The following is a 72,089-nucleotide window of genomic DNA, read 5'->3' on the forward strand; positions in this document are numbered from 1 at the left end:
ATTACGGAAACAGAACGGAAACGGAAGAGATAATAAAGGAGATGTGGAAACGGAACGGAAACGGAAAAGCTAATGAACGATTTTATGGAAACGGAACGGAAACTGAAAAGCCAATGAACGATTTTGTGGAAACTGAACTGAAACGGAAGAGCTAATGAACGTTTTAATGGAAACGGAACGGAAACAGGAAAAAAATGTGTTATGGTTAAGGCATGGATAAAGAATGCCCGTGAGGAGTTTTCACTCTACAGGATAGGCAACTCCCTATCTCGAACGACAGTTTATTCTGTATATACTCTATTACAGCATCGGTTTTCAGCACGCGCAAAGCTAGGTCTCTATGTACCCTAACTTTGGACGTGATGTCACGAGACCAAAAATTTCAGAATTTAATGAATCCGTTAGTTTTTTTAGCTTGAGTGTAAGGAACTCAAGGCCTTAGTTTCATATGCGTGTGAAATTGCCTAAAGCCTACTGCACGTATTTGAATCTAAGGTCTGAGGTTTTTGTCTCTTGTCAGCACGCACAAAGCTAGGTTACAGAGAGACCTAGCAATGCGAGGGCTGACAACCGATCTTTTAACAGCGTATGTACAGAATAAGCTGCTCTCTAGTTAGCTGCACCGAAAGGAATTTTTTCCGTTTTCCGCGGAGTCCGTTCCTTTCCGCCGGATTAAAACGAAACCGGAGGGAATGAAGATCTATATTACGGAAACAGAACGGAAACGGAAGAGATAATAAAGGAGATGTGGAAACGGAACGGAAACGGAAAAGCTAATGAACGATTTTATGGAAACGGAACGGAAACTGAAAAGCCAATGAACGATTTTGTGGAAACTGAACTGAAACGGAAGAGCTAATGAACGTTTTAATGGAAACGGAACGGAAACAGGAAAAAAATGTGTTATGGTTAAGGCATGGATAAAGAATGCCCGTGAGGAGTTTTCACTCTACAGGATAGGCAACTCCCAGTCTCGAACGACAGTTTATTCTGTATATACTCTATTACAGCATCGGTTTTCAGCACGCGCAAAGCTAGGTCTCTATGTACCCTAACTTTGGACGTGATGTCACGAGACCAAAAATTTCAGAATTTAATGAATCCGTTAGTTTTTTTAGCTTGAGTGTAAGGAACTCAAGGCCTTAGTTTCAAATGCGTGTGAAATTGCCTAAAGCCTACTGCACGTATTTGAATCTAAGGTCTGAGGTTTTTGTCTCTTGTCAGCACGCACAAAGCTAGGTTACAGAGAGACCTAGCAATGCGAGGGCTGACAACCGATCTTGTAACAGCGTATGTACAGAATAAGCTGCTCTCTAGTTAGCTGCACCGAAAGGAATTTTTTCCGTTTTCCGCGGAGTCCGTTCCTTTCCGCCGGATTAAAACGAAACCGGAGGGAATGAAGATCTATATTACGGAAACAGAACGGAAACGGAAGAGATAATAAAGGAGTTGTGGAAACGGAACGGAAACGGAAAAGCTAATGAACGATTTTATGGAAACGGAACGGGAACGGAAAAAAATGTGTTATGGTTAAGGCATGGATAAAGAATGCCCGTGAGGAGTTTTCACTCTACAGGATAGGCAACTCCCTATCTCGAACGACAGTTTATTCTGTATATACTCTATTACAGCATCGGTTTTCAGCACGCGCAAAGCTAGGTCTCTATGTACCCTAACTTTGGACGTGATGTCACGAGACCAAAAATTTCAGAATTTAATGAATCCGTTAGTTTTTTTAGCTTGAGTGTAAGGAACTCAAGGCCTTAGTTTCAAATGCGTGTGAAATTGCCTAAAGCCTACTGCACGTATTTGAATCTAAGGTCTGAGGTTTTTGTCTCTTGTCAGCACGCACAAAGCTAGGTTACAGAGAGACCTAGCAATGCGAGGGCTGACAACCGATCTTGTAACAGCGTATGTACAGAATAAGCTGCTCTCTAGTTAGCTGCACCGAAAGGAATTTTTTCCGTTTTCCGCGGAGTCCGTTCCTTTCCGCCGGATTAAAACGAAACCGGAGGGAATGAAGATCTATATTACGGAAACAGAACGGAAACGGAAGAGATAATAAAGGAGTTGTGGAAACGGAACGGAAACGGAAAAGCTAATGAACGATTTTATGGAAACGGAACGGGAACGGAAAAGCTAATGAACGATTTTGTGGAAACTGAACTGAAACGGAAGAGCTAATGAACGTTTTAATGGAAACGGAACGGAAACAGGAAAAAAATGTGTTATGGTTAAGGCATGGATAAAGAATACCCGTGAGGAGTTTTCACTCTACAGGATAGGCAACTCCCTATCTCGAACGACAGTTTATTCTGTATATACTCTATTACAGCATCGGTTTTCAGCACGCGCAAAGCTAGGTCTCTATGTAACCTAACTTTGGACGTGATGTCACGAGACCAAAAATTTCAGAATTTAATGAATCCGTTAGTTTTTTTAGCTTGAGTGTAAGGAACTCAAGGCCTTAGTTTCAAATGCGTGTTAAATTGCCTACAGCCTACTGCACGTATTTGAATCTAAGGTCTGAGGTTTTTGTCTCTTGTCAGCACGCACAAAGCTAGGTTACAGAGAGACCTAGCAATGCGAGGGCTGACAACCGATCTTGTAACAGCGTATGTACAGAATAAGCTGCTCTCTAGTTAGCTGCACCGAAAGGAATTTTTTCCGTTTTCCGCGGAGTCCGTTCCTTTCCGCCGGATTAAAACGAACCGGAGGGAATGAAGATCTATATTACGGAAACAGAACGGAAACGGAAGAGATAATAAAGGAGTTGTGGAAACGGAACGGAAACGGAAAAGCTAATGAACGATTTTATGGAAACGGAACGGGAACGGAAAAAAATGTGTTATGGTTAAGGCATGGATAAAGAATGCCCGTGAGGAGTTTTCACTCTACAGGATAGGCAACTCCCTATCTCGAACGACAGTTTATTCTGTATATACTCTATTACAGCATCGGTTTTCAGCACGCGCAAAGCTAGGTCTCTATGTACCCTAACTTTGGACGTGATGTCACGAGACCAAAAATTTCAGAATTTAATGAATCCGTTAGTTTTTTTAGCTTGAGTGTAAGGAACTCAAGGCCTTAGTTTCAAATGCGTGTGAAATTGCCTAAAGCCTACTGCACGTATTTGAATCTAAGGTCTGAGGTTTTTGTCTCTTGTCAGCACGCACAAAGCTAGGTTACAGAGAGACCTAGCAATGCGAGGGCTGACAACCGATCTTGTAACAGCGTATGTACAGAATAAGCTGCTCTCTAGTTAGCTGCACCGAAAGGAATTTTTTCCGTTTTCCGCGGAGTCCGTTCCTTTCCGCCGGATTAAAACGAACCGGAGGGAATGAAGATCTATATTACGGAAACAGAACGGAAACGGAAGAGATAATAAAGGAGTTGTGGAAACGGAACGGAAACGGAAAAGCTAATGAACGATTTTATGGAAACGGAACGGGAACGGAAAAGCTAATGAACGATTTTGTGGAAACTGAACTGAAACGGAAGAGCTAATGAACGTTTTAATGGAAACGGAACGGAAACAGGAAAAAAATGTGTTATGGTTAAGGCATGGATAAAGAATACCCGTGAGGAGTTTTCACTCTACAGGATAGGCAACTCCCTATCTCGAACGACAGTTTATTCTGTATATACTCTATTACAGCATCGGTTTTCAGCACGCGCAAAGCTAGGTCTCTATGTAACCTAACTTTGGACGTGATGTCACGAGACCAAAAATTTCAGAATTTAATGAATCCGTTAGTTTTTTTAGCTTGAGTGTAAGGAACTCAAGGCCTTAGTTTCAAATGCGTGTTAAATTGCCTACAGCCTACTGCACGTATTTGAATCTAAGGTCTGAGGTTTTTGTCTCTTGTCAGCACGCACAAAGCTAGGTTACAGAGAGACCTAGCAATGCGAGGGCTGACAACCGATCTTGTAACAGCGTATGTACAGAATAAGCTGCTCTCTAGTTAGCTGCACCGAAAGGAATTTTTTCCGTTTTCCGCGGAGTCCGTTCCTTTCCGCCGGATTAAAACGAACCGGAGGGAATGAAGATCTATATTACGGAAACAGAACGGAAACGGAAGAGATAATAAAGGAGTTGTGGAAACGGAACGGAAACGGAAAAGCTAATGAACGATTTTATGGAAACGGAACGGGAACGGAAAAGCTAATGAACGATTTTGTGGAAACTGAACTGAAACGGAAGAGCTAATGAACGTTTTAATGGAAACGGAACGGAAACAGGAAAAAAATGTGTTATGGTTAAGGCATGGATAAAGAATACCCGTGAGGAGTTTTCACTCTACAGGATAGGCAACTCCCTATCTCGAACGACAGTTTATTCTGTATATACTCTATTACAGCATCGGTTTTCAGCACGCGCAAAGCTAGGTCTCTATGTAACCTAACTTTGGACGTGATGTCACGAGACCAAAAATTTCAGAATTTAATGAATCCGTTAGTTTTTTTAGCTTGAGTGTAAGGAACTCAAGGCCTTAGTTTCAAATGCGTGTGAAATTGCCTACAGCCTACTGCACGTATTTGAATCTAAGGTCTGAGGTTTTTGTCTCTTGTCAGCACGCACAAAGCTAGGTTACAGAGAGACCTAGCAATGCGAGGGCTGACAACCGATCTTGTAACAGCGTATGTACAGAATAAGCTGCTCTCTAGTTAGCTGCACCGAAAGGAATTTTTTCCGTTTTCCGCGGAGTCCGTTCCTTTCCGCCGGATTAAAACGAAACCGGAGGGAATGAAGATCTATATTACGGAAACAGAACGGAAACGGAAGAGATAATAAAGGAGTTGTGGAAACGGAACGGAAACGGAAAAGCTAATGAACGATTTTATGGAAACGGAACGGAAACTGAAAAGCCAATGAACGATTTTGTGGAAACTGAACTGAAACGGAAGAGCTAATGAACGTTTTAATGGAAACGGAACGGAAACAGGAAAAAAATGTGTTATGGTTAAGGCATGGATAAAGAATGCCCGTGAGGAGTTTTCACTCTACAGGATAGGCAACTCCCTATCTCGAACGACAGTTTATTCTGTATATACTCTATTACAGCATCGGTTTTCAGCACGCGCAAAGCTAGGTCTCTATGTACCCTAACTTTGGACGTGATGTCACGAGACCAAAAATTTCAGAATTTAATGAATCCGTTAGTTTTTTTAGCTTGAGTGTAAGGAACTCAAGGCCTTAGTTTCAAATGCGTGTGAAATTGCCTAAAGCCTACTGCACGTATTTGAATCTAAGGTCTGAGGTTTTTGTCTCTTGTCAGCACGCACAAAGCTAGGTTACAGAGAGACCTAGCAATGCGAGGGCTGACAACCGATCTTGTAACAGCGTATGTACAGAATAAGCTGCTCTCTAGTTAGCTGCACCGAAAGGAATTTTTTCCGTTTTCCGCGGAGTCCGTTCCTTTCCGCCGGATTAAAACGAAACCGGAGGGAATGAAGATCTATATTACGGAAACAGAACGGAAACGGAAGAGATAATAAAGGAGTTGTGGAAACGGAACGGAAACGGAAAAGCTAATGAACGATTTTATGGAAACGGAACGGAAACTGAAAAGCCAATGAACGATTTTGTGGAAACTGAACTGAAACGGAAGAGCTAATGAACGTTTTAATGGAAACGGAACGGAAACAGGAAAAAAATGTGTTATGGTTAAGGCATGGATAAAGAATGCCCGTGAGGAGTTTTCACTCTACAGGATAGGCAACTCCCTATCTCGAACGACAGTTTATTCTGTATATACTCTATTACAGCATCGGTTTTCAGCACGCGCAAAGCTAGGTCTCTATGTACCCTAACTTTGGACGTGATGTCACGAGACCAAAAATTTCAGAATTTAATGAATCCGTTAGTTTTTTTAGCTTGAGTGTAAGGAACTCAAGGCCTTAGTTTCAAATGCGTGTGAAATTGCCTAAAGCCTACTGCACGTATTTGAATCTAAGGTCTGAGGTTTTTGTCTCTTGTCAGCACGCACAAAGCTAGGTTACAGAGAGACCTAGCAATGCGAGGGCTGACAACCGATCTTGTAACAGCGTATGTACAGAATAAGCTGCTCTCTAGTTAGCTGCACCGAAAGGAATTTTTTCCGTTTTCCGCGGAGTCCGTTCCTTTCCGCCGGATTAAAACGAAACCGGAGGGAATGAAGATCTATATTACGGAAACAGAACGGAAACGGAAGAGATAATAAAGGAGTTGTGGAAACGGAACGGAAACGGAAAAGCTAATGAACGATTTTATGGAAACGGAACGGGAACGGAAAAGCTAATGAACGATTTTGTGGAAACTGAACTGAAACGGAAGAGCTAATGAACGTTTTAATGGAAACGGAACGGAAACAGGAAAAAAATGTGTTATGGTTAAGGCATGGATAAAGAATACCCGTGAGGAGTTTTCACTCTACAGGATAGGCAACTCCCTATCTCGAACGACAGTTTATTCTGTATATACTCTATTACAGCATCGGTTTTCAGCACGCGCAAAGCTAGGTCTCTATGTAACCTAACTTTGGACGTGATGTCACGAGACCAAAAATTTCAGAATTTAATGAATCCGTTAGTTTTTTTAGCTTGAGTGTAAGGAACTCAAGGCCTTAGTTTCAAATGCGTGTTAAATTGCCTACAGCCTACTGCACGTATTTGAATCTAAGGTCTGAGGTTTTTGTCTCTTGTCAGCACGCACAAAGCTAGGTTACAGAGAGACCTAGCAATGCGAGGGCTGACAACCGATCTTGTAACAGCGTATGTACAGAATAAGCTGCTCTCTAGTTAGCTGCACCGAAAGGAATTTTTTCCGTTTTCCGCGGAGTCCGTTCCTTTCCGCCGGATTAAAACGAACCGGAGGGAATGAAGATCTATATTACGGAAACAGAACGGAAACGGAAGAGATAATAAAGGAGTTGTGGAAACGGAACGGAAACGGAAAAGCTAATGAACGATTTTATGGAAACGGAACGGGAACGGAAAAGCTAATGAACGATTTTGTGGAAACTGAACTGAAACGGAAGAGCTAATGAACGTTTTAATGGAAACGGAACGGAAACAGGAAAAAAATGTGTTATGGTTAAGGCATGGATAAAGAATACCCGTGAGGAGTTTTCACTCTACAGGATAGGCAACTCCCTATCTCGAACGACAGTTTATTCTGTATATACTCTATTACAGCATCGGTTTTCAGCACGCGCAAAGCTAGGTCTCTATGTAACCTAACTTTGGACGTGATGTCACGAGACCAAAAATTTCAGAATTTAATGAATCCGTTAGTTTTTTTAGCTTGAGTGTAAGGAACTCAAGGCCTTAGTTTCAAATGCGTGTGAAATTGCCTACAGCCTACTGCACGTATTTGAATCTAAGGTCTGAGGTTTTTGTCTCTTGTCAGCACGCACAAAGCTAGGTTACAGAGAGACCTAGCAATGCGAGGGCTGACAACCGATCTTGTAACAGCGTATGTACAGAATAAGCTGCTCTCTAGTTAGCTGCACCGAAAGGAATTTTTTCCGTTTTCCGCGGAGTCCGTTCCTTTCCGCCGGATTAAAACGAAACCGGAGGGAATGTAGATCTATATTACGGAAACGGAAGAGATAATAAAGGAGTTGTGGAAACGGAACGGAAACGGAAAAGCTAATGAAGGATTTGTGGAAACGGAACGGAAACGGAAGAGCTAATGAAGGAGTTTTGGAATCGGAACGGAAAATGGAAAAAAAATATCTTATGGCCACGGAATTGAAACGGATCGGACACAGATATTTTGTTCTTTGCAGCTCTCAATCTCAGATGTGACGTAAAAAGTCAAAGTTTTTCCACAATACCTGACGACCATTTAATTTTTGGGCCTCCGTGGCGCAATGGTTAGCGCGTTCGGCTGTTAACCGAAAGGTTGGTGGTTCGAGCCAACCCGGGAGCGGTGTTGTGAGGTCTCAAATGTGACGTAAAAGCCAAAGTTTTTCAACAATACCTGACGACCATTCAATTTCCGGGCTTCTGTGGCGCATTTTCAGCTCGTTCGTCTGTTATCGGAAAGGTTGGTGGCTCAAGCCCACCCGGAAACGGTGGTGTTAAGTTTTATAAGTAACGTTAAACGTCATAGTTTCTATACAATACCTGAAGACCATTTAACGTTTGGGCTTCCGTGGCGCAATGGTTAACCGAAAGGTTGGTGGTTCGAGCACACCCGTAAGCGGTGCTGTGAGGTTTCAGATGTTACGTAAGTTTTTCCACAATACCTGACGACCATTTAATTTCAGAGCTTCCGTGGCTCAATGAAATTCGCCTTCGGCTTTTAACCGATAGTTTGGTGGTTCGAGCCCTTCCGAGAGCAGTATTGTGAGGTCTCAGATGTAACGTAAAAGTTTTTCCACAATACCTGACAACATTTTAAATTCTAGGATTCCGTGGCGCAATGCTTAGTGCGTTCGGCTGTTAACCGAAAGGTTGGTGGTTCGAGACCATCCGGGAGCGGTGTTGTGAGGTCGCAGATGTGACGTAATAAGTCAAAGTTTTTCCACAATACCTGACAACCATATAATTTCAGAGCTTCCGTGGCTCAATGGTTAGCAAGTTCGGCTGTTAACCGAAAGGTTGGTGGTTCGAGCCCATCCGGGAGCGGTGTTGTGAGGTGTCTGCTGTAACCCAGAATATAAAAGTTTTTCCACAATACCTGAAGACAATTTAATTTTTGTGCTTCCTTTGCGCAATGGTTATCGCGTTAATCTGTTAACCGAAAGGTTGGTCGTTCGAGCCCACCCGGAAGCGGTGTTGTGATATCTCATATGTAACGTAAAAAGCCAAAGTTTTTCCACAATGCCTGACAACATTTTAAATTCTAAGCTTCCGTGGCGCAATGCTTATTGCGTTCGGCTGTTAACCGAAAGGTTGGTGGTTCGAGCCCAACCGGGAGCGGTGTTATGTGATCTCAGATGGGACGAAAAAAGTCAGAGTTTTTCCAAAATACCTGACAACCATTTAATATCTGAGCTTCCGTGGCTCAATGGTGAGCGCGTTCGGCTGTTAACCGAAAGGTTGGTCGTTCGAGCCCACCCGGAAGCGGTGTTGTGAGATCTCATATGTAACGTAAAAAGCCAAAGTTTTTCCACAATACCTGACAACAATTTAAATTCTAAGCTTCCGTGGCGCAATGCTTAGTGCGTTCGGCTGTTAACCGAAAGGTTGGTGGTTCGAGCCCATCCTGGAGCGGTGTTGTGAGGTGTCAGCTGTAACCCAGAATATAAAAGTTTTTCCACAATACCTGAAGACCATTTAATTTTTGTGCTTCCTTTGCGCAATGGTTATCGCGTTCATCTGCTACCCGAAAGGTTGGTCGTTCGAGCCCACTCGGGAGCGGTGTTGTGAGATCTCAAATGTAACGTAAAAAGCCAAAGTTTTTCCACAATACCTGACAATATTTTAAATTCTAAGCTTCCGTGGCGCAAAGCTTAGTGCGTTCGGCTGTTAACCAAAAGGTTGGTGGTTCGAGCCCATCCGGGAGCGGTGTTGTGAGGTGTCAGCTGTAACCCAGAATATAAAAGGGTACGTTCAGTAACGAAAATCTCAAGGAAATCGCTGTTTTCTTGATGTGTGGTTGATGGGCTCGAGACGTCACAGTGACGTAAAAGGTTGTTGAACGGAAAAGTGACATTTTGAAGTTAGCGCTGTTTTAGAAATCGGAGTTGGGGAAACGTTTTGCTGGCCCTCAAAACGTTACGATGCGCAAATGGCTCCTTTTTAATTATAAACGAGCTCGCAAATAATGAAATTGTTTAAGAAAATTATGCCTATTTGAATGGTAGAAGTAGTTTTGTAAGGAAAACTAAATTACTAATACAATTACTGTAGGAATAACATTGTTGGAATTTAATTTTTAAATCCCGCGCCAACTTTTCGTCTGCCAAGTGTTCAACAGTCAAGCGCTACGTCACGCCATAAAAAAAACCATATGGATTAGATGGTTTTTTTGATGGTCAAGCGCTGAGCATCATGACGTCAAAACCGGAAACGCGAAAAAGCGTACAGTAGGAAAAATCTCACATCGCTTAGTAACCGCTGCCATCAAAAAGGGTTACTGAACGTACCCAAAGTTTTTCCACAATACCTGAAGACCATTTAATTTTTGTGCTTCCTTTGCGCAATGGTTATCGCGTTCATCTGCTAACCGAAAGGTTGGTCGTTCGAGCCCACTCGGAAGCGGTGTTGTGAGATCTCAAATGTAACGTAAAAAGCCAAAGTTTTTCCACAATACCTGACAACATTTTAAATTCTAAGATTCCGTGGCGCAGTGCTTAGTGCGTTCGGCTGTTAACCGAAAGGTTGGTGGTTCGAGACCATCCGGGAGCGGTGTTGTGAGGTCGCAGATGTGACGTAAAAAGTCAAAGTTTTTCCACAAGACCTGACAACCATTTAATTTCAGAGCTTCCGTGGCTCAATGGTTAGCGCGTTCGGCTGTTAACCGAAAGGCTGGTGGTTCCAGCAAACCCGGGAGAGGTGTTGTGTGGTCTCAGATGTAGCGTAAAAAGTCATAAGTTTTCCACAATACCTGACGACCATTCAATTTCAGAGCTTCTCTGGCTCAATCAATACCGGGTTCGGCTTTCAACCGATAGTTTGGTGGTTCGAGCCCATCCGGGAGCAGTATTGTGAGGTCTCAGATGTAACTTATAAAGTCAGAGTTTTTCCACAATACCTGACGAACGGTTAATGGTTCGAGCCCATCCGGGAGTGGTGTTGTCAGGTCTCAGATGTAAAGGAGAAAGTCAGTGTTTTTCCTCAATACCTGACGAACATTTAATTTTTGGGCTTCCGTGGCGCAATGGTTAGCGCGTTCCGCTGTTAACCGAAAGGTTGGTGGTTCCACCCCACACGGGAGAGGTGTTGTGGGGTCTCAGATGTAGCGTAAAAAGTCATGATTTCCACAATACCTGACAACCATTTAATTTCTAAGCTTCGGTGGATCAATGGTTAGCGCGTTCGGCCGTTAACCGAAAGGTTGGTGGTTCGAGCCCATACGGGAGCGGTGTTGTGAGATTTCAAATGTAACGTAAAAAGCCAAAGTTTTTCAACAATACCTGACGACCATTTAATATTTGGTCTTCCGTGGCGCAATGGTTAGCGCGTTCGGCACATCGCTTAGTAACCGCTGCCATCAAAAAGGGTTACTGAACGTACCCAAAGTTTTTCTACAATACCCGACAACATTTTAAATTCTAAGCTTCCGTGGCGCAATGCTTAGTGCGTTCGGCTGTTAACAGAAAGGTTGGTGGTTCGAGCCCATCCGGGAGCGGTGTTGTGAGGTGTCAGCTGTAACCCAGAATATAAAAGTTTTTCCACAATACCTGAAGACCATTTAATTTTTGTGCTTCTTTTGCGCAATGGTTATCGCGTTCATCTGCTAACCGAAGGGTTGGTCGTTCGAGCCCACTCGGGAGCGGTGTTGTGAGATCTCAAATGTGACGTAAAAAGCGAAAGTTTTTCAACAATACCTGACGACCATTTAAATTTTGGGCTTCCGTGGCGCAATGGTTAGCGCGTTCATCTGTTAACCGAAAGTTTGGTGGTTCCAGCCCACACGGGAGAGGTGTTGTGGGGTCTCAGATGTAGCGTAAAAAGTCAAAGTTTTTCCACAATACCTGACGACCATTCAATTTCAGAGCTTCTCTGGCTCGATCAATACCGGGTTCGGCTTTCAACCGATAGTTTGGTGGTTCGAGCCCATCCGGGAGCAGTGTTGTGAGGTCTCAGATGTAACTTATAAAGTCAGAGTTTTTCCACAATACCTGACGAACATTTAATTTTTGTGCTTCCGTTGCGCAATGGTTAGCGCGTTCGGCTGTTAACCGAACGGTTAATGGTTCGAGCCCATCCGGGAGTGGTGTTGTCAGGTCTCAGATGTAAAGTAAAAAGTCAGTGTTTTTCCTCAATACCTGACGAACATTTAATTTTTGGGCTTCCGTGGCGCAATGGTTAGCGCGTTCAGCTGTTAACAGAAAGTTTGGTGGTTCCAGCCCACACGGGAGAGGTGTTGTGGGGTCTCAGATGTAGCGTAAAAAGTCAAAGTTTTTCCACAATACCTGACGACCATTCAATTTTCGGGCTTCTGTGGATCATTTTCAGCTCGTTCGTCTGTTATCGGAAAAGTTGGTGGCTCAAGCCCACCCTTGAACGCTGGTGTTAAGTTTTATAAGTAACGTAAAAAGTCATAGTTTTTCCACAATACCTGAAGAACATTTAATATCTGAGCATCCGTGGCTCAATGGTTAGCGCGTTCGGCTGTTAACCGAAAGGTTGGTCGTTCGAGCATACCCGGAAGCGGTGTTGTGAGATCTCAAATGTAACGTAAAAAGCCAAAGTTTTTCCACAATGCCTGACAACATTTTAAATTCTAAGCTTCCGTGGCGCAATGCTTAGTGCGTTCGGCTGTTAACCGAAAGGTTGGCAGTTTGAGCCCATTCGGAAGTGGTGTTGTGAGATCTCAGATGTGACGTAAAAAGTCAGAGTTTTTCCACAATACCTGACAAACATTTAATTTTTGTGCTTCCTTAGCGCAATGGTTATCGCATTAATCTGTTAACCGAAAGGTTGGTCGTTCGAGCCCACCCGGAAGCGGTGTTGTGAGATCTCATATGTAACGTAAAAAGCCAAAGTTTTTCCACAATGCCTGACAACATTTTAAATTCTAAGCTTCCGTGGCGCAATGCTTATGGCGTTCGGCTGTTAACCGAAAGGTTGGTGGTTCGAGCCCAACCGGGAGCGGTGTTATGTGATCTCAGATGTGACGAAAAAAGTCAGAGTTTTTCCAAAATACCTGACAACCATTTGGTTTCTGAGCTTCCGTGGCTCAATGGTTAGCGCGTTCGGCTGTTAACCGAAAGGTTGGTGGTTCCAGCCCACCCGGGAGAGGTGTTGTGTGGTCTCAGATGTAGCGTAAAAAGTCATGAGTTTTCCACAAATACCTGACGACCATTTAATTTCAGAGCTTCCGTGGCTCAATCAATACCGCGTTCGGCTTTCATCCGATAGTTTGGTGGTTCGAGCCCATCCGGGAACAGTGTTGTGAGGTCTCAGTTGTAACTTAAAAAGTCAGAGTTTTTCCACAATACCTGACGAACATTTAATTTTTGTGCTTCCGTTGCGCAATGGTTAGCGCGTTCGGCTGTTAACCGAACGGTTAATGGTTGAGCCCATCCGGAAGTGGTGTTGTTAGGTCTCAGATGTAAAGTAAAAAGTCAGTGTTTTTCCTCAATACCTGACGAACATTTAATGTTTGGGCTTCCGTGGCGCAATGGTTAGCGCGTTCAGCTGTTAACCGAAAGTTTGGTGGTTCCAGCCCACACGGGAGAGGTGTTGTGGGGTCTCAGATGTAGCGTAAAAAGTCAAAGTTTTTCCACAATACCTGACGACCATTCAATTTTCGGGCTTCTGTGGCTCATTTTCAGCTCGTTCGTCTGTTATCGGAAAGGTTGGTGGCTCAAGCCCACCCGGGAACGCTGGTGTTAAGTTTTATAAGTAACGTAAAAAGTCATAGTTTTTCCACAATACCTGAAGAACATTTAGTTTTTGGGCTTCCGTTGCGCTATGGATAGCGCGTTAAGCTGTTTACCGAAAGGTTGGTGGTTCCAGCCCACCCAGGAGAGGTGTTGTGTGGTCTCAGATATAGCGTAAAAAGTCATAAGTTTTCCTACAATATCTGACAACCATTTTTTTTTGGGCTTCCGAGGCGCAATGGTTAGCGCGTTCGGCTGTTAACCGAATGGTTGATGGTTCGAGCCCATCCGGGAGTGGTGTTGTGAGGTCTCAGATGTAAAGTAAAAAGTCAGTGTTTTTCCTAAATACCTGACGACCATTTAATTTCAGAGCTTCCGTGGCTCAATCAATACCGCGTTCGGCTGTTAACCGAAAGGTTGGTGGTTCGAGCTCATCCGGGAGCGGTGTTGTGAGATCTCAAATGTAACGTAAAAAGCCAAAGTTTTTCAACAATACCTGACGACCATTTAAATTTTGGGCTTCCGTGGCGCAATGGTTAGCGCGTTCATCTGTTAACCGAAAGGTTGGTGGTTCAAGCCCACCCGGGAGTGGTGTTGTGAGGTCTCAGATGTAAAGTAAAAAGTCAGATTTTTCCTCAATACCTGACGAACAATTAATTTTTGGGCTTCCGTGGCGCAATGGTTAGCGCGTTCCGCTGTTAACCGAAAGGTTGGTGGTTCCACCCCACACGGGAGAGGTGTTGTGGGGTCTCAGATGTAGCGTAAAAAGTCATGTTTTCCACAATACCTGACAACCATTTGATTTCTAAGCTTCGGTGGATCAATGGTTAGCGCGTTCGGCCGTTAACCGAAAGGTTGGTGGTTCGAGCCCATACGGGAGCGGTGTTGTGAGATTTCAAATGTAACGTAAAAAGCCAAAGTTTTTCAACAATACCTGACGACCATTTAATATTTGGTCTTCCGTGGCGCAATGGTTAGCGCGTTCGGCTGTTAACCGAAAGGTTGGTGGTTCGAGCCCACCCGGGAGCGGTGTTGTGAGATCTCAAATGTAACGTAAAAAGCCAAAGTTTTTCAACAATACCTGACGACCATTTAAATTTTGGGCTTCCGTGGCGCAATGGTTAGCGCGTTCATCTGTTAACCGAAAGGTTGGTGGTTCATGCCCACCCGGGAGCGGTGTTGTGAGGTGTCAAATGTAACCCAAAATGTAAATGTATTTCCACAATACCTGACAACCATTTAATTTTTGAGCTTCCGTGGCTCAATGGTTAGCGCGTTCGGCTGTTAACAGAAAGGTTGGTGGTTCGAGCTCATCCGGGAACGGTGTAGTGAGATCTCAAATGTAACGTAAAAAGCCAAAGTTTTTCTACAATACCCGACAACATTTTAAATTCTAAGCTTCCGTGGCGCAATGCTTAGTGCGTTCGGCTGTTAACAGAAAGGTTGGTGGTTCGAGCCCATCCGGGAGCGGTGTTGTGAGGTGTCAGCTGTAACCCAGAATATAAAAGTTTTTCCACAATACCTGAAGACCATTTAATTTTTGTGCTTCTTTTGCGCAATGGTTATCGCGTTCATCTGCTAACCGAAAGGTTGGTCGTTCGAGCCCACTCGGGAGCGGTGTTGTGAGATCTCAAATGTGACGTAAAAAGCCAAAGTTTTTCAACAATACCTGACGACCATTTAAATATTGGGCTTCCGTGGCGCAATGGTTAGCGCGTTCATCTGTTAACCGAAAGGTTAATGGTTGAGCCCATCCGGAAGTGGTGTTGTTAGGTCTCAGATGTAAAGTAAAAAGTCAATGTTTTTCCTCAATACCTGACGAACATTTAATGTTTGGGCTTCCGTGGCGCAATGGTTAGCGCGTTCAGCTGTTAACCGAAAGTTTGGTGGTTCCAGCCCACACGGGAGAGGTGTTGTGGGGTCTCAGATGTAGCGTAAAAAGTCAAAGGTTTTCCACAATACCTGACGACCATTTAATTTTTGGGCTTCTGTGGCGCAATGGTTTGCGCGTTCGGCTGTTAACCGAAAGGTTGGTGGTTCGAGCCCATCCGGGAGCGGTATTGTGAGATCTCAAATGTAACGTAAAAAGCCAAAGTTTTTCAACAATACCTGACGACCATTTAAATTTTGGGCTTCCGTGGCGCAATGGTTAGCGCGTTCATCTGTTAACCGAAAGGTTGGTGGTTCAAGCCCACCCGGGAGTGGTGTTGTCAGGTCTCAGATGTAAAGTAAAAAGTCAGTGTTTTTCCTCAATACCTGACGAACAATTAATTTTTGGGCTTCCGTGGCGCAATGGTTAGCGCGTTCCGCTGTTAACCGAAAGGTTGGTGGTTCCACCCCGTACGGGAGAGGTGTTGTGGGGTCTCAGATGTAGCGTAAAAAGTCATGTTTTCCACAATACCTGACAACCATTTAATTTCTAAGCCTTCGGTGGATCAATGGTTAGCGCGTTCGGCCGTTAACCGAAAGGTTGGTGGTTCGAGCCCATACGGGAGCGGTGTTGTGAGATTTCAAATGTAACGTAAAAAGCCAAAGTTTTTCAACAATACCTGACGACCATTTAATATTTGGTCTTCCGTGGCGCAATGGTTAGCGCGTTCGGCTGTTAACCGAAAGGTTGGTGGTTCGAGCCCACCCGGGAGCGGTGTTGTGAGATCTCAAATGTAACGTAAAAAGCCAAAGTTTTTCAACAATACCTGACGACCATTTAAATTTTGGGCTTCCGTGGCGCAATGGTTAGCGCGTTCATCTGTTAACCGAAAGGTTGGTGGTTCGAGCCCATACGGGAGCGGTGTTGTGAGATGTCAAATGTAACCCAAAATGTAAATGTTTTTCCACAATACCTGACAACCATTTAATTTTTGAGCTTCCGTGGCTCAATGGTTAGCGCGTTCGGCTGTTAACAGAAAGGTTGGTGGTTCGAGCTCATCCGGGAACGGTGTAGTGAGATCTCAAATGTAACGTAAAAAGCCAAAGTTTTTCTACAATACCCGACAACATTTTAAATTCTAAGCTTCCGTGGCGCAATGCTTAGTGCGTTCGGCTGTTAACAGAAAGGTTGGTGGTTCGAGCCCATCCGGGAGCGGTGTTGTGAGGTGTCAGCTGTAACCCAAAATGTAAATGTTTTTCCACAATACCTGACAACCGTTTAATTTCTGAGCTTCCGTGGCTCAATGGTTAACGCGTTCGGCTGTTAACCGAAAGGTTGGTGGTTCGAGCCCATCCGGGAGCGGTGTTGTTAGATCTCAAATGTAACGTAAAAAGCCAAAGTTTTTCAACAATACCTGACGACCATTTAATTTTGGGGGTCTCAGATGTAGCGTAAAAAGTCATAAGTTTTCCACAATACCTGACAACAATTAATTTAATAGCTTCCGTGGCTCAATGGTTAGCGCGTTCGGCTGTTAACGGAAAAGTTGGTGGTTTGAGCCCACCCGGGAGCGGTGTTGTGAGATCTCAAATGTAACGTAAAAAGCCAAAGTTTTTCAACAATAACTGACGACCATTTAATTTTGGGCTTCCGTGGCGCAATGGTTAGCGCGTTCAGCTGTTAGTCGAAAGGTTGGTGGTTCCAGCCCACACGGGAGAGGTGTTGTGGGGTCTCAGATGTAGCGTAAAAAGTCATAAGTTTTCCACAATACCTGACAACCATTTAATTTCTGAGCTTCCGTGGCTCAAGGGTTAGCGCGTTCGGCTGTTAACCGAAAGGTTGGTGGCTCATGCCCAGCCGGGAACGTTGGTGTGAAGTGTTATAAGTAACGTAAAAAAAGAAAGTTTTTCCACAATACCTGACAACATTTTAAATTCTAGGATTCCGTGGCGCAATGCTTAGTGCGTTCGGCTGTTAACCGAAAGGTTGGTGGTTCGAGACCATCCGGGAGCGGTGTTGTGAGGTCGCAAATGTGACGTAAAAAGTCAAAGTTTTTCCACAATACCTGACAACCATTTAATTTCAGAGCTTCCCTGGCTCAATGGTTAGCACGTTCGGCTGTTAACCGAAAGGTTGATGGTTCGAGCCCATCCGGGAGCGGTGTTGTGAGGTGTCAGCTGTAACCCAGAATATAAAAGTTTTTCCACAATACCTGAAGACCATTTAATTTTTGTGCTTCCTTTGCGCAATGGTTATCGCGTTCATCTGCTAACCGAAAGGTTGGTCGTTCGAGCCCACTCGGGAGCGGTGTTGTGAGATCTCAAATGTAACGTAAAAAGCCAAAGTTTTTCCACAATACCTGACAACATTTTAAATTCTAAGATTCCGTGGCGCAATGCTTAGTGCGTTCTGCTGTTAACCGAAAGGTTGTTGGTTCGAGACCATCCGGGAGCGGTGTTGTGAGGTCGCAGATGTGACGTAAAAAGTCAAAGTTTTTCCACGATACCTGACAACCATTTGGTTTCTGAGCTTCCGTGGCCCAATTGTTAGCGCGTTCGGCTGTTAACCGAAAGATTGGTGGTTCCAGCCCACCCGGGAGAGGTGTTGTGGGGTCTCAGATGTAGCGTAAAAAGTCATAAGTTTTCCACAATACCTGACAACAATTAATTTAATAGCTTCCGTGGCTCAATGGTTAGCGCGTTCGGCTGTTAACGGAAAAGTTGGTGGTTTGAGCCCACCCGGGAGCGGTGTTGTGAGATCTCAAATGTAACGTAAAAAGCCAAAGTTTTTCAACAATAACTGACGACCATTTAATTTTGGGCTTCCGTGGCGCAATGGTTAGAGCGTTCAGCTGTTAGTCGAAAGGTTGGTGGTTCCAGCCCACACGGGAGAGGTGATGTGGGGTCTCAGATGTAGCGTAAAAAGTCATAAGTTTTCACAATACCTGACAACCATTTAATTTCTGAGCTTCCGTGGCTCAAGGGTTAGCGCGTTCGGCTGTTAACCGAAAGGTTGGTGGCTCAAGCCCAGCCGGGAACGTTGGTGTGAAGTGTTATAAGTAACGTAAAAAGTGAAAGTTTTTCCACAATACCTGACAACAGTTTAACTTCTAAGCTTCCGTGGCGCAATGCTTAGTGCGTTCGGCTGTTAACCGAAAGGTTGGTCGTTCGAGCCCACTCGGGAGCGGTGTTGTGAGATCTCAAATGTAACGTAAAAAGCCAAAGTTTTTCCACAATACCTGACAACATTTTAAATTCTAGGATTCCGTGGCGCAATGCTTAGTGCGTTCGGCTGTTAACCGAAAGGTTGGTGGTTCGAGACCATCCGGGAGCGGTGTTGTGAGGTCGCAAATGTGACGTAAAAAGTCAAAGTTTTTCCACAATACCTGACAACCATTTAATTTCAGAGCTTCCGTGGCTCAATGATTAGCGCGTTCGGCTGTTAACCGAAAGGTTGGTGGTTCGAGCCCATTCGGGAGCGGTGTTGTGAGGTGTCAGCTGTAACCCAGAATATAAAAGTTTTTCCACAATACCTGAAGACCATTTAATTTTTGTGCTTCCTTTGCGCAATGGTTATCGCGTTCATCTGCTAACCGAAAGGTTGGTCGTTCGAGCCCACTCGGGAGCGGTGTTGTGAGATCTCAAATGTAACGTAAAAAGCCAAAGTTTTTCCACAATACCTGACAACATTTTAAATTCTAAGATTCCGTGGCGCAATGCTTAGTGCGTTCGGCTGTTAACCGAAAGGTTGTTGGTTCGAGACCATCCGGGAGCGGTGTTGTGAGGTCGCAGATGTGACGTAAAAAGTCAAAGTTTTCCACATTACCTGACAACCATTTAATTTCAGAGCTTCCGTGGCTTCATGGTTAGCGCGTTCGGCTGTTAACCGAAAGGTTGGTGGTTCGAGCCCATCCGGGAGCGGTGTTGTGAGGTGTCAGCTGTAACCCAGAATATAAAAGTTTTTCCACAATACCTGAAGACCATTTAATTTTTGTGCTTCCTTTGCGCAATGGTTATCGCGTTCATCTGCTAACCGAAAGGTTGGTCGTTCGAGCCCACTCGGGAGCGGTGTTGTGAGATCTCAAATGTAACGTAAAAAGCCAAAGTTTTTCCACAATACCTGACAACATTTTAAATTCTAAGATTCCGTGGCGCAATGCTTAGTGCGTTCGGCTGTTAACCGAAAGGTTGGTGGTTCGAGACCATCCGGGAGCGGTGTTGTGAGGTCGCAGATGTGATGTAAAAAGTCAAAGTTTTTCCACAATATCTGACAACCATTTAATTTCAGAGCTTCTGTGGCTCAATGGTTAGCGCGTTCGGCTGATAACCGAAAGGTTGGTGGTTCGAGCCCATCCGGGAGCGGTGTTGTGAGGTGTCAACTGTAACCCAGAATATAAAAGTTTTTCCACAATACCTGAAGACCATTTAATTTTTGTGCTTCCTTTGCGCAATGGTTATCGCGTTAATCTGTTAACCGAAAGGTTGGTCGTTCGAGCCCACCCGGAAGCGGTGTTGTGAGATCTCATATGTAACGTAAAAAGCCAAAGTTTTTCCACAATGCCTGACAACATTTTAAATTCTAAGCTTCCGTGGCGCATTGCTTATTGCGTTCGGCTGTTAACCGAAAGGTTGGTGGTTCGAGCCCAACCGGGAGCGGTGTTATGTGATCTCAGATGGGACGACAAAAGTCAGAGTTTTTCCAAAATACCTGACAACCATTTGGTTTCTGAGCTTCCGTGGCTCAATGGTTAGCGCGTTCGGCTGTTAACCGAGAGGTTGGTAATTCGAGCCCACCCGGGAGCGGTGTTGTGAGATCTCAAACGTAACGTAAAAAGCCAAAGTTTTTCAACAATACCTGACGACCATGTAATTTTTGGGCTTCCGTGGCGCAATGGTTAGCGCGTTCGGCTGTTAACCGAATGGTTGGTCGTTCGAGCCCACCCGGAAGCGGTGTTGTGAGATCTCAAATGTAACGTAAAAAGCCAAAGTTTTTCCACAATGCCTGACAACATTTTAAATTCTAAGCTTCCGTGGCGCAATGCTTAGTGCAGTAGGCTGTTAACCGAATGGTTGGCGGTTTGAGCCCATCCGGAAGTGTTGTTGTGAGATCTCAGATGTGACGTAAAAAGTCAGAGTTTTTCCACAATACCTGACACCCATTTGGTTTCTGAGCTTCCGTGGCTCAATGGTTAGCGCGTTCGGCTGTTAACCGAATGGTTGGTGGTTCGAGCCCATTCGGGAGTGGTGTTGTGAGGTCTCAGATGTAAAGTAAAAAGTCAGTGTTTTTTCCTCAATACCTGACGACCATTTAATTTCAGAGCTTCCTTGGCTCAATCAATACCGCGTTCGACTTTTATCCGATAGTTTGGTGGTTCGAGCCCATCCGGGAACAGTGTTGTGAGGTCTCAGATGTAACGTAAAAAGTCAGAGTTTTTCCACAATACCTGACAAACATTTAATTTTTGGTCTTCCGTTGCGCAATGGTTAGCGCGTTCGGCTGTTGACCGAAAGGTTGGTAATTCGACCCCACCCGGGAGCGGTGTTGTGAGGTCTCAGATGTAACGTAAAAAGTCAGAGTTTTACCACAATACCTGACGACCATTTAATTTCAGAGCTTCCGTGGCTCAATCAATACCGCGTTTGGCTTTCAACCGATAGTTTGGTGGTTCGAGCCCATCCGGGAACAGTGTTGTGAGGTCTCAGATGTAACGTAAAAAGTCAGAGTTTTTCCACAATACCTGACAAACATTTAATTTTTGGGCTTCCGTTGCGCAATGTTAGCGCGTTCGGCTGTTATCCGAAAGGTTGGTGGCTCAAGCCCAGCCGGGAGCGGTGCTGTGAGGTGTCAAATGTAACCCAAAATGTAAATGTTTTTCCACAATACCTGACAACCATTTAATTTCTGAGCTTCCGTGGCTCAATGGTTAGCGCGTTCGGCTGTTAACCGAAAGGTTGGTGGTTCGAGCCCATCCTGGAGCGGTGTTGTGAGGTGTCAGCTGTAACCCAGAATATAAAAGTTTTTCCACAATACCTGAACACCATTTAATTTTTGTGCTTCCTTTGCGCAATGGTTATCGCGTTCATCTGCTAACCGAAAGGTTGGTCGTTCGAGCCCACTCGGGAGCGGTGTTGTGAGATCTCAAATGTAACGTAAAAAGCCAAAGTTTTTCCACAATACCTGACAACATTTTCAATTCTAAGCTTCCGTGGCGCAATGCTTAGTGCGTTCGGCTGTTAACCAAAAGGTTGGTGGTTCGAACCCATCCGGGAGCGGTGTTGTGAGGTGTCAGCTGTAACCCAGAATATAAAGGGTACGTTCAGTAACGAAAATCTCAAGGAAATCGCTGTTTTCTTGATGTGTGGTTGATGGGCTCGAGACGTCACAGTGACGTAAAAGGTTGTTGAACGGAAAAGTGACATTTTGAAGTTAGCGCTGTTTTAGAAATAGGAGTTGGGGAAACGTTTTGCTGGCCATCAAAACGTTACGAAGCGCAAATGGCTCCTTTTTAATTATAAACGAGCTCGCAAATAATGAAATTGTTTAAGAAAATTATGCCTATTTGAATGGTAGAAGTAGTTTTGTAAGGAAAACTAAATTACTAATACAATTACTGTAGGAATAACATTGTTGGAATTTAATTTTTAAATCCCGCGCCAACTTTTCGTCTGCCAAGTGTTCAACAGTCAAGCGCTACGTCACGCCATAAAAAAACCATATGGATTAGATGGTTTTTTTGATGGTCAAGCGCTGAGCATCATGACGTCAAAACCGGAAACGCGAAAAAGCGTACAGTAGGAAAAATCTCACATCGCTTAGTAACCGCTGCCATCAAAAAGGGTTACTGAACGTACCCAAAGTTTTTCCACAATACCTGAAGACCATTTAATTTTTGTGCTTCCTTTGCGCAATGGTTATCGCGTTCATCTGCTAACCGAAAGGTTGGTCGTTCGAGCCCACTCGGGAGCGGTGTTGTGAGATCTCAAATGTAACGTAAAAAGCCAAAGTTTTTCCACAAAACCTGACAACATTTTAAATTCTAAGATTCCGTGGCGCAATGCTTAGTGCGTTCGGCTGTTAACCGAAAGGTTGGTGGTTCGAGACCATCCGGGAGCGGTGTTGTGAGGTCGCAGATGTGACGTAAAAAGTCAAAGCTTTTCCACAATACCTGACAACCATTTAATTTCAGAGCTTCCGTGGCTCAATGGTTAGCACGTTCGGCTGTTAACCGAAAGGTTGGTGATTCGAGCCCATCCGGGAGCGGTGTTGTGAGGTGTCAGCTGTAACCCAGAATATAAAAGTTTTTCCACAATACCTGAAGACCATTTAATTTTTGTGCTTCCTTTGCGCAATGGTTATCGCGTTAATCTGTTAACCGAAAGGTTGGTCGTTCGAGCCCACCCGGAAGCGGTGCTGTGAGATCTCAAATGTAACGTAAAAAGCCAAAGTTTTTCAACAATACCTGACGACCATGTAATTTTTGGGGTTCCGTGGCGCAATGGTTAGCGCGTTCGGCTGCTAACCGAATGGTTGGTGGTTCGAGCCCATTCGGGAGTGGTGTTGTGAGGTCTCAGATGTAAAGTAAAAAGTCAGTGTTTTTTCCTCAATACCTGACGACCATTTAATTTCAGAGCTTCCTTGGCTCAATCAATACCGCGTTCGACTTTTATCCGATAGTTTGGTGGTTCGAGCCCATCCGGGAACAGTGTTGTGAGGTCTCAGATGTAACGTAAAAAGTCAGAGTTTTTCCACAATACCTGACAAACATTTTATTTTTGGGCTTCCGTTGCGCAATGGTTAGCGCGTTCGGCTGTTGACCGAAAGGTTGGTAATTCGACCCCACCCGGGAGCGGTGTTGTGAGGTCTCAGATGTAACGTAAAAAGTCAGAGTTTTACCACAATACCTGACGACCATTTAATTTCAGAGCTTCCGTGGCTCAATCAATACCGCGTTTGGCTTTCAACCGATAGTTTGGTGGTTCGAGCCCATCCGGGAAGAGTGTTGTGAGGTCTCAGATGTAACGTAAAAAGTCAGAGTTTTTCCACAATACCTGACAAACATTTAATTTTTGGGCTTCCGTTGCGCAATGTTTAGCGCGTTCGGCCGTTAACTGAAAGGTTGGTCGTTCGAGCCCACCCGGAAGCGGTGTTGTGAGATCTCAAATGTAACGTAAAAAGCCAAAGTTTTTCCACAATGCCTGACAACAGTTTAAATTCTAAGCTTCCGTGGCGCAATGCTTAGTGCGTTCGGCTGTTAACAGAAAGTTTGGTGGTTCCAGCCCACACGGGAGAGGTGTTGTGGGGTCTCAGATGTAGCGTAAAAAGTCAAAGTTTTTCCACAATACCTGACGACCATTCAATTTTCGGGCTTCTGTGGCTCATTTTCAGCTCGTTCATCTGTTATCGGAAAAGTTGGTGGCTCAAGCCCACCCTTGAACGCTGGTGTTAAGTTTTATAAGTAACGTAAAAAGTCATAGTTTTTCCACAATACCTGAAGAACATTTAATTTCTGAGCATCCGTGGCTCAATGGTTAGCGCGTTCGGCTGTTAACCGATAGGTTGGTCGTTCGAGCATACCCGGAAGCGGTGTTGTGAGATCTCAAATGTAACGTAAAAAGCCAAAGTTTTTCCACAATGCCTGACAACATTTTAAATTCTAAGCTTCCGTGGCGCAATGCTTAGTGCGTTCGGCTGTTAACCGAAAGGTTGGTGGTTCGAGCCCAACCGGGAGCGGTGTTATGTGATCTCAGATGGGACGAAAAAAGTCAGAGTTTTTCCAAAATACCTGACAAACATTTAATTTTTGTGCTTCCTTAGCGCAAGGGTTATCGCATTAATCTGTTAACCGAAAGGTTGGTCGTTCGAGCCCACCCGGAAGCGGTGTTGTGAGATCTCATATGTAACGTAAAAAGCCAAAGTTTTTCCACAATGCCTGACAACATTTTAAATTCTAAGCTTCCGTGGCGCAATGCTTATGGCGTTCGGCTGTTAACCGAAAGGTTGGTGGTTCGAGCCCAACCGGGAGCGGTGTTATGTGATCTCAGATGGGACGAAAAAAGTCAGAGTTTTTCCAAAATACCTGACAACCATTTGGTTTCTGAGCTTCCGTGGCTCAATGGTTAGCGCGCTCGGCTGTTAACCGAAAGGTTGGTGGTTCCAGCCCACCCGGGAGAGGTGTTGTGTGGTCTCAGATGTAGCGTAAAAAGTCATAAGTTTTCCACAAATACCTGACGACCATTTAATTTCAGAGCTTCCGTGGCTCAATCAATACCGCGTTCGGCTTTCAACCGATAGTTTGGTGGTTCGAGCCCATCCAGGAACAGTGTTGTGAGGTCTCAGATGTAACTTAAAAAGTCAGAGTTTTTCCACAATACCTGACGAACATTTAATTTTTGTGCTTCCGTTGCGCAATGGTTAGCGCGTTCGGCTGTTAACCGAACGGTTAATGGTTGAGCCCATCCGGAAGTGGTGTTGTCAGTTCTCAGATGTAAAGAAAAAAGTCAGTGTTTTTCCACAATACCTGACGAACGTTTAATTTTTGGGCTTCCGTGACGCAATGGTTAGCGCGTTCAGCTGTTAACCGAAAGGTTGGTGGCTCAAGCCCAGCCGGGAGCGGTGTTGTGAGGTGTCAGCTGTAACCCAGAATATAAAAGTTTTTCCACAATACCTGAAGACCATTTAATTTTTGTGCTTCCTTTGCGCAATGGTTATCGCGTTCATCTGCTAACCGAAAGGTTGGTCGTTCGAGCCCACTCGGGAGCGGTGTTGTGAGATCTCAAATGTAACGTAAAAAGCCAAAGTTTTTCCACAATACCTGACAACATTTTAAATTCTAAGCTTCCGTGGCGCAATGCTTAGTGCGTTCGGCTGTTAACCAAAAGGTTGGTGGTTCGAGCCCATCCGGGAGCGGTGTTGTGAGGTGTCAGCTGTAACCCAGAATATAAAAGGGTACGTTCAGTAAGGGAAATCTCAAGGAAATCGCTGTTTTCTTGATGTGTGGTTGATGGGCTCGAGACGTCACAGTGACGTAAAAGGTTGTTGAACGGAAAAGTGACATTTTGAAGTTAGCGCTGTTTTAGAAATAGGAGTTGGGAAAACGTTTTGCTGGCCCTCAAAACGTTACGAAGCGCAAATGGCTCCTTTTTAATTATAAACGAGCTCGCAAATAATGAAATTGTTTAAGAAAATTATGCCTATTTGAATGGTAGAAGTAGTTTTGTAAGAAAACTAAATTACTAATACAATTACTGTAGGAATAACATTGTTGGAATTTAATTTTTAAATCCCGCGCCAACTTTTCGTCTGCCAAGTGTTCAACAGTCAAGCGCTACGTCACGCCATAAAAAAACCATATGGATTAGATGGTTTTTTTGATGGTCAAGCGCTGAGCATCATGACGTCAAAACCGGAAAAGCGAAAAAGCGTACAGTAGGAAAAATCTCACATCGCTTAGTAACCGCTGCCATCAAAAAGGGTTACTGAACGTACCCAAAGTTTTTCCACAATACCTGAAGACCATTTAATTTTTGTGCTTCCTTTGCGCAATGGTTATCAAGTTCATCTGCTAACCGAAAGGTTGGTCGTTCGAGCCCACTCGGAAGCGGTGTTGTGAGATCTCAAATGTAACGTAAAAAGCCAAAGTTTTTCCACAATACCTGACAACATTTTAAATTCTAAGATTCCGTGGCGCAATGCTTAGTGCGTTCGGCTGTTAACCGAAAGGTTGGGGGTTCGAGACCATCCGGAGCGGTGTTGTGAGGTCGCAGATGTGACGTAAAAAGTCAAAGATTTTCCACAAGACCTGACAACCATTTAATTTCAGAGCTTCCGTAGCGCAATGGTTAGCGCGTTCAGCTGTTAACAGAAAGTTTGGTGGTTCCAGCCCACACGGGAGAGGTGTTGTGGGGTCTCAGATGTAGCGTAAAAAGTCAAAGTTTTTCCACAGTACCTGACGACCATTCAATTTTCGGGCTTCTGTGGCTCATTTTCAGCTCGTTCGTCTGTTATCGGAAAAGTTGAACGCTGGTGTTAAATTTTATAAGTAACGTAAAAAGTCATAGTTTTTCCACAATACCTGAAGAACATTTAATTTCTGAGCATCCTTGGCTCAATGGTTAGCGCGTTCGGCTGTTAACCGAAAGGTTGGTCGTTCGAGCCCACCCGGAAGCGGTGTTGTGAGATCCCAAATGTAACGTAAAAAGCCAAAGTTTTTCCACAATGCCTGACAACATTTTAAATTCTAAGCTTCCGTGGCGCAATGCTTAGTGCGTTCGGCTGTTAACCGAAAGGTTTGCGGTTTGAGCCCATACGGAAGTGGTGTTGTGAGATCTCAGATGTGACGTAAAAAGTCAGAGTTTTTCCACAATACCTGACAAACATTTAATTTTTGTGCTTCCTTAGCGCAATGGTTATCGCATTAATCTGTTAACCGAAAGGTTGGTCGTTCGAGCCCACCCGGAAGCGGTGTTGTGAGATCTCATATGTAACGTAAAAAGCCAAAGTTTTTCCACAATGCCTGACAACATTTTAAATTCTAAGCTTCCGTGGCGCAATGCTTATGGCGTTCGGCTGTTAACCGAAAGGTTGGTGGTTCCAGCCCACCCGGGAGAGGTGTTGTGTGGTCTCAGATGTAGCGTAAAAAGTCAAAAGTTTTCCACAAATACCTGACGACCATTTAATTTCAGAGCTTCCGTGGCTCAATCAATACCGCGTTCGGCTTTCAACCGATAGTTTGGTGGTTCGAGCCCATCCGGGAACAGTGTTGTGAGGCCTCAGATGTAACTTAAAAAGTCAGAGTTTTTCCACAATACCTGACGAACATTTAATTTTTGTGCTTCCGTGGCGCAATGGTTAGCGCGTTCGGCTGTTAACCGAACGGTTAATGGTTGAGCCCATCCGGAAGTGGTGTTGTCAGGTCTCAGATGTAAAGTAAAAAGTCAGTGTTTTTACTCAATACCTGACGAACATTTAATGTTTGGGCTTCCGTGGCGCAATGGTTAGCGCGTTCAGCTGTTAACCGAAAGTTTGGTGGTTCCAGCCCACACGGGAGAGGTGTTGTGGGGTCTCAAATGTAGCGTAAAAAGTCAAAGTTTTTCCACAATACCCGACGACCATTCAATTTTCGGGCTTCTGTGGCTCATTTTCAGCTCGTTCGTCTGTTATCGGAAAGGTTGGTGGCTCAAGCCCACCCGGGAACGCTGGTGTTAAGTTTTATAAGTAACGTAAAAAGTCATAGTTTTTCCACAATACCTGAAGAACATTTAGTTTTTGGGCTTCCGTTGCGCTATGGATAGCGCGTTCAGCTGTTTACCGAAAGGTTGGTGGTTCCAGCCCACCCAGGAGAGGTGTTGTGTGGTCTCAGATATAGCGTAAAAAGTCATAAGTTTTCCTACAATATCTGACAACCATTTAATTTTTGGGCTTCCGTGGCGCAATGGTTAGCGCGTTCGGCTGTTAACCGAATGGTTGATGGTTCGAGCCCATCCGGGAGTGGTGTTGTGAGGTCTCAGATGTAAAGTAAAAAGTCAGTGTTTTTCCTAAATACCTGACGACCATTTAATTTCAGAGCTTCCGTGGCTCAATCAATACCGCGTTCGGCTGTTAACCGAAAGGTTGGTGGTTCGAGCTCATCCGGGAGCGGTGTTGTGAGATCTCAAATGTAACGTAAAAAGCCAAAGTTTTTCAACAATACCTGACGACCATTTAAATTTTGGGCTTCCGTGGCGCAATGGTTAGCGCGTTCATCTGTTAACCGAGAGGTTGGTGGTTCAAGCCCACCCGGGAGTGGTGTTGTCAGGTCTCAGATGTAAAGTAAAAAGTCAGTGTTTTTCCTCAATACCTGACGAACAATTAATTTTTGGGCTTCCGTGGCGCAATGGTTAGCGCGTTCCGCTGTTAACCGAAAGGTTGGTGGTTCCACCCCACACGGAAGAGGTGTTGTGGGGCCTCAGATGTAGCGTAAAAAGTCATGTTTTCCACAATACCTGACAACCATTTAATTTCTAAGCTTCGGTGGATCAATGGTTAGCGCGTTCGGCCGTTAACCGAAAGGTTGGTGGTTCGAGCCCATACGGGAGCGGTGTTGTGAGATTTCAAATGTAACGTAAAAAGCCAAAGTTTTTCAACAATACCTGACGACCATTTAATATTTGGGCTTCCGTGGCGCAATGGTTAGCGCGTTCGGCTGTTAACGGAAAGGTTGGTGGTTCGAGCCCACCCGGGAGCGGTGTTGTGAGATCTCAGATGTGACGTAAAAAGTCAAAGTTTTTCCACAATACCTGACGACCATTCAATTTTCGGGCTTCTGTGGCGCATTTTCAGCTCGTTCGTCTGTTATCGGAAAGGTTGGTGGCTCAAGCCCACCCGGGAACGTTGGTGTTAAGTTTTATAAGTAACGTAAAAAGTCATAGTTTCTCCACAATACCTGAAGACCATTTAATTTTTGGGCTTCCGTTGAGCTATCGATAGCGCGTTCGGCTGTTAAGCGAAAGGTTGGTGGTTCGAGCACATCCGGGGCGGTGTTGTGAGGTCTCAGATGTAACGTAAAAAGTCAGTGTTTTTCCAAAATACCTGACGAAAATTTAATTTTTGAGCTTCCGTGGCGCAATGGTTAGCGCGTTAAGCTGCTAACCGAAAGGTTGGTGGTTCCAGCCCACCCGGGAGAGGGGTTGTGGGGTCTCAGATGTAGCGTAAATAGGCATAAGTTTTCCACAATACCTGACGACCATTTAATGTTCGGGCTTCTGTGGCGCATTTTCAGCTCGTTCGTCTGTTATCGGAAAGGTTGGTGGCTCAAGCCCACCCGGGAACGTTGGTGTTAAGTTTTAAAAGTAACGTAAAAAGTCATAGTTTTTCCACAATACCTGACAACCATTTAATTTCTGAGCTTCCGTGGCTCAATGGTTAGCGCCTTCGGCTGTTAACCGAAAGGTTGGTGGTTCGAGCCTATCCGGGAGCGATTTGTGAGATCTCAAATGTAACGTAAAAAGCCAAAGTTTTTCAACAATACCTGACGACCATTTAATTTTTGGGCTTCCGTGGCGCAATGGTTAGCGCGTTCGTCTGTTAACCGAAAGGTTGGTGGTTCGAGCCCATCCGGGAGTGGTGTTGTGAGGTCTCAGATGTAAAGTAAAAAGTCAGTGTTTTTCCTCAATACCTGACGCCCATTTAATTTCAGAGCTTCCGTGCCTCAATCAATACCGCGTTCGACTTTTATCCGATAGTTTGGTGGTTCGAGCCCATCCGGGAGCGGTGTTGTGAGGTCTCAGATGTAACGTAAAAAGTCAGAGTTTTTCCACAATACCTGACGAACATGAAATTTTTGGTCTTCCGTTGCGCAATGGTTAGCGCGTTCGGCTGTTAAGCGAAACGTTGGTGGTTCGAGCCCATCCGGGAGCGGTGTTTTGAGATCTCAAATGTAACGTAAAAAGCTAAAGTTTTTCCACAATACCTGACGACCATTCAATTTTCGGGCTTCTGTAGCGCATTTTCAGCTCGTTCGTCTGTTATCGGAAAGGTTGGTGGCTCAAGCCCACCCGGGAACGTTGGTGTTAAGTTTTATAAGTAACGTAAAAAGTCATAGTTTCTACACAATACCTGAAGAACATTTAATTTTTGGGCTGCCGTTGCGCTATCGATAGCGCGTTCGGCTGTTAACCGAAAGGTTGGTGGTTCAAGCAAAGCCGGGAGCGGTGCTGTTAGTCTTCAGATGTTATGTTAAAAGTCAAAGTTTTTCAACAATACCTGACGAACATTTAATTTTTGGGCTTCCTTGGCGCAATGGTTAGCGCGTTCAGCTGTTAACCGAAATGTTGGTGGTTCCAGCCCACCCGAGAGAGGTGTTGTGGGGTCTCAGATGTAGCGTAAAATGTCATAAGTTTTCCACAATACCTGGCAACAATTTAATTTCTAAGCTTCCGTGGCTCAATGGTTAGCGCGTTCGGCTGTTAACCGAAAGGTTGGTGGTTCGAGCCCACCTGGGAGTGGTGTTGTGATGTCTCAGATGTAAAGTAAAAAGTCAAAGTATTTCCACAATACCTGACGACCATTCAATTTTCGGGCTTCTGGTGCGCATTTTCAGCTCGTTCGTCTGTTATCGGAAAGGTTGGTGGCTCAAGACCACCCGGGAACGTTGGTGTTAAGCTTTATAAGTAATGTAAAAAGTCATAGTTTAACCACGCTTACGAGATTACTGATCTCGCCCCTTTCAAACGTGGCCATAAAAGCCTTGGCTATAACTAAGAATAACTACTAAGGTTCCTTAGGTTCAATCATACTTTTATTTACTAACTAAATACCGACTTGCATTTATTAAGTTTTAAAAGTAACGTAAAAAATCATAGTTTCTCCACAATACCTGAAGACCATTTAATTTTTGGGCTTCCGTTGCGCTATGGATAGCGCGTTCAGCTGTTAACCGAAAGGTTAATGGTTCCAGCCCACCCGGGAGAGGTGTTGTGGTGTTTCAGATGTAGCGTAAAAAGCCAAGGTTTTTCATCAATACCTGACGAGCATTTAAAACTTGGGTTTCTGTGGCGCAATGTCTAGCGCGTTCATCTGTTAACCGAAAGGTTGGTGGTTCAAGCCCACCCGGGAACGGTGTTGTGAGATGTCAGATGTAACCCAAAATATAAAAGTTTTTCCACAATACCTGAAGACCATTTAATTTTTGGGCTTCCGTGGCGCAATGGTTATCGCTTTCATCTGTAAACCGAAAGGTTGGTGGTTCGAGCCCACCCGGGAGCGGTGTTGTGAGATATCAAATGTAACGTAAAAAGCCAAAGTTTTTCCACAATACCTGACGACATTTTAAATTCTAAGCTTCCGTGGCGCATTGTCAGCACGTTCGTCTGTTATCGGAAAGGTTGGTGGCTCAAGCCCACCCGGGAACGTTGGTGTTAAGCTTTATAAGTAATGTAAAAAGTCATAGTTTAACCACGCTTACGAGATTACTGATCTCGCCCCTTTCAAACGTGGCCATAAAAGCCTTGGCTATAACTAAGAATAACTACTAAGGTTCCTTAGGTTCAATCATACTTTTATTTACTAACTAAATACCGACTTGCATTTATTACAACTAAAGAACTTTACTACTACGATATTAAACATAATTACAAATAACGGATGAAGTCCAATCCTAGGGCAAAGCCCTTCGCTCGAGCGAACTACTACATCTTAGTAGTGAAGAAGAACTGACTTACTAACGATAAGCAGTCGACGCTTATATAGTACGGGGAAAGGTCAGAGGTAACGCTGTGTGTTAATCCTCTATGTAACCGTACACCCCTGGAGTAGAAACCCAGGAGGTCCCTTGATTATTACGGGAGATTACAAAAGTTTCTACACAATACCTGAAGACCATTTAATTTTTGGGCTTCCGTTGCGCTATGGATAGCGCGTTTGGCTGTTAACCGAAAGGTTGGTGGTTCGAGCACACCCGGGAGCGGTGCTGTGAGGTTTCAGATGTTACGTAAAAAGTCAAACTTTTTCCACTATACCTGACGACCATTTAAATTTTGGGCTTCCGTGGCGCAATGGTTAGCGCGTTCATCTGTTAACCGAAAGGTTGGTGGTTCGAGCCCATCCGGGAGCGGTGTTGTGATGTCTCAGATGTAACGTAAAAAGTCATAAGTTTTCCACAATACCTGACAACCATTTAATTTCTGAGCTTCCGTGGCTCAATGGTTAGCGCGTTCGGCTGTTAACCGAAAGGTTGGTGGTTCGAGCCCACCCGGGAGCGGTGTTGAGAGGTCTCTAATGTAACGTAAAAAGCCAAAGTTTTTCTATAATACCTGACGACCATTTAATTTTTGGGCTTCCGTGGCGCAATGGTTAGCGCGTTCGGCAGTTAACTGAAAGGTTGGTGGTTCCTAAAATAATTCGTGTTATTTTACTCTGACTCTGCGATTGTGGTTCATATACTTATTAACTTGAGACTATTTAATTAGAAAAATGTAGTTTTATTCAATTGGTATGGAAGAATTTACCGAATCTGGCCTGCAATTACTTTCGCATCCTCTCTCTCTCGCGACGCTAGCCTCGCTGCTGAATTTCTAACTCTTTTGGAGGGGCTTGACCCCACAAAGCGACAAGATTTTACTGTTAACCTTGAAAAGACTGGTTTTGGGGTAGGACTCTAGAAGTTTTAGCTAGTTTTAAGTTGACCAGATTCGGCTGTACAGTTATTGATTTTATACAAAAAAAGGAAACAGTTTGAGAAATCCCAACAAACTCCCCCCCATGAACTATACTAATAGTTCATGAAAGTTCATTCCGATTAAAGGTTCTTTTAGTTCAGTTCGAGAGGGTATAATAAGTTAATAGCCCTTCTTATTACTGTTTTGTTGGGTAACTTTAGGGAACATGACCGCACCTTGGAATCACGACCGATAAACACCTCTTTAACACTAGCGATCTTCCACTGTTGTCGAGGGAGATTAGGTTCGCTAATCAACACTATGTCTCCTGCTTTAATTGAACCCTTCTTTTTTAACTCTAAGTGATGAGCTGAAGACAGTTGAAGGAGGTAATCTCTTTTCCAATTTCTCCAAAACTTATTCAGGAGTGTTTCTTGATATTTAAATCTCCCTACGGCTTCAATTCGTTTCATGCCAGATGTAGGGTCTAATCTTGAATCTGGCGGGAGTGACGTCAAACGACGGCCAACTAGAAAATGGGCTGGTGTTGACCCTATAGGTTCTCCCACGTCACTACATTGGTATGTGAGTGGTCTTGAATTGATAACTGCTTCGATCTCCACGACAACAGTTTGCAGTTCTTCGAAATTCAGTAATGCCTTTCCAAGGGTCTTTTTTAAGGCCATTTTCACGGTTCTTACTTGTCTCTCATAAAATCCTCCCCACCAAGGGGAACGTTCCGCAATGAATTTCCACACGACACCGTGTTTACCAAAAAACTCATAAACTTCTTTTTTGTTAATATTTTTCCAAATCTCTATCAGTTCTCTATTAGCCTTTTTAAAACTTAGAGCATTATCTGAATAAATTGTTTTTATTAGTCCTCGTCTAGAGATAAACCTTCTTAGCGCTAACAGAAAAGTGGCAGTTGACATCTCATTTACTAACTCTATATGCAAAGCACGCGTCACACCACATGTAAACAAACAAATGTAAGCTTTTTGAATTTTGTCACCCTTAACATAAAGTGGACCGGCGAAATCCACTCCGGTCACCTCGAAACAAGCAGATTGCGAAATTCTATCCGTCGGTAACTGAGCAGTTTGTTCACATAACGGTTTAGCTCTCCACTTGCGACACCTTAAACATCTGGAAACACGCTGTTTGACTTGCTGCCTGCCTTGTAAAATCCAATATTGTTCTCTAACCTGCGCTAACGTGTTGGCTAAGCCTTGGTGGTAAACTCTTGAATGTGCATCATCGATAATTAAATTAGTCAAATGATTTTTCTTAGGCAGTATAATCGGATGTTTTTCGTTGTACTCTAAATCGATTGATTTTTGGAGGCGTCCTCCAACTCTTAAAAGTCCATTTTGGTCTAAAAATGGATTAAACTGACTTATTTCTGACTGTTTATTTACTAATTTATTTTCTTTCAGGTCTTCTATTTCCTTTGAAAAAACGTCTTGTTGCACTCTCTTGATAAGATAATGTTTGGAAACTTGAATTTCTTCGGAAGACAAGGGCTCGAAATTTTTTGATGTATTTTTTCTTGCGTTATGAATGAATCTTTTCATCCATGCAAATACTCTTACGGGAAATTGCAGTGTGCTGTAATTTTCCAAGGAAATTCTTGACCTTTTTTCCTGATCATCAGGTGTTAAATTTACAGCGCTTTGGACGCTCTCTAAATAGTTCTTTCTTGTCTCTTCGTCCAACTCTCCTTTTGTTTCAATAGTTATTTCATTTACTTTAGTAATAGGCCAATCTTCCTTGCTTCTTTTTAGCCAGTTTGGTCCCTTCCACGAAATTTCTTTGTCCTTTAACTCGTATAGTTTTTCTCCCCTAGTCAGCAAATCTGCAGGATTATTCTTTCCTGCACAATGATGCCACGCTTGTGGTTCTGATTTTTCTTCAATCTCTTCTACGCGGTTGGCTATGAAGGGTTTCCACCTTCGAGACAAACCGTGAATCCAACTTATGACAATTTTGGAATCAGACCATAAGTAAACCTTGTTTTTAGGGGCTTGATAAACCTTATTTACTCTGTGGGTCAGCCTTGCTCCCATTAGGGCTCCCATCAACTCAAGCCGTGGTAGTGTGATTTTCTTTAAAGGGGCAACCCTTGCTTTCGATAAAATCAACTGCGTCTCTATGGTTCCATCTTTAGAGATCACTCTTGAATAGACAACCGCTCCATAGGCTGCTTCACTAGCATCGCTAAAACAGTGTATCTCTTTTTCGAGTATGTTGTCTTCAGAAAAGTTGGAGAGGCAGTGACGCGGAATTGAAATTTGTCTTAAGTCTGGCAGTTCGGATCGCCAGTTTTCCCACGCTTTCTCTATTTCTTTGGGCAAGGGATCGTCCCAATTTACTCCTGACACCCACAGTTGTTGGAAAATTATTTTAATTTTAATGGAAAACGGAGTAATCAACCCAAGGGGGTCGAAGATTCTCGCGCCTGATTGTAGTACGCATCTTTTTGTATCTTTAAACTCTAACAGATTCTTTATTAGGCAGTCTACGTCAAAGGTGAAGCTATCCTCTATGTGATTCCACTTCATTCCCAATACCTTTTGTGGTTCAACTATGGTAGTACTCTCAATAGTGGACTCGTCTTCCCACTTTTCATCTTTGATTTTTTGTCTGAGCTCAGCGGAATTAGTTCGCCACTTTCTGATTTTCAGTTTTGCGTCGGACAGGATTTCTCTGGCTTCTCTCGCTCTCTCATACGCAACAAGGTGATTATCAATTGATGTTACCAAATCGTCCACGTATAAATCTCTGTTAAGCAGTTCGCAAGTTTTGGGGTATTTTGATTGATAATACTTTAAGTGAAATTTAATCGTAGCCGCTAAATGGTAGGGACTCGATGTGACCCCGAATAAGACTCGCGTCATTCTGTACGTGATGATTGATTTATCGGACTCTACTTGGAATGGATTTGGATCCCAAAGAAACCTGGTTGCGTTTCGATCTATGGGAGCTATGGAAATTTGAAGAAAGGCTTTCTCTATGTCTGACGTAATTGCTACTTTCTTCATTCGAAATCTAAGAAGAACCTCGAAAAGTTCTGGATTCAAGTTGGGACCCGGTAGTAAACATTCGTTTAGTGAAGGTTCGTTGTTTTCATGTGACGACGCGTCAAATACTACTCTCAGTTTTGTAGTAATCCGCTCTTGATTGATCACTGGTTGATGCGGAATGTAATATACCGGACCATTTTCGCTTTCGTTCTCTGGGATTCTCTCTATTATACCTTTAGTTTCGTAATCTTGTATGACATTTTTGTAGTTTTCGAAAAGATTCAAGTCCCCGCGGAATCGTCTTGAGAGTGACTCTAGTCTCTTTATAGCCATATTATAATTGTTTCCTAATTGTGGTTTATCTTCAACCCATGGTAGTCTAACTTGATAGCGTCCATGTGATTTCTCTATTGTGCTCTCAAATCTCTGTATGGCTTCTTCGTGTTTTTCACTAAATTTGTTTTCCAGCTCGACTACTCCCAAGGACTCAATTTCCCAAAATGACTTCAATCTCCCTTCAATGCTCTCTTCTTGTCCTGTCTCTAAGATCAGATTCATCGCGCTTGCTTCAATTTCTTCATTATCTATCTGAGTATTCACGAGTAGACAAGTGGTAGTCGGACCCTGTACCACCCAACCGAATATAGTTTCCATAGCAACGAGTGACTCGCTTAATCTCTCTACGTTTGTGTTGAATACTTTCCAGTAATAATCAGACCCTATTAATAATCCGATTTCTCTTTGCATGGGATATTTTCCTTCTATATCTTCTGCTAACTTAAAGTGTTTTTTCTCTAGTTCATGCTGAACAATTTTACTTGGGACCTGTATTTTTGCAGCACTAATCTCTGGTGTTTCAATCGCCTCTATTAAGATAGCTTGATCATCATGAATGCTCTTAACTTTTACTTGAACTTTTCTAGTCAAAATAGAGGTCGGCTTGTTAGTTCCAAAGGGAAAGTATTTTAACTTAAGTTCCCCAACAACAGGTAACTCTAATTTCTCTGAAATGTCTCTTCTTATAAAGGTGCGCTGGCTCCCTCCGTCAATCAAACACCTAGCGACCTCTTGTTTATCATTATTACTCTTCAATACTACGGCAGCAGTTTGAAGTAAAATGCCTCCCGACTCTTCTCTGACCTCTCTCTGAATTAGGGTGTGACTGGCCGCTTCCTCTGTCGTAGTTTTCTCTTGTAACTCTTGCTTTTTTGATTTTTCTTCTTTATCTCTGCTCTCACACATAGAAGTATGGTGGCGCTTGTGGCAGTGCTTACACTGCACTCTTGAATTGCAGTTTTTCGATAGGTGGTCCCCTCTTAGACATCGAAAGCATTTACGTTTTCCCTTCAAAATTTCTATTTTCTCTTCTAAATTTCTATTTTCTCTTCTAAATTTTTGGACTGGCATTCAATGGCACTGTGAGCGCCGTCGCAAAATGGACAGATTACCTCTGCGCTGTTTGTTAAGGCTAGGGTCGTGGTTTTCTTGGGTTTATGTTGAAAGGTGTATCTTTCAGATCCCTTCTCTCTATATTCCTTGGAATTTTCTCTGTAACTCTCTTTGCTATTATGTTCAATAGCTCTCTCGTTTCTTTTGGTGAATGCTTGAGCTCTTTCTCTGCTTTCTAATTCTTTGCGAATAAATTCCAGCAAGTTGTCTACTACTAAGGGACTTGTTCTGTCTAGTTTTCGACTATACTCTAACGCTAGATCATATGGGATCATTTTCGTAATACTATGATGTAGAAAACCTCCATCTGTCGCCTGCCCTAATGACTCTAAGCTCCTTACTTCTACAATACACTTATCGTAGAAATTTCGCAATGCTGCCAGATCATTGGATTTACTAACTGGGGTTAAATTCGAAATGTTGCACATATGGGCATTAATTATAGCTTCTTCGCTACCAAACCTATTTAACAAATTGTCAACTGCCTTATCATAATTAATTCCTGTTAAGGACAAGCCCCTTATCGAGTTAGCCGCTAAGCCTCCCAAATACGATCTTAAATAAGTGAATTTTTCTACCTTTGTTAGAGATTCATTCTGATGAATAGCAGTGTTGTATAAATCCCAAAAACTAAGCCACTTACTGGGATCACCGTAAAACGATTCTAAATTTAATTTAGGGAGCTTTAACCGCGAGGAAAACGCGTTATTTCCGTTTTGATGATTCGCGATCCTCTCTTGAGTAATCATATTCGAGGCACTTTCTTGATCAGGAGGTCCTTGTTGCATTGACTGTTCTTGATGATGACTAGAAGGTCCTTGATGCTTTGGTTGATTAGGCACTCCTCTTGGTGTATGTCATGTACGGTAAAATAATAATAGAATGCTTATGTCAGGCCCAGAACAAATATTAGACAGTTAGCCTTGACCCAACCGTAAGGGGGAGCTCTGGGATAAACTAGATGACGTCAGATACGAGTTGACATGTAGAGGTAGCTAAAGAGATATTAATCACTTCATGTACGGGCTTCCTTTGTAAACATTAGAATCTTAACTACGGACTGTTTATTAAGCTATAATAAACTTATTGATTTTATCTTAGTGTTATTACTTCGTGTAACGAACATAACAAATGGCGACGGAGTCGAGAATCGCGTTATACGTCTAAAGTTTTAAAAGAAAACATCTTTTTCTTCAACCCGTATACCGTAGTCTAGGCCTAGGCCTTAGTTCTTCAAGCTAAAAGCCGTAAACGGAAGGAAGCACCGCAATTTCACAAAGAAGTCCTTGCCTCGTGGCAACATCGATATACGCGCTGAACTTATAGTGAAAAATATCAAGTCACGTTAAAGAAGTCATTGCCCCGTGGCAACATCGATATACGCGCTGAAATTATAGTGAAAAATATCAAGTCACGTTTTCTCACGCCTACTGCAAAATGACGACTTACGGTAATTTAAACATTTTTGACAATAGAACTGAACAGTGGTCGCAGTATTCGGAGCGACTAAACGCTTATTTCCTCGCGAACGATATTACTGACGCCAACATTAAACGCGCGATATTACAAACTGTTCTTAGCCCGGACACATATAGTCTTATACGCGATCGTATTCGTCCAGCGACCGTCGCGTCTAAAACCTATGACGAATTAGTCGCGGCTCTCACCACGCATTTTGACCCAACGCCCTTGCGTTGCATCGCCCGACTTCGCTTTTATCGCCGTACTCGCTTAAACGGAGAGTCAGTTGGAACATTCATCGCTGCATTACAAGCCCTCACGGAACATTGTGCCTTCCAGAATCGCGATGAGATGATAGTTGACAAACTCATCTTCGGTATCAACAATGATACTATGCAACAAATACTCATCGCAGAAGAAGAAGAAAAGAAGTCCATTACGCTAGCTAGAGCCACGGCAATTTTGATCTCCATGGAAAGCGCTAAAACAAGCCTTGGAGAAATGAAAACGACGGAACCCACACGAGAATTAACATCCGAGGTCCATCAAGTCATTGGAAAACCTCCATCGCATGGCAAGCCAGGAAGACACAAGAAACCTTCAACTAAGCGTCACCAGTCTACACATTTAGACAGCCGCGTTCGACCAAAGATCAAACCAGATCTTACACGTTGTCTTCGCTGCGCTGCGGAAGGACATAAGGGTCCCGACTGTCCTTACCTTCAATCCACGTGTTTAAAATGCCAACGAAAAGGGCACATTGCAAAAGCATGCCTCAACCCACCTGATCCACATTCCACAAGAGTACAACAGCGGAGACCATATCGTTCTCATCATATCAATGACACCTCCTTGGCACCACTGGACACTGCCCCTCTTAACGAATATCTACCAGACGTGTACCATGTGGATGACGTTTTGAGGACTGACCGAGACCACAGCGTCGTAAACCCATCAAACATTGACGAAAGTATTCCACCGCCCGATTCAGTCACGCTCGAAGTCAACAACACACCAATTGCCTTTGAAATTGATAATGGATCCGGATTCACTATGATTAAAGAGCAGGATTTTCGAACACTCTCTTCCGTATCCGAAATAACGCAATTTCCGGGCAAATTGGAATCATACACAGGAAATACAATCCAGGTTGTTGGTCAAGCCGTAGTCTCAGTTGTTTTTCGAGGTCGTCAGGCTCAACTGCCATTACTAGTCGTACGGAGCACAAAACCAAATTTGTGTGGTCGTAAATGGCTCTACTCAGTCCTGGACATTCTACCTTCGTTTAAAGCTCACCAAAGCAACACTGCCGAAGTGAATCAAGTTGCAACACAAGGAGACCAGCAGCTTAAAGAGTTATTGGAGAAACACTCTGCACTCTTTACACCAGGACTTGGAAAGTTACACGGCATAAAGGCAAGGTTGTATGTAAAAGATCATGTCAAGCCAGTCTTCTGTAAAGCACGCACAATCCCGTACGCTAGACAAGAAGCTGTAGCGACCGAACTACGCCGTATGGAAAGGGAAGGAATCATTACCAAGCTTCCCTATTCGGATTTTGCATCTCCAATTGTCATCGTTCAGAAGCCCCATGGAGGACTAAGAGTGTGCGCTGACTACAAATCCACTCTGAATCCTCAACTAAATATAGACAAGTATCCATTACCGCGTTCCGAGGACATCTTTACAAAACTCGCTGGTTGCCGACTTTTCTCCAAACTCGACTTACGCGAAGCCTACAACCAAATAGAACTGGAAGAGGATTCGAAAAAGTACACAGTAATCAACACACCACTGGGGTTGTACCAATTCGACCGATTACCATTTGGAGTCGCGTCAGCCTCAGCAATATTTCAACGCATAATGGAAATGATTCTTTCGGATGTTAAAAACGTTACTCCTTTCCAAGACGACACCTTGGTGGGAGGCTCCTCACATGAAAATCATCTGAGGATTCTTGACGCAGTTCTTACCAAACTAGAGGCACACGGATTAAAGCTTAAAAGGGAGAAATGTAGCTTCATGCAGAAATCCATAGAATTCTTGGGACACAGATTGGACGAAAACGGCATACATCCGCAGGAAGCCAAAATTCAAGCCATAATGAACGCACCTGCACCTACAAATATTGAAACCCTACGCTCATTTTTGGGTCTCATTAATTACTATGCACACTTTCTCCCGGATAATGCAACAAGGCTTGCACCTCTTTATGGACTACTCCACAAAAATGTTGCTTGGGTATGGGACCACAAGCACCAGGAAGCTTTTCAGGCGGCTAAGGACGCATTCAAATCGTCTAATATCCTTGCCCACTACGATCCATCTCGAGAAATATCCCTGGCCTGCGATGCATCGCCGTTTGGAATCGGGGCAGTTTTATCCCACCACATTGACGGACAAGAAAAGCCGATTTCTTTCGCCTCAAGAAGCCTAACGTCCGCAGAAAAAAATTATTCTCAATTGGATAAAGAAGCCTTAGCAATCATTTTTGCCGTCAAGAAATTTAAAGACTATCTGTATGGCACTCATTTTACGCTTTATACTGACCATCAACCGTTAGTCACCTTGTTAGCGGCTCACAAACCTGTACCACAAATGGCTGCGGCACGTCTGCAACGCTGGTCACTGATTTTGGCCGCGTATTCCTACACCTTAAAGTTCCGGAAGGGATCGGCGAATGCCAACGCCGACGCTCTAAGTCGCTTACCGCTACCCACGCTAACCACAACGACGCCTGTACCGGCAGAATACGTTTTCGCAGTACGAAGCGTCACGGACAATACACCTATAACGGCGCGTCAGCTCGATGAAGCAACTCGTCAAGACGACACGTTGCGCTCTCTTGGAGACTTCCTCAAAAATGGATGGCCTGCGAAACATACCATCCCAAAGGAGCTGCAACCGTATTACCGCAGAAGAACCGACATATCCAATTTCAACGGAATCTACTTAATGTCTAATCGCGTCATTGTACCAACCATGCATCGGGAACCAATGCTCAGAGAGCTACATCGTTCGCACATGGGTACTGTCCGAATGAAGGCAAATGCACGTTCTTGCATCTGGTGGCCAGGAATAGATACTGACATAGAGAAGACATCCCAACACTGTACGGCATGTCAAGAGCACGCATCATTACCACCCAGAACATACACACCATGGCCTCCCACCAATACACCTTGGAGCCGTGTCCACGTCGATTTCGCCGGCCCGATCGAAAACAAATACCTTCTCATTTTCATCGACAGTCATACCAAATGGCTAGAAGTATTTGTCACCAAATCACAAACGACTCAGACAGTGTTGTCACATTTACGAGACATAGTAGCACGTTATGGAATAATGCCAACTCTTATATCCGACAACGGACCATGTTTCGCTAGTGCCGAATTTGAAGCCTTCGCTTCGCGATATGGAATTCGACATGTTACCTCAGCCCCGTACCACCCGGCGTCAAACGGATTAGCTGAGAGGGCCGTACGCACGGTTAAAGATCACTTACGGAAAATATCACATCAAGAACTGAACTTCACGCAACAAGTGGATTCGCTCGAAACACGCATAGCACACATTTTGCTACAATATCGTCGAACTCCCACAGAGTCAGGAAAGTCGCCAGCTGAGCTAATGCTTGGTCGGCAAATAGTATCAAGTTTGGATCTCTGCCATCCAAAATTCCTGATGACATCTGCGAATACGACTGCAGTACATAACAAGAATAAATTTAAACCACAAGACCCAGTCTACGTGCGTAATTATGGCAAAGGAAACAAATGGCTAAACGGTACCATCATCAGGCACATTGGACACACAATGTTTCTAATCGACACAGAGTATGGATTATTACGGCGCCATAAGAATCAGATACGACAACGCCCGCACTCTGATCATGTATCAAAACCCAAGCCAGTAGACGATGATCACAACGAATTTCTTTTATGGGGGTCAATACATCAACCATTACCTCTTGCTGAAAATCACCATCTACCAGCTGAAACATCTCGTCGACCACCGGAAGCTGTCCCTGATCCAGCTCCCAATGCTATCTCAAACCAGACAGCGACCAAGGACCGTCAGGCATCAGACGAAACATCCCACGAGACACCTGAGACCATTCGTGATCCACCTTCCAATGAGCTACACCAGACGACTGCTCCACAAGCGACAGCAGCGGCTACTACCCCAATTGACCATGGACATCTTCGCACAACCCAAACCTGCCTAGAGTCCACCGCACCAGTATCTGAACTACACCCTATTGTCACCACTCATCCGAGACCCCAACGAAAGAAGAAACGCCCAAGTCGATATTGTGACTAATGAACTCTAGGGAACCTATATTATTTTACACATAAGTTAAATGAACATTAACGAACTCAAGTATTAACAATATCTTAATAAGGTCTATGAACTTAAAATCTTAGTAATTCATGTATAGCAAGATCAAACGAATTAGCTTTTTTTTTCTCGTAGTGAATTATGCTCTAGAGTTAAACAATGTAAAAAAAAAAAAAAAAAAAAAAAAAAAAAGGGAGGTATTGTCATGTACGGTAAAATAATAATAGAATGCTTATGTCAGGCCCAGAACAAATATTAGACAGTTAGCCTTGACCCAACCGTAAGGGGGAGCTCTGGGATAAACTAGATGACGTCAGATACGAGTTGACATGTAGAGGTAGCTAAAGAGATATTAATCACTTCATGTACGGGCTTCCTTTGTAAACATTAGAATCTTAACTACGGACTGTTTATTAAGCTATAATAAACTTATTGATTTTATCTTAGTGTTATTACTTCGTGTAACGAACATAACAGTGTATTATACCCTGTTGATGTTCCCGCACCTCTTGTTTCTACTATAGTACTGGCTGTTGCACTAATGTTGTCTTCTATGGCTCTTTCAGCATCGTCTCTACAGTCATTTATGTCATCTTCATATTTTCGAACACCCGTTAGCTCTTGATCCAAGTCGTCGATAGCAGTTAATTGGAACACTTCTCCATCTAGTTCTTTTAACTCTTCCTCTCTGTTCCGAAGGTGTTGCAGGTTCTTTTGTATTTTTTTTTATATCTATCGGTGTCCTTGTTAAATCGTCCTTTATTTTGTTAACGTATTTTGTTACTTGTGCTCTTTTTGACGCTCGAATTTTCTTTATTCTTTCGTTATTTTCTTCCATTTTCTTACTTTAATTGACCGATTAAACTAACCACAATATCTAATTATATCCGGATTTTCGGCACCATAAAATAATTCGTGTTATTTTACTCTGACTCTGCGATTGTGGTTCATATTGTAACCACGCTTACGAGATTTATAAACTCGCCCCACGTGGCCATAAAAGCCTTGGCTAATACTAAGAATAACTACTACTGTTCCTTATATTCAATCATACTTTATTAACTAACTAAATCATAAATAAATTGTAACTAAATGCCGACTTGCATTATACAATTAAAGAACTTAACATAATTACTATTAATAAGGATGAAGTCCAATCCTAGGGCAAAGCCCTTCACTCGAGCGACTACTACATCTTAGTAGTAAAGGAGAACTGACTTTATGTCATAAGCAGACGATGCTTATATAGTACGGGGAAAGGTCAGAGGTAACACTGTGTGTTAATCCTCTATGTAACCGTACACCCCTGGAGTGGAAACCCAGGAGGTCCCTTGATTATTTCGGGAGGTTACAATATACTTATTAACTTGAGACTATTTAATTAGAAAAATGTAGTTTTATTCAATTGGTATGGAAGAATTTACTGAATCTGGCCTGCAATTACTTTCGCGTCCTCTCTCTCTCGCGACGCTAGCCTCGCTGCTGAATTTCTAACTCTTTTGGAGGGGCTTGACCCCACAAAGCGACAAGATTTTACTGTTAACCTTGAAAAGACTGGTTTTGGGGTAGGACTCTAGAAGTTTTAGCTAGTTTTAAGTTGACCAGATTCGGCTGTACAGTTATTGATTTTATACAAAAAAAGGAAACAGTTTGAGAAATCCCAACAGTTCCAGCCCACCCGGGAGAGGTGTTGTGGGGTCTCAGATGTAGCGTAAAAAGTCATAAGTTTTCTACAATACCTGACAACCCTTGAATTTCTAAGCTTCCGTGGCTCAATGGTTAGCGCGTTCGGCTGTTATCCGAAAGGTTGGTGGTTCGAGCCCATCCGGGAGTGGTGTTGTCAGGGCTCAGATGTAAAGTAAAAAGTCAGTGTTTTTCCTCAATACCTGAGGAACATTTAATTTTTGGGCTTCCGTGGCGCAATGGTTAGCGCGTTCAGCTGTTAATCGAAAGGTTGGTGGTTCCATCCCACCCGGGAGAGGTTTTTCGGGGTCTCAGATGTAGCGTAAAAAGTCATAAGTTTTCCACAATACCTGACAACCATTTAATATCTGAGCTTCCGTGGCTCAATGGTTAGCGCGTTCGGCTGTTAACCGAAAGGTTGGTGGTTCGAGCCCATCCGGGAGCGGTGTTGTGATGTCTCAGATGTAACGTAAAAAGTCATAAGTTTTCCACAATACCTGACAACCATTTAATTTCTGAGCTTCCGTGGCTCAATGGTTAGCGCGTTCGGCTGTTAACCGAAAGGTTGGTGGATCGAGCCCATCCGGGAGCGGTGTTGTGAGGTCTCAGGTGTAACGTAAAAAGTCTGTGTTTTTCCACAACACCTGTTATCGGAAAGGTTGGTGGCTCAAGCCCACCCGGGAACGTTGGTGTTAAGCTTTATAAGTAACGTAAAAAGTCATAGTTTCTCCACAATACCTGAAGACCATTAAATTTTCGGGCTTCCGTTGCGCAATGGTTAGCGCGTTCGGCTGTTAACCGTAAGGTTGGTGGTTCGAGCCCACTCGGGAGCGGTGTTGAGAGATCTCCAATGTAACGTAAAAAGGTAAAGTTTTTCGACAATACCTGACGACCATTTAATTTTTGGGCTTCCGTGGCGCAATGGTTAGCGCGTTCGGCTGATAACTGAAAGCCTGGTGGTTCGAGCCCATCCGGGAGTGGTGCTGTGAGGTCTCAGATGTCACGTAAAAAGTCAAAGTTTTTCCACAATACCTGACGACCATTCAATTTTCGGGCTTCTGTGGCGCATTTTCAGCTCGTTCGTCTGTTATCGGAAAGGTTGGTGGTTCGAGCCCATCCGGGAGCGGTGTTGTGAGGTCTCAGATGTAACGTAAAAAGTCAGTGTTTTTCCACAATACCTGTTATCGGAAAGGTTGGTGGCTCAAGCCCACCCGGGAACGTTGGTGTTAAGTTTTATAAGTAACGTGAAAATCATAGTTTCTCCACAATACCTGAAGACCATTTAATTTTTGGGCTTCCGTTGCGCTATAAATAGCGCGTTCGTCTGTTAACCGAAAGGTTGGTGGTTCAAGCACTCCCGGGAGCGGTGTTGTGAGGTCTCAGATGTAACGTAAAAAGTCATAAGTTTTACACAATACCTGACGACCATTTAATTTCAGATCTTCCGTGGCTCAATGAATACCGCGTTCGGCTGTTAACCGATAGTTTGGTGGTTCGAGTCCATCCGGGAGTGGTGTTGTGAGGTCTTAGATGTAACGTAAAAAGTCAGAGTTTTTTCACAATACCTGACGAACATGAAATTTTTGGGCTTCCGTTGCGCAATGGTTAGCGCGTTCGGCTGTTAAGCGAAAGGTTGGTGGTTCGAGCCCATCCGGGAGCGGTGTTGTGAGTTTTCAGATGTAACGTAAAAAGTCAGTGTTTTTCCACAATACCTGACGAACATTTAATTTTTGAGCTTTCGTAGCGCAATGGTTAGCGCGTTAAGCTGTTAACCGAAAGTTTGGTGGTTCCAGCCCACCCGGGAGAGGTGTTTTGGGGTCTCAGATGTAGCGTAAAAAGTCATAAGTTTTCCACAATACCTGACAACCATTCAATTTTCGGGCTTCTGTGGCGCATTTTCAGCTCGTTCGTCTGTTATCGGAAAGGTTGGTGGTTCGAGCCCATCCGGGAGCGGTGTTGTGAGGTCTCAGATGTAAAGTAAAAAGTCAGTGTTTTTCCTCAATACCTGAGGAACATTTAATTTTTGGGCTTCCGTGGCGCAATGGTTAGCGCGTTCAGCTGTTAATCGAAAGGTTGGTGGTTCCATCCCACCCAGGAGAGGGTTTTCGGTGTCTCAGATGTAACGTAAAAAGTCATAAGTTTTCCACAATACCTGACGACCATTCAATTTTCGGGCTTCTGTGGCGCATTTTCAGCTCGTTCGTCTGTTATCGGAAAGGTTGGTGGTTCGAGCCCATCCGGGAGCGGTGTTGTGAGGTGTCAGGTGTAACGTAAAAAGTCAGTGTTTTTCCACAATACCTGTTATCGGAAAGGTTGGTGGCTCAAGCCCACCCGGGAACGTTGGTGTTAAGTTTTATAAGTAACGTAAAAAGTGATAGTTTCTCCACAATAACTGAAGACCATTTAATTTTTGGGCTTCCGTTGCGCTATAAATAGCGCGTTCGTCTGTTAACCGAAAGGTTGGTGGTTCAAGCACTCCCGGGAGCGGTGTTGTGAGGTGTCAGCTATAACCCAAAATATAAAAGTTTTTCCACCTGACGACCATTAAATTTTTGGGCTTCCGTGGCGCTAGTTTAGCGCGTTCGGCTGTTATCCGAAAGGTTGGTGGCTCAAGCCCACCCGGGAACGATGGTGTTAATTTTTATAAGTAACGTAAAAAGTCAAAGTTTTTCTACAATACCTGAAGATCATTTAATTTTTGGGCTTCCGTGGCGCAATGGTTAGCGCGTTCGGTTGTTACCCGAAAGGTTGGTGGTTCGAGCCCATCCGGGAGCGGTGTTGTGAGGTGTCAGCTGTAACCCAATATATAAAAGTTTTTCCACCTGACGACCATTTAATTTTTGGGCTTCCGTTGCGCAATGGTTATCGCGTTCATCTGTTAACCTAAAGGTTGGTGGGTCGAGCCCACCCGGGAGCGGTGTTCTGAGATCTCAAATGTAACGTAAAAAGCCAAAGTTTTTCCACAATATCTGACCATATTTTATATTCTAAGCTTCCGTGGCGCAATGCTTAGTGTGTTCGGCTGTTAACCGAAAGATTGGTGGTTCGAGCCCATCCGGTAGCGGTGTTGTGAGGTCTCAGATGTGACGTAAAAAGTCAGAGTTTTTCCACAATACCTGACGAACATTTAATTTTTGGGCTTCCGTCGTGCAATGGTTAGCGCGTTCGGCTGTTAACCGAATGGTTGGTGGATTGAGCCCATCCGGGAGCGGTGTTGTGAGGTCTCAGATGTAACGTGAAAAGTCAGAGTTTTTCCACAATACCTGACGAACATTTAATTTTTAAGCTTCCGTGGCGCAATGGTTAGCGCGTTCGGCTGTTAAGCGAATGGTTGGTGGTTCGAGACCATCCGGGAGCGGTGTTGTGAGGTCTCAGATGTAACGTAAAATGTCAGTGTTTTTCCACAATACCAGACGAACATTTAATTTTTGAGCTTCCTTGGCGCAATTTTTAGCGCGTTCGGCTGTTACCCGAAAGGTTGGTGGTTCGAGCCCATCCGGGAGCGGTGTTGTGAGGTGTCAGCTATAACCCAAAATATAAAAGTTTTTCCACCTGACGACCATTAAATTTTTGGGCTTCCGTGGCGCTAGTTTAGCGCGTTCGGCTGTTATCCGAAAGGTTGGTGGCTCAAGCCCACCCGGGAACGATGGTGTTAATTTTTATAAGTAACGTAAAAAGTCAAAGTTTTTCCACAATACCTGAAGATCATTTAATTTTTGGGCTTCCGTGGCGCAATGGTTAGCGCGTTCGGCTGTTACCCGAAAGGTTGGTGGTTCGAGCCCATCCGGGAGCGGTGTTGTGAGGTGTCAGCTGTAACCCAATATATAAAAGTTTTTCCACCGGACGACCATTTAATTTTTGGGCTTCCGTTGCGCAATGGTTATTGCGTTCATCTGTTAACCTAAAGGTTGGTGGGTCGAGCCCACCCGGGAGCGGTGTTCTGAGATCTCAAATGTAACGTAAAAAGCCAAAGTTTTTCCACAATATCTGACCATATTTTATATTCTAAGCTTCCGTGGCGCAATGCTTAGTGTGTTCGGCTGTTAACCGAAAGATTGGTGGTTCGAGCCCATCCGGGAGCGGTGTTGTGAGGTCTCAGATGTAACGTGAAAAGTCAGAGTTTTTCCACAATACCTGACGAACATTTAATTTTTGAGCTTCCGTGGCGCAATGGTTAGCGCGTTCGGCTGTTAAGCGAATGGTTGGTGGTTCGAGACCATCCGGGAGCGGTGTTGTGAGGTCTCAGATGTAACGTAAAATGTCAGTGTTTTTCCACAATACCAGACGAACATTTAATTTTTGAGCTTCCTTGGCGCAATTTTTAGCGCGTTCGGCTGTTACCCGAAAGGTTGGTGGTTCGAGCCCATCCGGGAGCGGTGTTGTGAGGTGTCAGCTATAACCCAAAATATAAAAGTTTTTCCACCTGACGACCATTAAATTTTTGGGCTTCCGTGGCGCTAGTTTAGCGCGTTCGGCTGTTATCCGAAAGGTTGGTGGCTCAAGCCCACCCGGGAACGATGGTGTTAATTTTTATAAGTAACGTAAAAAGTCAAAGTTTTTCCACAATACCTGAAGATCATTTAATTTTTGGGCTTCCGTGGCGCAGTGGTTAGCGCGTTCGGCTGTTACCCGAAAGGTTGGTGGTTCGAGCCCATCCGGGAGCGGTGTTGTGAGGTGTCAGCTGTAACCCAATATATAAAAGTTTTTCCACCGGACGACCATTTAATTTTTGGGCTTCCGTTGCGCAATGGTTATTGCGTTCATCTGTTAACCTAAAGGTTGGTGGGTCGAGCCCACCCGGGAGCGGTGTTCTGAGATCTCAAATGTAACGTAAAAAGCCAAAATTTTTCCACAATATCTGACCATATTTTATATTCTAAGCTTCCGTGGCGCAATGCTTAGTGTGTTCGGCTGTTAACCGAAAGATTGGTGGTTCGAGCCCATCCGGTAGCGGTGTTGTGAGGTCTCAGATGTGACGTAAAAAGTCAGAGTTTTTCCACAATACCTGACGAACATTTAATTTTTGGGCTTCCGTCGTGCAATGGTTAGCGCGTTCGGCTGTTAACCGAATGGTTGGTGGATTGAGCCCATCCGGGAGCGGTGTTGTGAGGTCTCAGATGTAACGTGAAAAGTCAGAGTTTTTCCACAATACCTGACGAACATTTAATTTTTGAGCTTCCGTGGCGCAATGGTTAGCGCGTTCGGCTGTTAAGCGAATGGTTGGTGGTTCGAGACCATCCGGGAGCGGTGTTGTGAGGTCTCAGATGTAACGTAAAATGTCAGTGTTTTTCCACAATACCAGACGAACATTTAATTTTTGAGCTTCCTTGGCGCAATTTTTAGCGCGTTCGGCTGTTACCCGAAAGGTTGGTGGTTCGAGCCCATCCGGGAGCGGTGTTGTGAGGTGTCAGCTATAACCCAAAATATAAAAGTTTTTCCACCTGACGACCATTAAATTTTTGGGCTTCCGTGGCGCTAGTTTAGCGCGTTCGGCTGTTATCCGAAAGGTTGGTGGCTCAAGCCCACCCGGGAACGATGGTGTTAATTTTTATAAGTAACGTAAAAAGTCAAAGTTTTTCCACAATACCTGAAGATCATTTAATTTTTGGGCTTCCGTGGCGCAATGGTTAGCGCGTTCGGCTGTTACCCGAAAGGTTGGTGGTTCGAGCCCATCCGGGAGCGGTGTTGTGAGGTGTCAGCTGTAACCCAATATATAAAAGTTTTTCCACCGGACGACCATTTAATTTTTGGGCTTCCGTTGCGCAATGGTTATTGCGTTCATCTGTTAACCTAAAGGTTGGTGGGTCGAGCCCACCCGGGAGCGGTGTTCTGAGATCTCAAATGTAACGTAAAAAGCCAAAGTTTTTCCACAATATCTGACCATATTTTATATTCTAAGCTTCCGTGGCGCAATGCTTAGTGTGTTCGGCTGTTAACCGAAAGATTGGTGGTTCGAGCCCATCCGGGAGCGGTGTTGTGAGGTCTCAGATGTAACGTGAAAAGTCAGAGTTTTTCCACAATACCTGACGAACATTTAATTTTTGAGCTTCCGTGGCGCAATGGTTAGCGCGTTCGGCTGTTAAGCGAATGGTTGGTGGTTCGAGACCATCCGGGAGCGGTGTTGTGAGGTCTCAGATGTAACGTAAAATGTCAGTGTTTTTCCACAATACCAGACGAACATTTAATTTTTGAGCTTCCTTGGCGCAATTTTTAGCGCGTTCGGCTGTTACCCGAAAGGTTGGTGGTTCGAGCCCATCCGGGAGCGGTGTTGTGAGGTGTCAGCTATAACCCAAAATATAAAAGTTTTTCCACCTGACGACCATTAAATTTTTGGGCTTCCGTGGCGCTAGTTTAGCGCGTTCGGCTGTTATCCGAAAGGTTGGTGGCTCAAGCCCACCCGGGAACGATGGTGTTAATTTTTATAAGTAACGTAAAAAGTCAAAGTTTTTCCACAATACCTGAAGATCATTTAATTTTTGGGCTTCCGTGGCGCAATGGTTAGCGCGTTCGGCTGTTACCCGAAAGGTTGGTGGTTCGAGCCCATCCGGGAGCGGTGTTGTGAGGTGTCAGCTGTAACCCAATATATAAAAGTTTTTCCACCGGACGACCATTTAATTTTTGGGCTTCCGTTGCGCAATGGTTATTGCGTTCATCTGTTAACCTAAAGGTTGGTGGGTCGAGCCCACCCGGGAGCGGTGTTCTGAGATCTCAAATGTAACGTAAAAAGCCAAAGTTTTTCCACAATATCTGACCATACTTTATATTCTAAGCTTCCGTGGCGCAATGCTTAGTGTGTTCGGCTGTTAACCGAAAGATTGGTGGTTCGAGCCCATCCGGTAGCGGTGTTGTGAGGTGTCAGATGTGACGTAAAAAGTCAGAGTTTTTCCACAATACCTGACGAACATTTAATTTTTGGGCTTCCGTCGTGCAATGGTTAGCGCGTTCGGCTGTTAACCGAATGGTTGGTGGATTGAGCCCATCCGGGAGCGGTGTTGTGAGGTCTCAGATGTAACGTGAAAAGTCAGAGTTTTTCCACAATACCTGACGAACATTTAATTTTTGAGCTTCCGTGGCGCAATGGTTAGCGCCGGAAGCTGTTTACCGAAAGTTTGGTGGTTCCAGCCCACCCGGGAGAGGTGTTGTGGGGTCTCAGATGTAGCGTAAAAAGTCATAAGTTTTTCCACAATACCTGACGACCATTTAATTTTTGGGCTTCCGTGGCTCAATAAAATTCGCGTTCGGCTTTTAACCGATAGTTTGGTGTTTCAAGCCCATCCGGGAGCGGTATTGTGAGGTCTCAGATGTAACGTAAAAAGTCAGAGCTTTTCCACAATACCTGACGAACATGAAATTTTTGGGCTTCCGTTGCGCAATGGTTAGCGCGTTCGGCTTTTAACCGAAAGTTTGGTGGTTCGAGCCCACCCGGGAGCGGTGCTGTGAGATATCAAATGTAATGTAAAAAGCCAAAGTGTTTCCACAATACCTGACGACCATTTAATTTTTGGACTTCCGTGGTGCAATGGTTAGCGCGTTCGGCTGTTAACCGAAAGGCTGGTGGTTCGAGCCCATCCCAGCCTTTCGGTTAACAGCCGAACGCGCTAACCATTGCACCACGGAAGTCCAAAAATTAAATGGTCGTCAGGTATTGTGGAAAACTTATGACTTTTTACGCTACATCTGAGACCCCACAACACTTCTCCCGGGTGGGCTCGAACAACCAACCTTTCGGTTAACAGCCGAACGCGGTATTCATTGAGCCACGGAAGCTCTGAAATTAAATAGTCGTCAGGTATTGTGGAAAAACTTTGACTTTTTACGTAACATGTGAAACCTCACAGCACTGCTCCCGGATGAGCTCGAACCACCAACCTTTCGGTTAACAGCAGAACGCGCTAGCCATTGCGCCACGGAAGCCTAAAAAATTAAATGTTCGTCAGGTATTGTGGAAAAACACTGACTTTTTACGTTACATCTGAGACCTCACAACACCGCTCCCGGATGGGCACGAACCACCAACCTTTCGGTTAACAGCCGAACGCGCTAACCATTGTGCCACGGAAGCCCAAAAATTTAATGGTCGTCAGGTATTGTGGAAACACTTTGGCTTTTTACGTTACATTTGAGATCTCACAACACCGCTCCCGGGTGGGCTCGAACCACCAACCTTTCGGTTAACAGATGAACGCGATAACCATTGCGCAACGGAAGCCCAAAAATTAAATAATCGTCAGGTATTTTGGAAAAACTTTGACTTTTTACGTTACTTATCAAACTTAACACCAACCTCTCCGATAATAGCCGAACGAGCTGAAAATGCGCCATATAAGCCCGGAAATTGAATGGTCGTCAGGCATTGTGGGAAAACTTTGACTTTTTACGTTACTTATAAAACCTAACACCAACGTTCCCGGTGTTTGAACCACCAACCTTTCGGATAACAGCCGAACGCGCTAACCATTGAGCCACGGAAGCTTAGAAATTAAATGGTTGTCAGGTATTGTGGAAAACATGACTTTTTTACGCTGCATCTGAGACCCTACAACACCTCTCCCGGGTGGGCTGGAACCACCACCCATTCGCTAAACAGCTGAACGCGCTATCCATAGCGCAACGGAAGCCCAAAAATTAAATGGTCTTCAGGTATTGTGGAAAAACTATGACTTTTTACAATACTTATAAAACTTAACACCAACGTTCCCGGGTGGGCTTGAGCCACCAACCTTTCCGATAACAGACGAACGAGCTGTAAATGCGCCACAGAAGCCCTAAAATTGAATGGTCGTCAGGTATTGTGGAAAAACCATTGAGCCACGGAAGCTCAGAAATTTGCCCAGAAAAAAATGCATTCAAAAGTGTTTTTTTCACACATTTTGAGTATTTTTCCACTATTTTCAAATATAACCACTGAAAGCATTATTTTTGTACTTTTTGCTTTAATTCAAGCAAATGTAACGATATTCATTCAAAAAACTGTTTAAATTCAATTTTCAATAAGAAATCGTTGTCACGGATTTTGTATCTTGAAGAAAAAAACATGCGATTTTTTCGGTACACTTTTGAATGCATTTTTTTCTGGACAAATTTTTGACCAAATTCAGCTTAATTACCTATTAAATACTCATTAAAAGTGATTTCATCTCGATCGATCAATAAATAAAAATGTACCTCGATTTTTAATACCATTTTCAAAATCGACGTTTCTCGACCAGAGAAGCACATTTTGAGTATTTTTTCATTACTTTCAAATATAACCACTGAAACCAATATTTTTTTTATTTTTTGCCTTAATTCAAGCAAATGTACCGATATTCATTCAAAAAACTGTTCAAATTCAATTTTAAGTAAGAAATCGTCACGGATTTTGTATCTTGAAGAAAAAAAACATGCGATTTTTTCGGTACACTTTTGAATGCATTTTTTTCTGGACAAATTTTTGACCAAATTCAGCTTAATTAGATATTAAATACTCATTAAAAGTGATTTCATCTCGATTGATCAATAAATAAAAATGCACCTCGATTTTTAATACCATTTTCAAAATCGACGTTTCTCGACCAGAGAAGCATATTTTGAGTATTTTTTCATTATTTTCAAATATAACCACTGAAACCATTATTTTTGTACTTTTTGCTTTAATTCAAGCAAATGTAACGATATTCATTCAAAAAACTGTTTAAATTCAATTTTAAATAAGAAATCGTTGTCACGGATTTTGAATCTTGAAGAAAAAAACATGCGATTTTTTCGGTACACTTTTGAATGCATTTTTTTCTGGACAAATTTTTGACCAAATTCAGCTTAATTATCTATTAAATACTCATTAAAAGTGATTTCATCTCGATTGATTAATAAATAAAAATGGACCTCGATTTTTAATACCATTTTCTAAATCGACCTTTCTCGACCAGAGAAGCACATGTTGAGAATTTTTTACTATTTTCTAATATAACCACTGAAACTAATATTTTTTTTATTTTTTGCTTTAATTCAAGCAAATGTAACGATATTCATTCAAAAAAACTGTTAAAATTCAATTTTCAGTAAGAAATCGTTGTCACGGATTTTGTATCTTGAAGAAAAAAAACATGCGATTTTTTCGGTACACTTTTGAATGCATTTTTTCTGGACAAATTTCTGACCAAATTCAGCTTAATTGCCTATTAAATACTCATTAAAAGTGATTCCATCTCGATTGATCAATAAATAAAAATACACCTCGATTTTTAATACCATTTTCTAAATCGACCTTTCTCGACCAGAGAAGCACATTTTGAGTATTTTTTCACTATTTTCTAATATAACCACTGAAACCATTATTTTTGTACTTTTTGCTTTAATTCAAGCATATGTAACGATATTAATTCAAAAAACTGTTTAAATTCAATTTTCAATAAGAAATCGTTGTCACGGATTTTTTATCTTGAAGAAAAAAACATGCGATTTTTTCGGTACACTTTTGAATGCATTTTTTTCTGGACAAATTTTTGACCGTATTCAGCTTAATTACCTATTAAATACTCATGTGAAGTGATTTCATCTCGATTGATCAATAAATAAAAATGTACCTCGATTTTTAATACCATTTTCAAAATCGACGTTTCTCGACCAGAGAAGCACATTTTGAGTATTTTTTTTCATTATTTTCAAGTATAACCACTGAAACCATTATTTTTGTACTTTTTGCTTTAATTCAAGCAAATGTAACGATATTAATTCAAAAAACTGTTTAAATTCAATTTTCAATAAAAAATTGTTGTCACGGATTTTGTGTCTTGAAGAAAAAAACATGCGATTTTTTCGGTACACTTTCGAATGCATTTTTTTCTGGACAAATTTTTGACCGTATTCAGCTTAATTACCTATTAAATACTCATTAGAAGTGATTTCATCTCGATTGATCAATAAATAAAAATGTACCTCGATTTTTAATACCATTTTCAAAATTGACGTTTCTCGACCAGAGAAGCACAATTTGAGAATTTTTTCACTATTTTCAAATATAACCACTGAAACCAATATTTTTGTATTTTTTGCTTTAATTCAAGCAAATGTAACAAAATTCATCCAAAAAACTGTTTAAATTCAATTTTCAATAAGAAATCGTTGTCACGGATTTTGTATCTTGACGAAAAAACATGCGATTTTTTCGGTACACTTTTGAATGCATTTTTTTCTGGACAAATTTTTGACCAAATTCAGCTTAATTATCTATTAAATACTCATTAAAAGTGATTTCATCTCGATTGATCAATAAATAAAAATGGACCTCGATTTTTAATACCATTTTCAAAATCGACCTTTCTCGACCAGAGAAGCGCATGTTGAGAATTTTTTCACTATTTTCAAATATAACCACTGAAACCAATATTTTTTTATTTTTTGCCTTAATTCAAGCAAATGTGCCGATATTCATTCAAAAAACTGTTCAAATTAATTTTTCAGTAAGAAATCGTTGTCACGGATTTTGTATCTTGAAGAAAAAAACATGCGATTTTTTCGGTACACTTTTGAATGCATTTTTTTCTGGACAAATTTTTGACCGAATTCTGCTTAATTACCTATTAAATACTCATTAAAAGTGATTTCATCTCGATTGATCAATAAATAAAAATGTACTTCGATTTTTAATACCATTTTCAAAATTGACGTTTCTCGACCAGAGGCACAATTTGAGAATTTTTTCACTATTTTCAAATATAACCACTGAAACCAATATTTTTATATTTTTTGCTTTAATTCAAGCAAATGTACCGATATTCATTCAAAAAACTGTTCAAATTCAATTTTCAGTAAGAAATCGTTGTCACGGATTTTGTATCTTGAAGAAAAAAAACATGCGATTTTTTCGGTACACTTTTGAATGCATTTTTTCTGGACAAATTTTTGACCGAATTCAGCTTAATTACCTATTAAATACTCTTTAAAAGTGATTTCATCTCGATTGATCAATATATAAAAATGTACCTCGATTTTTAATACTATTTTCAAAATTGACGTTTCTCGACCAGAGAAGCACAATTTGAGAATTTTTTCACTATTTTCAAATATAACCACTGAAACCAATATTTTTGTATTTTTTGTTTTAATTCAAGCAAATGTAACGATATTCATTCAAAAAACTGTTTAAATTCAATTTTCAATAAGAAATCGTTGTCACGGATTTTGTATCTTGACGAAAAAAACATGCGATTTTTTCGGTACACTTTTGAATGCATTTTTTTTCTGGACAAATTTTTGACCGTATTCAACTTAATTACCTATTAAATACTCTTTAAAAGTGATTTCATCTCGATTGATCAATATATAAAAATGTACCTCGATTTTTAATACCATTTTCAAAATCGACCTTTCTCGACCAGAGAAGCGCATGTTGAGAATTTTTTCACTATTTTCAAATATAACCACTGAAACCAATATTTTTTTTATTTTTTGCCTTAATTCAAGCAAATGTGCCGATATTCATTCAAAAAACTGTTCAAATTAATTTTTCAGTAAGAAATCGTTGTCACGGATTTTGTATCTTGAAGAAAAAAACATGCGATTTTTTCGGTACACTTTTGAATGCATTTTTTTCTGGACAAATTTTTGACCGAATTCTGCTTAATTACCTATTAAATACTCATTAAAAGTGATTTCATCTCGATTGATCAATAAATAAAAATGATCTTAGATTTTTAATACCATTTTCAAAATTGACGTTTCTCGACCAGAGAAGCACAATTTGAGAATTTTTTCACTATTTTCAAATATAACCACTGAAACCAATATTTTTGTATTTTTTGTTTTAATTCAAGCAAATGTAACGATATTCATTCAAAAAACTGTTTAAATTCAATTTTCAATAAGAAATCGTTGTCACGGATTTTGTATCTTGACGAAAAAAACATGCGATTTTTTCGGTACACTTTTGAATGCATTTTTTTCTGGACAAATTTTTGACCAAATTCAGCTTAATTACCTATTAAATACTCATTAAAAGTGATTTCATCTCGATCGATCAATAAATAAAAATGCACCTCGATTTTTAATACCATTTTCAAAATCGACGTTTCTCGACCAGAGAAGCACATTTTGAGTATTTTTTCATTACTTTCAAATATAACCACTGAAACCAATATTTTTTTTTTATTTTTTGCCTTAATTCAAGCAAATGTACCGATATTCATTCAAAAAACTGTTCAAATTCAATTTTAAGTAAGAAATCGTCACGGATTTTGTATCTTGAAGAAAAAAAACATGCGATTTTTTCGGTACACTTTTGAATGCATTTTTTTCTGGACAAATTTTTGACCAAATTCAGCTTAATTAGATATTAAATACTCATTAAAAGTGATTTCATCTCGATTGATCAATAAATAAAAATGCACCTCGATTTTTAATACCATTTTCAAAATCGACGTTTCTCGACCAGAGAAGCACATTTTGAGTATTTTTTCATTATTTTCAAATATAACCACTGAAACCATTATTTTTGTACTTTTTGCTTTAATTCAAGCAAATGTAACGATATTAATTCAAAAAACTGTTTAAATTCAATTTTCAATAAGAAATTGTTGTCACGGATTTTGTGTCTTGAAGAAAAAAACATGCGATTTTTTCGGTACACTTTCGAATGCATTTTTTTCTGGACAAATTTTTGACCAAATTCAGCTTAATTATCTATTAAATACTCATTAAAAGTGATTTCATCTCGATTGATCAATAAATAAAAATGGACCTCGATTTTTAATACCATTTTCAAAATCGACCTTTCTCGACCAGAGAAGCGCATGTTGAGAATTTTTTCACTATTTTCAAATATAACCACTGAAACCAATATTTTTTTTATTTTTTGCCTTAATTCAAGCAAATGTGCCGATATTCATTCAAAAAACTGTTCAAATTAATTTTTCAGTAAGAAATCGTTGTCACGGATTTTGTATCTTGAAGAAAAAAACATGCGATTTTTTCGGTACACTTTTGAATGCATTTTTTTCTGGACAAATTTTTGACCGAATTCTGCTTAATTACCTATTAAATACTCATTAAAAGTGATTTCATCTCGATTGATCAATAAATAAAAATGTACTTCGATTTTTAATACCATTTTCAAAATTGACGTTTCTCGACCAGAGGCACAATTTGAGAATTTTTTCACTATTTTCAAATATAACCACTGAAACCAATATTTTTATATTTTTTGCTTTAATTCAAGCAAATGTACCGATATTCATTCAAAAAACTGTTCAAATTCAATTTTCAGTAAGAAATCGTTGTCACGGATTTTGTATCTTGAAGAAAAAAAACATGCGATTTTTTCGGTACACTTTTGAATGCATTTTTTCTGGACAAATTTTTGACCGAATTCAGCTTAATTACCTATTAAATACTCTTTAAAAGTGATTTCATCTCGATTGATCAATATATAAAAATGTACCTCGATTTTTAATACTATTTTCAAAATTGACGTTTCTCGACCAGAGAAGCACAATTTGAGAATTTTTTCACTATTTTCAAATATAACCACTGAAACCAATATTTTTGTATTTTTTGTTTTAATTCAAGCAAATGTAACGATATTCATTCAAAAAACTGTTTAAATTCAATTTTCAATAAGAAATCGTTGTCACGGATTTTGTATCTTGACGAAAAAAACATGCGATTTTTTCGGTACACTTTTGAATGCATTTTTTTTCTGGACAAATTTTTGACCGTATTCAACTTAATTACCTATTAAATACTCTTTAAAAGTGATTTCATCTCGATTGATCAATATATAAAAATGTACCTCGATTTTTAATACCATTTTCAAAATCGACCTTTCTCGACCAGAGAAGCGCATGTTGAGAATTTTTTCACTATTTTCAAATATAACCACTGAAACCAATATTTTTTTTATTTTTTGCCTTAATTCAAGCAAATGTGCCGATATTCATTCAAAAAACTGTTCAAATTAATTTTTCAGTAAGAAATCGTTGTCACGGATTTTGTATCTTGAAGAAAAAAACATGCGATTTTTTCGGTACACTTTTGAATGCATTTTTTTCTGGACAAATTTTTGACCGAATTCTGCTTAATTACCTATTAAATACTCATTAAAAGTGATTTCATCTCGATTGATCAATAAATAAAAATGATCTTAGATTTTTAATACCATTTTCAAAATTGACGTTTCTCGGCCAGAGAAGCACAATTTGAGAATTTTTTCACTATTTTCAAATATAACCACTGAAACCAATATTTTTGTATTTTTTGTTTTAATTCAAGCAAATGTAACGATATTCATTCAAAAAACTGTTTAAATTCAATTTTCAATAAGAAATCGTTGTCACGGATTTTGTATCTTGACGAAAAAAACATGCGATTTTTTCGGTACACTTTTGAATGCATTTTTTTCTGGACAAATTTTTGACCAAATTCAGCTTAATTACCTATTAAATACTCATTAAAAGTGATTTCATCTCGATCGATCAATAAATAAAAATGCACCTCGATTTTTAATACCATTTTCAAAATCGACGTTTCTCGACCAGAGAAGCACATTTTGAGTATTTTTTCATTACTTTCAAATATAACCACTGAAACCAATATTTTTTTTTTATTTTTTGCCTTAATTCAAGCAAATGTACCGATATTCATTCAAAAAACTGTTCAAATTCAATTTTAAGTAAGAAATCGTCACGGATTTTGTATCTTGAAGAAAAAAAACATGCGATTTTTTCGGTACACTTTTGAATGCATTTTTTTCTGGACAAATTTTTGACCAAATTCAGCTTAATTAGATATTAAATACTCATTAAAAGTGATTTCATCTCGATTGATCAATAAATAAAAATGCACCTCGATTTTTAATACCATTTTCAAAATCGACGTTTCTCGACCAGAGAAGCACATTTTGAGTATTTTTTCATTATTTTCAAATATAACCACTGAAACCATTATTTTTGTACTTTTTGCTTTAATTCAAGCAAATGTAACGATATTCATTCAAAAAACTGTTTAAATTCAATTTTAAATAAGAAATCGTTGTCACCGATTTTGAATCTTGAAGAAAAAAACATGCGATTTTTTCGGTATACTTTTGAATGCATTTTTTTCTGGACAAATTTTTGACCAAATTCAGCTTAATTATCTATTAAATACTCATTAAAAGTGATTTCATCTCGATTGATTAATAAATAAAAATGGACCTCGATTTTTAATACCATTTTCTAAATCGACCTTTCTCGACCAGAGAAGCGCATGTTGAGAATTTTTTCCCTATTTTCAAATATAACCACTGAAACCAATATTTTTTTTTTTGCCTTAATTCAAGCAAATGTGCCGATATTCATTCAAAAAACTGTTCAAATTAATTTTTCAGTAAGAAATCGTTGTCACGGATTTTGTATCTTGAAGAAAAAAGCATGCGATTTTTTCGGTACACTTTTGAATGCATTTTTTTATGGACAAATTTTTGACCGAATTTAGCTTAATTACCTATTAAATACTCATTAAAAGTGATTTCATCTCGATTGATCAATAAATAAAAATGTACTTCGATTTTTAATACCATTTTCAAAATTGACGTTTCTCGACCAGAGAAGCACAATTTGAGAATTTTTTCACTATTTTCAAATATAACCACTGAAACCAATATTTTTATATTTTTTGCTTTAATTCAAGCAAATGTACCGATATTCATTCAAAAAACTGTTCAAATTCAATTTTCAGTAAGAAATCGTTGTCACGGATTTTGTATCTTGAAGAAAAAAAACATGCGATTTTTTCGGTACACTTTTGAATGCATTTTTTCTGGACAAATTTTTGACCGAATTCAGCTTAATTACCTATTAAATACTCTTTAAAAGTGATTTCATCTCGATTGATCAATATATAAAAATGTACCTCGATTTTTAATACTATTTTCAAAATTGACGTTTCTCGACCAGAGAAGCACAATTTGAGAATTTTTTCACTATTTTCAAATATAACCACTGAAACCAATATTTTTGTATTTTTTGTTTTAATTCAAGCAAATGTAACGATATTCATTCAAAAAACTGTTTAAATTCAATTTTCAATAAGAAATCGTTGTCACGGATTTTGTTTCTTGACGAAAAAAACATGCGATTTTTTCGGTACACTTTTGAATGCATTTTTTTTCTGGACAAATTTTTGACCGTATTCAACTTAATTACCTATTAAATACTCTTTAAAAGTGATTTCATCTCGATTGATCAATATATAAAAATGTACCTCGATTTTTAATACCATTTTCAAAATCGACCTTTCTCGACCAGAGAAGCGCATGTTGAGAATTTTTTCACTATTTTCAAATATAACCACTGAAACCAATATTTTTTTATTTTTTGCCTTAATTCAAGCAAATGTGCCGATATTCATTCAAAAAACTGTTCAAATTAATTTTTCAGTAAGAAATCGTTGTCACGGATTTTGTATCTTGAAGAAAAAAACATGCGATTTTTTCGGTACACTTTTGAATGCATTTTTTTCTGGACAAATTTTTGACCGAATTCTGCTTAATTACCTATTAAATACTCATTAAAAGTGATTTCATCTCGATTGATCAATAAATAAAAATGTTCTTAGATTTTTAATACCATTTTCAAAATTGACGTTTCTCGACCAGAGAAGCACAATTTGAGAATTTTTTCACTATTTTCAAATATAACCACTGAAACCAATATTTTTGTATTTTTTGTTTTAATTCAAGCAAATGTAACGATATTCATTAAAAAAACTGTTTAAATTCAATTTTCAATAAGAAATCGTTGTCACGGATTTTGTATCTTGACGAAAAAAACATGCGATTTTTTCGGTACACTTTTGAATGCATTTTTTTCTGGACAAATTTTTGACCAAATTCAGCTTAATTATCTATTAAATACTCATTAAAAGTGATTTCATCTCGATCGATCAATAAATAAAAATGCACCTCGATTTTTAATACCATTTTCAAAATCGACGTTTCTCGACCAGAGAAGCACATTTTGAGTATTTTTTCATTACTTTCAAATATAACCACTGAAACCAATATTTTTTTTTTATTTTTTGCCTTAATTCAAGCAAATGTACCGATATTCATTCAAAAAACTGTTCAAATTCAATTTTAAGTAAGAAATCGTCACGGATTTTGTATCTTGAAGAAAAAAACATGCGATTTTTTCGGTACACTTTTGAATGCATTTTTTTCTGGACAAATTTTTGACCAAATTCAGCTTAATTAGATATTAAATACTCATTAAAAGTGATTTCATCTCGATTGATCAATAAATAAAAATGCACCTCGATTTTTAATACCATTTTCAAAATCGACGTTTCTCGACCAGAGAAGCACATTTTGAGTATTTTTTCATTATTTTCAAATATAACCACTGAAACCATTATTTTTGTACTTTTTGCTTTAATTCAAGCAAATGTAACGATATTCATTCAAAAAACTGTTTAAATTCAATTTTAAATAAGAAATCGTTGTCACCGATTTTGAATCTTGAAGAAAAAAACATGCGATTTTTTCGGTACACTTTTGAATGCATTTTTTTCTGGACAAATTTTTGACCAAATTCAGCTTAATTATCTATTAAATACTCATTAAAAGTGATTTCATCTCGATTGATTAATAAATAAAAATGGACCTCGATTTTTAATACCATTTTCTAAATCGACCTTTCTCGACCAGAGAAGCGCATGTTGAGAATTTTTTCACTATTTTCAAATATAACCACTGAAACCAATATTTTTTTTTTTGCCTTAATTCAAGCAAATGTGCCGATATTCATTCAAAAAACTGTTCAAATTAATTTTTCAGTAAGAAATCGTTGTCACGGATTTTGTATCTTGAAGAAAAAAACATGCGATTTTTTCGGTACACTTTTGAATGCATTTTTTTCTGGACAAATTTTTGACCGAATTTAGCTTAATTACCTATTAAATACTCTTTAAAAGTGATTTCATCTCGATTGATCAATATATAAAAATGTACCTCGATTTTTAATACTATTTTCAAAATTGACGTTTCTCGACCAGAGAAGCACAATTTGAGAATTTTTTCACTATTTTCAAATATAACCACTGAAACCAATATTTTTGTATTTTTTGTTTTAATTCAAGCAAATGTAACGATATTCATTCAAAAAACTGTTTAAATTCAATTTTCAATAAGAAATCGTTGTCACGGATTTTGTATCTTGACGAAAAAAACATGCGATTTTTTCGGTACACTTTTGAATGCATTTTTTTCTGGACAAATGTTTGACCGTATTCAGCTTAATTACCTATTAAATACTCTTTAAAAGTGATTTCATCTCGATTGATCAATATATAAAAATGTACCTCGATTTTTAATACCATTTTCAAAATCGACCTTTCTCGACCAGAGAAGCGCATGTTGAGAATTTTTTCACTATTTTCAAATATAACCACTGAAACCAATATTTTTTTTTATTTTTTGCCTTAATTCAAGCAAATGTGCCGATATTCATTCAAAAAACTGTTCAAATTAATTTTTCAGTAAGAAATCGTTGTCACGGATTTTGTATCTTGAAGAAAAAAACATGCGATTTTTTCGGTACACTTTTGAATGCATTTTTTTCTGGTCAAATTTTTGACCGAATTCTGCTTAATTACCTATTAAATACTCATTAAAAGTGATTTCATCTCGATTGATCAATAAATAAAAATGTACTTCGATTTTTAATACCATTTTCCGAATTGACGTTTCTCGACCAGAGAAGCACAATTTGAGAATTTTTTCACTATTTTCAAATATAACAACTGAAACCAATATTTTTGTATTTTTGTTTTAATTCAAGCAAATGTAACGATATTCATTCAAAAAACTGTTTAAATTCAATTTGCAATAAGAAATCGTTGTCACGGATTTTGTATCTTGACGAAAAAAACATGCGATTTTTTCGGTACACTTTTGAACGCATTTTTTTCTGGACAAATTTTTGACCAAATTCAGCTTAATTGCCTATTAAATACTCATTAAAAGTGATTTCATCTCGATCGATCAATAAATAAAAATGTACCTCGATTTTTAATACCATTTTCAAAATCGACGTTTCTCGACCAGAGAAGCACATTTTGAGTATTTTTTCATTACTTTCAAATATAACCACTGAAACCAATATTTTTTTTTATTTTTTGCCTTAATTCAAGCAAATGTACCGATATTCATTCAAAAAACTGTTCAAATTCAATTTTAAGTAAGAAATCGTCACGAATTTTGTATCTTGAAGAAAAAAAACATGCGATTTTTTCGGTACACTTTTGAATGCATTTTTTTCTGGACAAATTTTTGACCAAATTCAGCTTAATTAGATATTAAATACTCATTAAAAGTGATTTCATCTCGATTGATCAATAAATAAAAATGCACCTCGATTTTTAATGCCATTTTCAAAATCGACGTTTCTCGACCAGAGAAGCACATTTTGAGTATTTTTTCATTATTTTCAAATATAACCACTGAAACCATTATTTTTGTACTTTTTGCTTTAATTCAAGCAAATGTAACGATATTCATTCAAAAAACTGTTTAAATTCAATTTTAAATAAGAAATCGTTGTCACCGATTTTGAATCTTGAAGAATAAAACATGCGATTTTTTCGGTACACTTTTGAATGCATTTTTTTCTGGACAAATTTTTGACCAAATTCAGCTTAATTATCTATTAAATACTCATTAAAAGTGATTTCATCTCGATTGATTAATAAATAAAAATGGACCTCGATTTTTAATACCATTTTCTAAATCGACCTTTCTCGACCAGAGAAGCACATGTTGAGAATTTTTTACTATTTTCTAATATAACCACTGAAACTAATATTTTTTTTATTTTTTGCTTTAATTCAAGCAAATGTAACGATATTCATTCAAAAAACTGTTAAAATTCAATTTTCAGTAAGAAATCGTTGTCACGGATTTTGTATCTTGAAGAAAAAAAACATGCGATTTTTTCGGTACACTTTTGAATGCATTTTTTTCTGGACAAATTTTTGACCGAATTCTGCTTAATTACCTATCAAATACTCATTAAAAGTGATTTCATCTCGATTGATCAATAAATAAAAATGTACTTCGATTTTTAATACCATTTTCCGAATTGACGTTTCTCGACCAGAGAAGCACAATTTGAGAATTTTTTCACTATTTTCAAATATAACAACTGAAACCAATATTTTTGTATTTTTGTTTTAATTCAAGCAAATGTAACGATATTCATTCAAAAAACTGTTTAAATTCAATTTTCAATAAGAAATCGTTGTCACGGATTTTGTCTCTTGACGAAAAAAACATGCGATTTTTTCGGTACACTTTTGAATGCATTTTTTTCTGGACAAATTTTTGACCAAATTCAGCTTAATTGCCTATTAAATACTCATTAAAAGTGATTTCATCTCGATCGATCAATAAATAAAAATGTACCTCGATTTTTAATACCATTTTCAAAATAGACGTTTCTCGACCAGAGAAGCACATTTTGAGTATTTTTTCATTACTTTCAAATATAACCACTGAAACCAATATTTTTTTTTATTTTTTGCCTTAATTCAAGCAAATGTACCGATATTCATTCACAAAACTGTTCAAATTCAATTTTCAGTAAGAAATCGTTGTCACGGATTTTGTATCTTGAAGAAAAAAAACATGCGATTTTTTCGGTACACTTTTGAATGCATTTTTTTCTTGTCAAATTTTTGACCGAATTCAGCTTAATTACCTATTAAATTCTCATTAAAAGTGATTTCATCTCGATTGATCAATAAATAAAAATGTACCTCGATTTTTAATACCATTTTCAAAATCGACGTTTCTCGACCAGAGAAGCTTATTTTGAGTATTTTTTTCATTATTTTCAATTATAACCACTGAAACCATTATTTTTGTACTTTTTGCTTTAATTCAAGCAAATGTAACGATATTCATTCAAAAAACTGTTAAAATTCAATTTTCAGTAAGAAATCGTTGTCACGGATTTTGTATCTTGAAGAAAAAAAACATGCGATTTTTTCGGTACACTTTTGAATGCATTTTTTTCTGGACAAATTTTTGACCGTACTCAGCTTAATTACCTATTAAATACTCATTAGAAGTGATTTCATCTCGATTGATCAATAAATAAAAATGTACCTCGATTTTTAATACCATTTTCAAAATCGACGTTTCTCGACCAGAGAAGCTTATTTTGAGTATTTTTTTCATTATTTTCAAGTATAACCACTGAAACCATTATTTTTGTACTTTTTGCTTTAATTCAAGCATATGTAACGATATTAATTCAAAAAACTGTTTAAATTCAATTTTCAATAAGAAATCGTTGTCACGGATTTTGTATCTTGAAGAAAAAAACATGCGATTTTTTCGGTACACTTTTGAATGCATTTTTTTCTGGACAAATTTTTGACAAATTTCAGCTAAATTATCTATTAAATACTCATTAAAAGTGATTTCATCTCGATTGATCAATAAATAAAAATGTACTTCGATTTTTAATACCATTTTCAAAATTGACGTTTCTCGACCAGAGAAGCACAATTTGAGAATTTTTTCACTATTTTCAAATATAACCACTGAAACCAATATTTTTGTATTTTTTGTTTTAATTCAAGCAAATGTAACGATATTCATTCAAAAAACTGTTTAAATTCAATTTTCAATAAGAAATCGTTGTCACGGATTTTGTATCTTGACGAAAAAAACATGCGATTTTTTCGGTACACTTTTGAATGCATTTTTTTCTGGACAAATTTTTGACCGTATTCAGCTTAATTACCTATTAAATACTCTTTAAAAGTGATTTCATCTCGATTGATCAATATATAAAAATGTACCTCGATTTTTAATACCATTTTCGAAATCGACCTTTCTCGACCAGAGAAGCGCATGTTGAGAATTTTTTCACTATTTTCAAATATAACCACTGAAACCAATATTTTTTTTTTGCCTTAATTCAAGCAAATGTGCCGATATTCATTCAAAAAACTGTTCAAATTAATTTTTCAGTAAGAAATCGTTGTCACGGATTTTGTATCTTGAAGAAAAAAACATGCGATTTTTTCGGTACACTTTTGAATGCATTTTTTTCTGGACAAATTTTTGACCGAATTTAGCTTAATTACCTATTAAATACTCTTTAAAAGTGATTTCATCTCGATTGATCAATATATAAAAATGTACCTCGATTTTTAATACCATTTTCGAAATCGACCTTTCTCGACCAGAGAAGCGCATGTTGAGAATTTTTTCACTATTTTCAAATATAACCACTGAAACCAATATTTTTGTATTTTTTGTTTTAATTCAAGCAAATGTAACGATATTCATTCAAAAAACTGTTTAAATTCAATTTTCAATAAGAAATCGTTGTCACGGATTTTGTATCTTGACGAAAAAAACATGCGATTTTTTCGGTACACTTTTGAATGCATTTTTTTCTGGACAAATTTTTGACCGTATTCAGCTTAATTACCTATTAAATACTCTTTAAAAGTGATTTCATCTCGATTGATCAATATATAAAAATGTACCTCGATTTTTAATACCATTTTCGAAATCGACCTTTCTCGACCAGAGAAGCGCATGTTGAGAATTTTTTCACTATTTTCAAATATAACCACTGAAACCAATATTTTTTTTTTGCCTTAATTCAAGCAAATGTGCCGATATTCATTCAAAAAACTGTTCAAATTAATTTTTCAGTAAGAAATCGTTGTCACGGATTTTGTATCTTGAAGAAAAAAACATGCGATTTTTTCGGTACACTTTTGAATGCATTTTTTTCTGGACAAATTTTTGACCGAATTTAGCTTAATTACCTATTAAATACTCTTTAAAAGTGATTTCATCTCGATTGATCAATATATAAAAATGTACCTCGATTTTTAATACCATTTTCGAAATCGACCTTTCTCGACCAGAGAAGCGCATGTTGAGAATTTTTTCACTATTTTCAAATATAACCACTGAAACCAATATTTTTTTTTTTGCCTTAATTCAAGCAAATGTGCCGATATTCATTCAAAAAACTGTTCAAATTAATTTTTCAGTAAGAAATCGTTGTCACGGATTTTGTATCTTGAAGAAAAAAACATGCGATTTTTTCGGTACACTTTTGAATGCATTTTTTTCTGGACAAATTTTTGACCGAATTTAGCTTAATTACCTATTAAATACTCTTTAAAAGTGATTTCATCTCGATTGATCAATATATAAAAATGTACCTCGATTTTTAATACCATTTTCAAAATCGACCTTTCTCGACCAGAGAAGCGCATGTTGAGAATTTTTTCACTATTTTCAAATATAACCACTGAAACCAATATTTTTATATTTTTTGCTTTAATTCAAGCAAATGTACCGATATTCATTCAAAAAACTGTTCAAATTCAATTTTCAGTAAGAAATCGTTGTCACGGATTTTGTATCTTGAAGAAAAAAAACATGCGATTTTTTCGGTACACTTTTGAATGCAATTTTTCTGGACAAATTTTTGACCGAATTCAGCTTAATTACCTATTAAATACTCTTTAAAAGTGATTTCATCTCGATTGATCAATATATAAAAATGTACCTCGATTTTTAATACTATTTTCAAAATTGACGTTTCTCGACCAAAGAAGCACAATTTGAGAATTTTTTCACTATTTTCAAATATAACCACTGAAACCAATATTTTTGTATTTTTTGTTTTAATTCAAGCAAATGTAACGATATTCATTCAAAAAACTGTTTAAATTCAATTTTCAATAAGAAATCGTTGTCACGGATTTTGTATCTTGACGAAAAAAACATGCGATTTTTTCGGTACACTTTTGAATGCATTTTTTTCTGGACAAATTTTTGACCGTATTCAGCTTAATTACTATTAAATACTCTTTAAAAGTGATTTCATCTCGATTGATCAATATATAAAAATGTACCTCGATTTTTAATACCATTTTCAAAATCGACCTTTCTCGACCAGAGAAGCGCATGTTGAGAATTTTTTCACTATTTTCAAATATAACCACTGAAACCAATATTTTTTTTATTTTTTGCCTTAATTCAAGCAAATGTGCCGATATTCATTCAAAAAACTGTTCAAATTAATTTTTCAGTAAGAAATCGTTGTCACGGATTTTGTATCTTGAAGAAAAAAACATGCGATTTTTTCGGTACACTTTTGAATGCATTTTTTTCTGGACAAATTTTTGACCGAATTCTGCTTAATTATCTATTAAATACTCATTAAAAGTGATTTCATCTCGATTGATCAATAAATAAAAATGGACCTCGATTTTTAATACCATTTTCAAAATCGACCTTTCTCGACCAGAGAAGCGCATGTTGAGAATTTTTTCACTATTTTCAAATATAACCACTGAAACCAATATTTTTTTTTTTGCCTTAATTCAAGCAAATGTGCCGATATTCATTCAAAAAACTGTTCAATTTTTCAGTAAGAAATCGTTGTCACGGATTTTGTATCTTGAAGAAAAAAACATGCGATTTTTTCGGTACACTTTTGAATGCATTTTTTTGTGGACAAATTTTTGACCGAATTCTGCTTAATTATCTATTAAATACTCATTAAAAGTGATTTCATCTCGATTGATCAATAAATAAAAATGTTCTTCGATTTTTAATACCATTTTCAAAATTGACGTTTCTCGACCAGAGAAGCACAATTTGAGAATTTTTTCACTATTTTCAAATATAACCACTGAAACCAATATTTTTGTATTTTTTGTTTTAATTCAAGCAAATGTAACGATATTCATTCAAAAAACTGTTTAAATTCAATTTTCAATAAGAAATCGTTGTCACGGATTTTGTATCTTGACGAAAAAAACATGCGATTTTTTCGGTACACTTTTGAATGCATTTTTTTCTGGACAAATTTTTGACCGAATTTAGCTTAATTACCTATTAAATACTCTTTAAAAGTGATTTCATCTCGATTGATCAATATATAAAAATGTACCTCGATTTTTAATACCATTTTCGAAATCGACCTTTCTCGACCAGAGAAGCGCATGTTGAGAATTTTTTCACTATTTTCAAATATAACCACTGAAACCAATATTTTTTTTTGCCTTAATTCAAGCAAATGTGCCGATATTCATTCAAAAAACTGTTCAAATTAATTTTTCAGTAAGAAATCGTTGTCACGGATTTTGTATCTTGAAGAAAAAACATGCGATTTTTTCGGTACACTTTTGAATGCATTTTTTTCTGGACAAATTTTTGACCGAATTTAGCTTAATTACCTATTAAATACTCTTTAAAAGTGATTTCATCTCGATTGATCAATATATAAAAATGTACCTCGATTTTAAATACCATTTTCAAAATCGACCTTTCTCGACCAGAGAAGCGCATGTTGAGAATTTTTTCACTATTTTCAAATATAACCACTGAAACCAATATTTTTATATTTTTTGCTTTAATTCAAGCAAATGTACCGATATTCATTCAAAAAACTGTTCAAATTCAATTTTCAGTAAGAAATCGTTGTCACGGATTTTGTATCTTGAAGAAAAAAAACATGCGATTTTTTCGGTACACTTTTGAATGCAATTTTTCTGGACAAATTTTTGACCGAATTCAGCTTAATTACCTATTAAATACTCTTTAAAAGTGATTTCATCTCGATTGATCAATATATAAAAATGTACCTCGATTTTTAATACTATTTTCAAAATTGACGTTTCTCGACCAGAGAAGCACAATTTGAGAATTTTTTCACTATTTTCAAATATAACCACTGAAACCAATATTTTTGTATTTTTTGTTTTAATTCAAGCAAATGTAACGATATTCATTCAAAAAACTGTTTAAATTCAATTTTCAATAAGAAATCGTTGTCACGGATTTTGTATCTTGAAGAAAAAAACATGCGATTTTTTCGGTACACTTTTGAATGCATTTTTTTCTGGACAAATTTTTGACCGAATTCTGCTTAATTATCTATTAAATACTCATTAAAAGTGATTTCATCTCGATTGATCAATAAATAAAAATGGACCTCGATTTTTAATACCATTTTCAAAATCGACCTTTCTCGACCAGAGAAGCGCATGTTGAGAATTTTTTCACTATTTTCAAATATAACCACTGAAACCAATATTTTTTTTTTTGCCTTAATTCAAGCAAATGTGCCGATATTCATTCAAAAAACTGTTCAATTTTTCAGTAAGAAATCGTTGTCACGGATTTTGTATCTTGAAGAAAAAAACATGCGATTTTTTCGGTACACTTTTGAATGCATTTTTTTGTGGACAAATTTTTGACCGAATTCTGCTTAATTACCTATTAAATACTCATTAAAAGTGATTTCATCTCGATTGATCAATAAATAAAAATGTTCTTCGATTTTTAATACCATTTTCAAAATTGACGTTTCTCGACCAGAGAAGCACAATTTGAGAATTTTTTCACTATTTTCAAATATAACCACTGAAACCAATATTTTTGTATTTTTTGTTTTAATTCAAGCAAATGTAACGATATTCATTCAAAAAACTGTTTAAATTCAATTTTCAATAAGAAATCGTTGTCACGGATTTTGTATCTTGACGAAAAAAACATGCGATTTTTTCGGTACACTTTTGAATGCATTTTTTTCTGGACAAATTTTTGACCGAATTTAGCTTAATTACCTATTAAATACTC

The 72,089-nt window shown here is 39.7% G+C and overlaps 2 protein-coding genes and 4 non-coding genes across 6 annotated transcripts; 4 read left to right on the plus strand and 2 right to left on the minus strand.

Moving 5' to 3' along the window:
- Positions 1 to 19,642: 19,642 nt before the first annotated feature.
- Positions 19,643 to 19,715, plus strand: TRNAI-GAU (transfer RNA isoleucine (anticodon GAU)). The gene has a single exon. It is a non-coding gene; the product is annotated as a tRNA-Ile (tRNA).
- Positions 19,716 to 22,835: 3,120 nt separating this feature from the next.
- On the plus strand, positions 22,836 to 22,908 carry TRNAS-GCU (transfer RNA serine (anticodon GCU)). The gene has a single exon. It is a non-coding gene; the product is annotated as a tRNA-Ser (tRNA).
- An 8,114-nt stretch (positions 22,909 to 31,022) lies between these two features.
- Positions 31,023 to 31,095, plus strand: TRNAY-GUA (transfer RNA tyrosine (anticodon GUA)). Its single transcript has one exon. It is a non-coding gene; the product is annotated as a tRNA-Tyr (tRNA).
- Positions 31,096 to 32,638: 1,543 nt separating this feature from the next.
- Positions 32,639 to 36,754, minus strand: LOC149717031 (uncharacterized). The gene has a single exon (XM_089834665.1). The coding sequence runs from the start codon at positions 36,752 to 36,754 to the stop codon at positions 32,639 to 32,641; it is 4,116 nt and encodes a 1,371-aa protein (XP_089690791.1).
- A 125-nt stretch (positions 36,755 to 36,879) lies between these two features.
- LOC149717032 (uncharacterized) lies at positions 36,880 to 37,749 on the minus strand. The gene has a single exon (XM_089834666.1). The coding sequence runs from the start codon at positions 37,747 to 37,749 to the stop codon at positions 36,880 to 36,882; it is 870 nt and encodes a 289-aa protein (XP_089690792.1).
- Positions 37,750 to 45,353: 7,604 nt separating this feature from the next.
- TRNAI-GAU (transfer RNA isoleucine (anticodon GAU)) lies at positions 45,354 to 45,426 on the plus strand. Its single transcript has one exon. It is a non-coding gene; the product is annotated as a tRNA-Ile (tRNA).
- The last annotated feature ends 26,663 nt before the right edge of the window (positions 45,427 to 72,089 follow it).

This window comes from Phalangium opilio, unplaced genomic scaffold (genome assembly GCF_054372755.1).
Source record: "Phalangium opilio isolate 3A_F unplaced genomic scaffold, DU_Popi_V2 ptg000003l_1, whole genome shotgun sequence".
Lineage (NCBI taxonomy): Eukaryota > Metazoa > Arthropoda > Arachnida > Opiliones > Phalangiidae > Phalangium > Phalangium opilio.

Bases quoted from the DNA above. Each gene is read 5' to 3' on its own strand.
- LOC149717031 (XM_089834665.1), bottom strand. From the start codon at position 36,754: ATGTGTGAGAGCAGAGATAAAGAAGAAAAATCAAAAAAGCAAGAGTTA.
- LOC149717032 (XM_089834666.1), bottom strand. From the start codon at position 37,749: ATGCAACAAGGACCTCCTGATCAAGAAAGTGCCTCGAATATGATTACT.